Below are 72,089 nucleotides of genomic sequence, written 5' to 3' on the forward strand. Positions count from 1 at the left end.
TTCCTTCCTCGTGTCGGGGCGATTTTATTCATTGTTTCCTTGCAGCAGTGATTGATGTTCTGAGCTGCTAATCTCTCTGAGTGATAACTATTTTCATGTAAGTCCATGAGTCTATGACACAGGCTGCTCGGCCAGGGCTACTGCTGACTACTTATTTTGTGCCTCATTTACATTTCAATCTTGGCCTCATGAATGTAAAACCTAGGCTGCAAATTAATAACAGGAAGAATATTAGACCGCTCCAGAGTGGGGGAACAATGCAAATCCACCAGAGCACAAGGCTTTACCATTGTGTTCCGGGAGGGACTCATTTATTGGCCGGCCGTGAATGACATTACAGAGAATGGCATATCCAGAGTGACACAAATTTATTTCTGTCCCCAGCGCTCCAGTATATTTTCATAGAATCAGGGGGCTATTTGTCTAGGGACAATTTAGTTTCCATGAAAAATTTAAATGGTTTCTGTGGAGATAGTGGAGTGAAATTTAATTTGTTTCTCATTTACTACAGCAGGTATGAAAAGGAGAAAAATTGGATGTCTGATGGGCTGAAATTGGTGCTGTCCCTCCCCACTATCCCCAAAAGGCCTGTGGGCCTATATCACAGAGATTGAGCAAGACTACCTCATCCCTCCCCTTAGAGAATGGCAACCTTAAACCAACTTACAGAAAACCTTTGGGGAGGCTGCCAATCACCCTGAAAACAACATTTCCATCGATCCCCTGTCTGTGTGATTTATGGCTTCATTTTACGGTAATTGAGAATTAGTGAGAAGATTAGCAAGGCTCAACACTTCACCTTGATATGCACACTAAGCACCGTAATTTGTCACTAAGGGATGTCGGACACTTTTTTAGTTACACGGGGTTCCCATCTAATTGAATTTGGAGATAACATGGAAATTAATTTGACACAGGAAAATTTTGAATACAGCCATTTCCTCTATTGTAATGCACAATACTGGGCTGCATTCAGGGGCAGCTATATTGATCCTGATCACTTTCAATTGTGGCCAGCTGAAGGATGGAATACACTAAATCTTATTTAAGCTCATATGAAAGCAGTTCATCTGCAGCAATCTGTGGCAGATAAAGAATATTACCTTTCATTTTGTCTGACTGCATCAAGATGAAGTTTTGAAAATTTACTTCTTGCAGCAAATATACCAAATGTCTAAAGTCAACAGTTACAATTCAATTATAGACCAGCTCTTGTGGGCTGTTTACAGGGTAATTTGCTACTTAGGCAGCAAATGAAAATACTAACTATACTCTCCATGCATAGAGAAGTTACAGCACATGGAGAAGCCCCAAGGAAAGACAAAGAAAAAAAATTCCAAACTTCTCAGCAATTTAAAGCACTGCACATTAGATTAGTCTTGTTATAGCTTGAGTGGTTCCATACACAATCATTTTTTGTTTGTTACTGAGCCATTTTTTAGGAAGTTTATTTTATCTTGGAGGCTTAGCGTCAGAGTCACAATAAGGAGACACGGTATGGACTCTTCATATCTGAGAGATGCTCTACCACAGGACTTACCTGCATTTATATTTCTATATGATTCCAACTTCATTTCCTACTAACCCTTTTTATGCTGTACTTCATCCTTCAAATAAGGACTTTGGTTTCAACAAACTGCTTAGAGATATTATTTTTGGAGAAAGGTGCTCCTTTGCTGAGAATAGTGGAAGCAGATCTTGCACTTTATGCCAGAGGATGCATGGCTAGGATATTTATGGAAATTCTTTACCAGACCATCTGGCTTGTTTTGTTCATATCTGTTTTAGTGATAATTGCCCTGAGAAGAGCTGTAATAGAGATATATTATTCATTACCTATTATTATTACATGATGGATTTTTATCTGACCATTATTACATTGCTGTTTGGAAAGACTTTTGAAAGGTTTAATCACAATAGTTTAAAGATGTTATTTCTGCAGCCCTGTTCTGTAGATGTGGGAACATATCTGATTCTCCCAACATTGAGGACATTCCTCAGAGCACAGGTATCAGGAGACAGTACCTACTGCCTGTAAGTGGTACAGAGATACTGGTCAGAGATATGTAGATATGGTCAATAGGTCTAACCTGGAGTTCTCAAGATGTGGTCACACAACTTGGAAGAAATGTTATGCTGAAAGCATAGCAATGAAAAATGATGAATTCCCTGGAATTACTGATGGCACATGACATTTGTTGTCAGCACTTTTACATGCCTTCAGTACTTCAGTCTCCTGTAGCTATGTTATTTGGTCTCAGGAGTTTATCTGCAGGTAGTCTTGTGCAGGAGATGATGAGCACCAGAACTGCAAGAGGTCAAACTATTAGAAGATATCTTGTGATTTTTACTCATTTGATAGCCGAAAAATTGTTTCTCAAACTAGTAATTTGATTAATCTTATTAACAATGTGCATACTGCATATGAAATTTTCTTATCACATTTTCGTGGGATTTTGCTAATGCAATATATAAATAGAGGATGTTAACATAAATAGAAATATGTCAGAAATATCACTACTATAAAAAGCTTAAAGGAATTTGGATCATTTTAGCCAGGATTGGCTTTCATATTTGGGTGCCTTCTGGACTATATTAGAGACATAGATTTGTCCAATACAATGAAAAATGTATCAACATAATAAAGTCTTTGTAGTACAATAAAATATCCATACATGATTTTTATGCCAAGTTACAGCATCTAGAAAACAAATAGCCTTTTCTCCCTCTCTGAATAGCAAGCAGTAAGGTATGATATAATAGTTGTCTGTGTTTTTTCACTCCAGAGTTTTTTTCTCTGCCTGCAAGTGCACTCACGTAAAGGTCTGTCCATTCCAAGACAAATTAGAGATTTTGTATTACTAGGGCACAGTTCCACAGATGTTTGAACCTTTACTGCTTACGGCTGAAAATCTGTAGTCCCTTTTTTTTTCTGAAGAGAGAAGAGAAGAGAAGAGAAGAGAAGAGAAGAGAAGAGAAGAGAAGAGAAGAGAAGAGAAGAGAAGAGAAGAGAAGAGAAGAGAAGAGAAGAGAAGAGAAGAGAAGAGAAGAGAAGAGAAGAGAAGAGAAGAGAAGAGAAGAGAAGAGAAGAGAAGAGAAGAGAAGAGAAGAGAAGAGAAGAGAAGAGAAGAGAGAGAAAAATAATAAGGAAGAGAAAGAAAGAGCTAAAGTATGGAAATCTGAAAGAGTGAATCACTGAAAGAAAAGAAGTATGAAAGAAAGAAAGAAAGAAAGGAAAGAAGATGCCAAACCCATGGGGATGACTGCAGTTTTGCCTGGAGTTAAAAATGTACTTGGTGTCTGAAGTCATATCACCTTAGGTTTTGATCTTATTCATTTTCAGAAAAGGAGGGTTGCATACAAAGGGATTCAAACTAATTGCACATATTTACTTTCAAAATGGCTATCCTCAACACCTTCTCCCTGCTTTTGCTCTAAAAGTGCAAGTGCCTCTGTATCAGACACACTGTGGTCTTTGACCATGAACTTCCCTGGGCATTGATGGTTGTAAATCTGTCTGTGGATCTCAACACCAGTGAGCATTTTGGTTCTAAGCATCACCAAAGCAAAGGAAAGGAACATTCTCTGTCATGTAACTCCCTTGAGAAATTTGACATAAGGTTTACTCTTAAAATATGATGATAGTTCATACTTTTGAAATACAGCATTTCAAAGCACTTGCTTAGTGGCTAGAACCTTCCCAAGAAGAAAGATTTCTGATCCAATTTTTGCCTTTACCTCAAGAAATTAAATTCCAAATCACTCACCCTATCATGAGAATGCATAGTGGATGTTCTGTGCATGTGTACCTAAAAATATTGAATGCATTTTCCAGCCAAGAGAGAGCAAACCTGAGTGTTTCTATCACCTAGACTGGAAATTGATCCACAGGTAAGGAGCAAAAACTCCACTTTTACCTGAAGTATTTTTGCTTTCTATACCAGGGTCATTAGTTCTCCAAATGGGGTTTCCAATTTTTACAGCAATTAAGTAGTTTACATATATTTATCCAGCTTCACTATAGAATTTTAATGTTTGAAGCATAGCATGTGTCAACATGGTGGTCATCTATTCTGTGTTGAAATCTCCTTCCCTAAAGGAGAGCTGCCTTTGGGAGATACATTCAAAGGTTTTAAAAAAGTGTATGCATAAAAGTGTTCTGCTTATTTTAGCAGGGATGATGCCTTAAAACATGCCTTGGCCTTGGAATGGAAGGTGATGAGCTTTGCCATGGTGATTAGATCTCCCATTATTCTTCAGAGTTGGGATGGCTGCTAAGAGCATGCTAAAAAGGGGTAAGGAGTGGTGCAGACAGCCTCGTTATCTGGCAACTAAAGTTATATTTTAATCTTGGCCAGTGCCACCAAGAAACTTAGAGATAAGGAAAAATAATTTAAGAGATAATTTAATTAAACCTCTTGGAAGAAGCACAGCACAGAGACCTAACAGCTAATGCTGACAGTCTTGCTGATAAGGGGTAGACAAAGGGGAAAACTTTTAAACTAAAGGAGGAGAAATTTAGATCAGATGTTAAAAAAAATTCTTAGAGGTAAGCGAGGCACAGGAACAGGTTGCCCAGAGAAGTTGTGGATGCCCCATCCCTGGAAGTTTTCAAGGCCAGGCTGGATGGGACCCTGAGCAACCTGATCTAGTGAATGGCATCCCTGCTCATGACAGGGGGGTTTGACTTAGAGGATCTTTAAGGTCCCTTCCAATCCAAGCCTTTCTATGATTGTATGATTCTTTCTCAGCCAGTGTTTCTTAACTACTCCATGCTGTTAAAGCATTTTGGTGTAGTCTAGTTGAGGAGTGCCATGGCTCTCATGTTTTGCATTTTCCAGCTTAGGTGCAGTTCAGATAAATTATTATGGCTATTATTATTATGCAGTTCAGATAAATTATTATGGGTACTCTGATTTGAAAGCCAGATTCTTAACTGTGCTTGTACCTTTCTTGTCTCTGCTTTCTCATCATCACCCAATGGCTTCTGGAGTTGTGGATAGGAGGAGCTTTCTTGTTCAGGCTCTGGACTATCCAGGTGACTGTTTTGTGACTATTTGTGATGAAGGAAAGGTAATGATTTATAATCATGTAAGATGTTTTAAAGCTCACTCCAAGCATCTAGGGTAACATTTAAGTACAGATTCTATACTATTTCGGGGTTGAATTCAATCCACACTTAGCTAGGCAAAATTCTTTTTACTTCTATCAACAATTTTGAATTGCTGAAGGCCCCACAATTTTTTCAAGAGTCTTGACTAATTGTCAGTTTTTTATCTCTGCCATGAATGAAGAGCCACAAAGGATTAAAATGAGCAAAGGAACCACAACCTTGGCTGACATTATTCCAATTCTAGAATTCAGTGACCCATGTTTCGTTGCTCTTCCTCTGTTCTTTATGGTTTTGATTACTCAGATTAAAATGGAAGAGATCAGATATGTGTCACAATGAAAGATGCTGAAGATGCTGGTGGGACTGGAAATCTAACAGCCATATTGGTCTTCCAAGTTCAACTGAATAAATAAGGCATTTGTCTCCACTCCCTCCATTCAGTAATGGTCCTTCAGAAGTTGTGCATCTGAGAACACCTTCAGGTTTGCAAATGCTCTCTTGTGCACTAATTATCCTGATTTTCTCCAGTTTGGGCACTGCATTTCAACATCACTTAATTTCCCTGTTTGCTGGGTGACTTAATATTATCTGAGAGAAAATAGGAGAGCAGAACCATCTGGGCCATCTCTTGCCAATGGAAATTGTTCAGAATTCAGGGACTGAAACTAACTTGTGCTCTTCCTTTACATGTGAAGAAATTTCCTGTTATTAAAAATTACTCTGCAACACTAAAGAATGACCATCTGTGGGTCAGAATGAAAGAACAAAAGGCATAGAAGCAATAATAATTAGAAAAAAAAAAACAACTTAGCACACCTCAGAGCTACACTGGAGCTAATGCAAAAATAGTGCTTTAAACAGAAGAAATTTGCATAAGATGCTCCTTTAACATAATTATGAAATGGGATATTGTTTATCATCATGACTAGGGCTTTACCTACCTGGGCTAAAATGTATAGAAGGGCTGTACCTCTGTAATTACTGCACCTACCAGGAGCAAGCACTTCCAGGACAGACATTGGTTTGAAAGTAGAAAATATTATAAGTATTATACTTAATTATTATACTTAAGACAATTTGGTTTCCATCAGTTTCACTCCCTTTCACAAGATCAGACTTCTGTGCCTGTCTCAGGCTCCAGCATTGCAAAGAGAAAAGTGAGACCAGGCTTCCCACACACATCTTGCTTCCCACAGGGCACAAACTGGAGACAGACACCCTGGGCAGCAGGAAAGCTGGGATTCTTCATGGAGCCTGCTCTAAAGTGGCTCCTGCCCTTCCCTCCCATGGCCATAGTGCCCCTTGCCAGAGAAGTTGGATATTGCTTCTCTGTGAGGGGAGAAGTAGGAAGGGAACATTCTGAGTAATCTCTGTCTGCCTGTCCCTGCTCTTCCACTTTCCACTCTAGACAATCTGGGTCAGTTAACTCTGCTCTACTTGAGAGCAAAAGCTAAAAGGAGGACTTGTTCCCCTTCAGAGAATTTCTCACATGAGTGAGATACTTCAAGCAACAGCTCAAATTGTTGTGTTTTCAACACTTACGATGAAAACAGGAATTAACTTGAAAACCTATTATTAACAAATGCTTTTCAAATAGATCTTAAGATGATGCAAACTTGCACAACGACTCAAGTCTATAAACCACCAAACTTTTATCCCTCATGAGTTGACTTTCAGTGCTCCTCAGGTTCAAGCAGATGCTGATGCTCTGTTTCCCTGTGCTCTGCACCCTGAGTTTCCTAGGGACTATGAAGCAACCCTGTGCTTGATGGGAGCAGTCAGAGGGGGATGGGGCTGAGCAGCAGGAGAAAGCGTAACTGAGAGACTGATAGAGACATCCTGACAGCTGGAATGGGTCATCAATAGATCCATCATGCCAGTAATTTGCAACAAATTTAACATACATCACTGTAGTCAGGCCACGCTGTATCTGTCTTGTCACGGCATCAGAGTGAATAACACTTAAATCGGGTGTCACCGTTGACCTCTCTGACCCTGGAATTGACACTGCTGTTTGAGCTTGGCCTGGCTGGCAGCAGATGTAGGGAAGATTAGTACAAAAGGTGGGGGTGTACTAAAGGAGGACAGAGCATAACAATACAGCTTAACCAGGCACACAAATGGTGTCTCTGGATTTTCTCCCAGTCCTGCTTTGCTTGATGAACTGTGGGCATTTGTTTAGACCTTCTTCCAGCACTCTTCAGTCACACTAACTGTGTGTATATTTTTCGTTCTGGCTGATTCTATATGCATGCATGAATATACAGATGCAATAAAATTCATAGATACAAGGTGACCAGCTTGGAGACTGAAGTCTGTCATGGAGATTAATGAAGCAGAACACAAACAATAGTAAAACTAAATTCTCATGTTCTAGGTTTGAAATGTGAGACCCAGCCTGAGACGTGAATGGACGCTTTGATTCTGTTGCCACTTTCAGCATCTCAGTGCAGACCTAGTCCTTTAGGAAATGACAAAGCTTCACAAAAAAGTGCATCTCATGTAGAGAGCAGGAGAGCCCAAGACCCTTATCACATCCCAGAATCCTTTGATGGCTTGAGACATGTTAAAAATCCTCCTAGATTATGCCATGGAGAAAGAAGAGCCTCCCAGCAAGCACAGCCAGTCCTGGAACTTGGGGAAATATTCTCCTGATGTCAAATCTGAAGACTGATTTAACTCAGAACTTGTGAGCAAGGCTTACCAGCCAGCTAAACGACATATTTTCATTCATCCAAGAGAAGCTGTTTCCCCCATTTTCAATCTTAATGAATACCTTCCATAGACTTCTATAGTTGTTTCTACAGACTAGCATGGAAATGACTACAAACCTGTTAATTCTCCCTGGTGCTAGAAACGAGACACCCTCCACAGCCAGACGGAGTCCACTGAGTCTGCTCAGCATTTACTTTTGAATCAGCACACGATAGAATTACACGATTTGTTTGCTCACCCCAAAGTGGCTTTGGAGCCACTCAACACATGCCTGTGACTGGATGCTGGGTGGGCTTTTCCCCTGCAGTCATTCAGCCTTCTAAACAAATATGTGGCTATGGGCTAAATTCAGATTTTTTTTCTTGAGGCATTGTTCTTAAGTGGGTGACTTTTAATTAATGGATTTTGAATGGTAATATAAGAAGTTGCCTTTCAGCAGGTAATTGGAAGTTACAAAATTAATATGCATATGACTTGTATAATAGTTTGTCGTTTCTTTTTTTTCCTCACAGTCTGCTTGATGTTTGATATCTTGATTAAACTGATTTAGCACATCAGTGAATATCCCTCAACTGGAAGAACAAGAAGCTTTTAAGTTATCCTGTATGTCCTATAATGTTCATATTTAATGACTGTTTGAAGGTGGAAACCTATCAAAAGTGACAGAAACAATAAGAAAATGATAAAAGGTTAGAAAAATTAATGCTTTATGTAAGGAAAACAATTTTTGTTTGTTTTTGCATTATTGCTTCTTTTAGAAAAGACTGATAGTAAAGCAGAAGGTATTTTACAGTTAGTCATCTTGAATGTTAATCAGATTCTATTTGTCTTTTTTACTCTCTGAATGCGAAGCTGACACCCCAGACACCCACTGACATCACTGTGAGCACGTCCCCTGTCCTTCTCAGGAGTAGGACTGGGCTTCCAAGGATCTGAGTTAGGCTGTCTTGTTTACAGCAAGGGCTACTGAGGGTAGATTATAACATTTATCTTTAGAAGGAATCAAGCGTCAAAATTACTCATGTTTGCAGTCTTTTTGTAATTACCAACCGAACTGATGTACCATGTGTTTGAATTTCTGTGTTGCCTGGACAGCGAGAGGCAAATCACATTTTGCTCAGGATTCCTGGGATTTGAGAGCTGAATGAAAGTGAATTTACGCCAGAAAGGTGAAGACTTCCCCATTGCCCAACTGTCCTATGATGCACTGTGAAAGTATATCTCAGAAGAGCTGGGGTCATGCTAAAGTGGGCATGAGGCACAAGTTCACATACATTTCATAACCATGCATAGGAAGTGGGCTAGCCACAATGGAGAGTCAACTTGACTTTTAAAAAAATTTTTTATAGTGATCTGTTTGCATTCTGCCTTAAACAGCTTCTTTGCTCATTATTTTTGATGGGAAAGGAGGAAGGAAAAGAGTGTGCTTGACAAAGAACCTTTGATATGTATGTGTGGTGGTTTTGGGGTTTGCTAGTGGATCCAGCAGAGTCATGCTGAAGGACATTTTGAAACTTTCTCTGGACTCTAGGCAGCCCTTGGGAGTGTATAACAGCTATTCAGGATAGGAGGTAAGAGGCAGACAGCACAGGTGTTAACTCTATGGTCCCCTTGGCGCCATCAGCTAACTTACCTGTGTGAGCTCTGTGGCTCTTCACTGAACTTTTTCTGACCATCACTATATTGCTATTACTGGGAGAAGATGTTTGTTAAATTAGCTGTGAATACTCATGTTTGGAATATATGAGCACATAAATTTATTTTTTCTCCAAGGGAAACCAATCTTAGGCCTAAACATTTAAAATTCAAGTATAGGAACACAACCAGAGTAGCTCATGAAAATTTGGATTTATTTTCTTTATGGCACCATTTTCCTTTGGTCTAGTGTCCTTTACGGGATAAAATTTCACATAACAGGTTATGAGTTCTTCTCACTGAAGAAACACTGATGAACCACTCCACCACTCAGCATTGTGCACAGAGGCATTATGAAAGTGACAGCATGAAACTGTCATTTCAATTCATTCCAATTCATTCCAATCCCTGTAACATACTCATAGCACATTACATCAAGGAAACTATTCACTTTTGGGGGGAATATGTGTGTGGCTCTGCTTATTTTCAAATGTGCTATTTAATATAAAGTTGTTAAAATAGATGACGCAATTCTTATGGTAGCTTCTACTCCTCCGGCCTAATGTGGGTAGAAGAGAGTGCTAAGGTATTTACAGCATCAGAGAATCATGCCTTCCACTAGAGCAGGTTGCTCAAAGCCCCATCAAACCTGGCCTTTATCACTTTCAGGGATGGGATACCCACAGCCTCTCTGGGAAACCTTTTCCAATGCCTCAATGCCTTCATGGTAAAGAAATTTTCCCTTATATCTAATCTAAACTGGTAGGTTTAGAACTCAATATCCCTTGCATCAATGAGTCCTTTCAAATTCCATCTCCAGCTTTTATGTGAACCCCCTTTAGGTACTAGAAGAATGTTGTCTCCCAGAGCCTTCCTTTCTCCAGTCTGAGGAATTTCAACTCTCTCAGCCTCTCTACACAGCAGAGGTGTTCCAGCCATCTGATCATCTTTTCTTTACTCCTGGGCTTACTGCAACAGGTCTGCCACCTTGTTTGGTCTGGTAGGTGTTAATACCCACATTTTTTACTGTTTTCACAGGAAATTAAACTGAAAAATTACAAAGGGGAATGATACTGAAACTTTGCGGAGAACCATGAAGAACCATGCAACTTTGGCTACACCTCATTCCACTCTCAAAATAGTTTACAGATAATTTTTTGGCTCTGAATTCACTCCCACGAGGTAATTGCATCCTTTATTTTCACACTTTAAAAATAAGAGACTGGGACTCTACCCCAGTCTCTTCCTCTCCTTTCTCCCTTACCAAAACAAAGCCACAGCCCTCTTCCGCTTAGAAACCTGAGATTTTTAGCAGCAGTACTTGACAGAAAAGGAAGCCAGCTTCACTTTCTCAAATGCATTTTGTGGTAATGCTCTTGGTAATGCCGTATGCATACCTGTAAGGGAGACAGCTCGTGTGGAGAAGCACTTTTCCTGTGAAGCCTGGCAGTCCAGAATCTCTCCTCTCCTCTCCTCTCCTCTCCTCTCCTCTCCTCTCCTCTCCTCTCCTCTCCTCTCCTCTCCTCTCCTCTCCTCCCTCTCCCTCCCTCCCTCCCTCCTCTCCTCTCCTCTCCTCTCCTCTCCTCTCCTCTCCTCTCCTCTCCTCTCCTCCCTCTCCTCTCCTCTCCTCTCCTCTCCTCTCCTCTCCCTCTCCTCTCCTCTCCTCTCCTCTCCTCTCCTCCCCTCCTCTCTCCTCCCTTCCTCTCCTCTCCTCTCCTCTCCTCTCCTCTCCTCTCCTCTCCTCTCCTCTCCGTCACAAGGGAATGATGATCCAGCCAAGGAAAGGGAGAGGAGCAGAGTGTGCTCCCATATTTCCCCTGCTCCTGGGGGAGTGTTAATGCTGCTCCTTGTGAGGGCTGCCTGTGGGCACGATGGTGGCACTGAGGTGCTGACTCCAGTGATATTTCCACTCACAGCCTCCAAAGGCGTCAGCCCATCGTGCTCAACCCTTGGGAGGGAAGGACCACTGCGCAATCTCACGTGTTTGTTAAAGCCTCATGCTAAAGGCCTCAAGGTAGGCTGTTCCCACGGGCTTGACCTTCTTAAATAGATGTGTCCCTTCTCTTGTTTTCTTATTAGTTTAATGAGTCATCAGCTGCTTTTCAATTTATTTTTTCTAAATTTTTGCTATGTATTTTTTAAAATCAGAAGAATGGAAATAACTTAGTGTCTTGCAGTAGTTTGTTCTCTGCAGCCCTTTGATATTTTCTGCCATGGGGACAAAAAAAAAATTACGGTAAAACCTGCATGCATTTGGTCCATGCATGCATTTGGTCCAGATTTATAGGCCTGTTTAAGCCTAAAATTAAAAGATTCAGAAAGAATTTTCTCTTGTCAAAGTCACAGACTTTATGCTTCAGTTTTCAAGAGTTTTAGATTTGAAGTTGTTAACCTTGATGTTTAATCTCTGATTTATACTGACATGGTTAAATCCCTGGCTTATAGTGAATACTTCCATATTAAAAAAATAATAAAGGTATACTAAAACTCTTTCACAATAATAAGTTTTATTAGGTACATCAGGTGTTACTGTAGCATAGATATACAGTAGTGTAGGTACATTGCAAACAGCATCTTATAGTATCAGACAAAGAGAACCTTTTACAAACCCCATGTCTCTAATTTCATTTTAGAAAATTAGATACTAAGAATTTTGCATAAGATAACTGTATTACTGGGATGCAATTTGGCCCAGGTTTCTAGCTTTAGTGCATGTGGCTCCTTAATAAAAAGTGTCAGTTAAAATGAAAATACAGCTTGGGTAATTAAATTTAATTGGATCTTGTCACTTTAAATCCTCTTCGTTTTTGAGTGTTTTTACAGAATTGCAGCTTCTGGTTTGCTAATTTCTTTATTGCAAGCTGTGCTCTGAACCTGACTGTCCTATAATAAAGTGGGACCTTGTTTTTGTAGAGGGCTTTGAACCATGACTGTAATAACAAACAAAAGGAGGATGGGAGTTGATTTATTGCCAAAAGAAAATCTCTCCTTTATTTCTTACATCTTCAGATAGTGAAAAATCATCGTTCTGATTTTATTAACTCTTTAATTTCCTTTCCAGTTGATCAGCATTTTGCACAAATTCTCATGAGTATTATGGCATGATGCTATGCCTGTGACAGGTAGCAGCAGCAATTATCATACTTTTTTATATTGGAGCTGTTTGGGCAAGCAAGAGGGATTAGGTGAATTGCAGTATTCATATCTAGGTCAAGCAGGGTGCAGGCAGCAACAATGCAAATCATGTGTACTGCCTGCCAATAGCCACTGCGCAGATTCTCAGGGATCACCTTCTCCAGGGGTGAGAGGTAATTCACTTTCTTTATTACACATTGCACATGCACAGCATCCAAAGGCAAGGAAGATTTAAGTGTAGGCGATGAAGCAAAAAAATATTGGCCATACCAACAGACACATCATAAAAATGATAAGTCTGTAACAATTTGTACAACTGCTAATGCCCATATTTCAAATTAAAGCCAGTTGAATGAATTTGTACACTTGGGTTTTATGTGTGAAATGCATAGCACCCTTGATTAGAAGACAGGTCATTAATGCCGACATCTCAGAACGATTAAAGATGTAAGACTGTCCTTCAGAGCACAGTAGTGGTCCCCTGATTCTCTGCTAAAGCATATGGATATGGTGTAATTACATTTTGCAAAGTGCTGGCAACACAAGTTTCTCAAACAGAACTGCCATGCCTGTGTAGCCTCTACTGTTTATAACCTTTTCCAGAGGTGTGTCTCACCAATACTCCTGGGATGAAAATCTCTGCAATCAGACACAGAAAGCTCTGTTCACTTGCCTGCCCATGGGTGTATGAGATTTTTGCACGGGGCCCTCAGAATGAGATTCAGAGCTCAGATGAGGATCTGTCCTCACATATTGGTGTCTACAATTGAAACATGTTCCTAAGTGTGCATTTTAACTCATGAAGCTTTAGCATTTCATTCACATGTCCGCAAACAATCATCTGGTGGCAGCTGGGATGCCCCAGTTTATCCCAGCTGACCTCTACCTGTTGGTCCAGAAAGGTGTAAGGATCACATGTCCCTGTCTTATATCTATTACATCTGTTTTGGTAATCCAGGAGAGTTCAGCCAGCACTATTTACCTACCTATGTCTAAGCAACTAAACCTAGGCCTAAAGTTCCTATAGCCCCCTTGTGCTATAAAGGGAGCTCACACACAGTGACCTGTGAGCAAACACCTAAATTTAGGTATCTGTAGTTTGAAGCTATACAACAACTATTTTCAGATCAGCTCCTCATTTGGGTTAATCTACCCTAGGAGCACCCTGGAAACACCTGGCGCATGGACACACCTGGGACATCCTCACGTGTCCAGTCTCCCTCTCTGCTGTGCGGTGACCAGCTTGCTCCCCTGAGCAGCACCTGGCTGGGGCTCATGCTCCCTCGTTCCTTTGTCACTCATCTACTGCTTGTGCCCTAGGTGAGTCACCTCATACCAGCCCATCATGACTTCCCAGGGAGGCAGCACCCTCCTTACCTGCATGCATGGCTGTGTCAGGACATGAGGCTGAAGGAGGCAACTGGAGGCAGGAACAACTCACCCTCTCTGAAATAGGTGGCAATCACCACCTTTACAAGATCTGCTGTTTCCATTCATTAGAGTGGAACCTGGATGACTAGTTAGTAGAATTAATCAAAATTTTAGATTTCTAGACTGATGGAAAGAAGATGAGGTGCATTCCATATCATCTGTGTCTCTGTATATTATTAATGGAGCCACAGAATTTTTATATCCTTAAAGTCATTCAGTTAGATCAAGGCAATAATAAAACACCCCAGTAATTAATTACAGGGATTAGACTCACAATATGAAAATGTCCTGGCTTGCTGTCCTTGAAAATAGTGTCCAAACATCAGTCTCAAAGAAGTCAGAATAAATTATTTCACACTGCTTTCTGGATTTTTATAGTGTTTTATAACATTGTTAAGGCAGCACATAAGTAAAGGAGTCTTGTTTTCATATGTACCGTTTTTTCTTCAATTTTTTAGGGCTTCTGTAAAGCAATCCACTACAAAGACCTATTTAAAGAGATTACATGCTTTATTTATACACAGAACAGATGAATAGATGGATAAAAGTAATATATGATTTCTTATAACCATCATGATTCACCAGGCCTGCTAGTAAGTCTGGCTACTTGGTTTTTTGTCACATTTGGGCCTTGGGATCCAGACTGAAATTGCAATTCATTTTGCAGATGAAATATCACATCTTAATTTATTAGAATGATAGACTCAAGAAAAGGTTCTCGTGTTTGGTGTATGAGATCAGAGACAGAGAATGGACTGTACGAACATGTCTTGTAATATTGACTTTATTTTTCTTTTCTTCTCTATTTTGAAAATAATGAATCTTTCGCAATGGTACGACATTTTAAAAATATTCAAGTTTCTGAGGTAAATGCTGGTAAGGGAATTATTTGTGCAATTTTACTTTCCTTTCTGCCAAAAAGAGACAGACATGTGAATTCCAATTAACTTTCATCAGGTTCTAAGCTCCAAGTTTATCTGGCATAGCTTGGAAAGTGCTATCTTGTATTTTTAAACTTTGGAAAACATTTCAGCTAGCTCCACTTCCTTTTCTAATGTAATAATTTTTACCAGATTTCACTGACACTCGCTGGATATTTGTTTCACCTTGTTTATGGTTGAACATGTAGTGTCTATTGATACCAGCAAATTAGCCTCTAAAAAAGGGAAAAATACTGTACCCCATAACCAGAAGTGTGGTTATACAGATTAATCTGCATTAACAGCTACAGTACTAGAATTAATGCTGTCTGATTAATTTGTCTGTTTTAGTGAGCAATGTTTATTTTTCTGTAGTGATAAACAGCTCCTTAAGAATATATGATTACAAATGAACATATTGTTTTTGTGGCTGTATCTCTACCTCTTTTATTTTTAAGGGTTTACAACAATCTGCTGCTAGATTTTTCCAACGTAGTGAGAGCAATTACTTTAAATTTATGGATGATTTCCTATTTGATCACTTTTGTCCTAAATTAGAAACCATCTAAATGACAGTTTAAAAATCATGATAACAAATCTTACTTGACCTCTTCATCATCATGCTTTAATACAGACTCTTAAGCAAACATTTTTAGTATCTGATTGTTCAGCACTTGCACGCATTATTGTGAAACATTCAATTTCAGGAAAAGTCTCTGTTGGGAGTAGGGCGAACTCAATACATATATGCAAGTGATTATGCAATGCACTGTCTGAGGTCTCAGGGGACACTTGGTGACCCAGGTGTTTGCTTCTGGCCTTATGTTTTCATTTTGGCAAGCATTCTCTTTTGGTCCAACATCCAATGCTGGATGTTACTTTTTGTACAGCTCTTGCCACTGCTTTTCTGTAGAACAGCTCCTGGCTTCTGCCAAGCAGGAATTCACGCGACAATCCACATTTTGCTGCAGGTTGTGTTTGCTTGAACAGACTGTTGTAGCATTTACAAGCCAGTCCCAATGACCTTCCCTATAGTAAGTGAGGGAGAGCAAGCAGCTTGCTGTAAGTGCTAACCATTTTCAGGATGGCTGAAAAGAGTGACCACCAACACTCTTTACTCCTGAACACTACTTTCTAAACTTTTGAATTAAAAGAATGAACTCCCATTCATGTAATTGGGGCCAATTGGTGCCCAATGACTTTTGTGGGACTACTACCACCTGTGAGAGTATCACTTAAAAAATCCTATCCTTTTCCTTCAAAAAGCTTCACAAGCTAGAGAGAAACTAAATCAGGTACTAGTTACCTCCTGATCTCCCTGACAGCTCTGATACTGGTAGAAAGAGTCTCCCTGCAAGTTCCCAGTGCTCTATTCCAGTACAAAGTAAATTTGCTGCACTGCTCCCACAGATGCACCTGTTTTCACAGCTTGCTGAAAGTGTCCCTAGCAGTGTCCCTCAATGCCAGCACAACCTGCTGCTGGCTGTGTGATATTACCCAGAACTGAGAACTGTACTTGAATGATCTGCGTTGCACAGGTGCTGCAAGTTGTTCCCCAATTTGTGAGATGACACAAAAGCAAACTGTGTACCTGCTTCACTCAGATCACCTAAAGGAAACATCACCGTGTCCCACCATCAATTCCCTGAGTCAGGTTGTCTGTTATTCTTTATCAAGGTTGAATCCAGTGGCAGCTGCCAAATGTAATTGGCAGGATGCACTTGCTGCATGCCAAAAGGACTAAGTGCCCTCTATGCTATATTGATACGGCTGGTGAAGGCATGGAACCCAGCTGGTTCTGCACCTCATGTGAGTGTGTCTTGAGAGGGTAATTTTGCATGACAAACATATTCCTTCAACCTCTATTCACTGGGAAGAAAACCTTCTATCCATTCTGGGCCATAGTTATGATGTTTGGTCTCTATGATACAACAGTTTATGCAATTATACTGTGTGCACTTCTTTCTATATATGTGTGTCTCCTTAATAAGTTTGGAAGCTCTAGCCAATTTCAGTCATAGCTGGCAGGAGGGAAAAGATCTGAGAGATTCTAATTTGTTCAAAGTTTGAATAAAATAGCTACATACAGAAGAAAAATCTTTCCAGAGACACCACTTAGAGAAAAACTCAGTTCTTAGACACCAGACTTTAAGCAAAAGAGTAATATTGTGAATATTCCAGCTGTAGGAAAAGCTCCAGTCAGCCTTTATAGCCAACTAATAGATCTGTTTCACAAATCTGCAGGAATCTAGACTCTGTTAGCTGTGTTGTTCACCAAAATATATCTTTCTGCCCTACCCATCCACCACAAGAAACTTGTGTGTAAGTCACAAGGGATGACCATATGTACTTTTGCAACCTATTTCCTCCAAAAACCCCCTAGTTTTACTGGGTGTATTTTTTGCACATTGGAGGTCTCTTTTTGTGGTCCTTTTCTCCTTCTAACCACCTAAAAGACATTGGTTGGGTTAATGACCTCGTGGTCAGCCATCTGGAATAATTTCACAGGTTTGTGTTTCTTCCCTGGCCCAACAGGGTCATGTCAAGTATTTTTACAGATGAAGTGCATAAAGAGAGATAGGTCCATGCAACTCTCAAGTGGCCAAGCAAACCCAGAAACCAAGACCAGTGTTCATCCTTTGACTCCTAAACTCAAAGAATGGCAACAAATAAAATGGATTCCAATGTGGGAATCTGGAAAGTAAGGAAAAAATGCTGAAAAATAAAGGAGGTTTTAACACTACACAGAATTGCCAATATTTTCAAAGGAGTTGCAGAACATGGCACACAGGGTGAGTGTCTTTAGGCTTATCTACCTGGGTGGAGCTGCACAGACCAGCCCAGCAGCCTTTCCTGTGCTGACACAGACCCCAAGTGCCAGCTTGCACCTCCTTGGCTGTGGGTCTGAGTAAAGGACCATGCAATGGCTTGGTCCCTCCTGGGGGAGCTCCGGAAAAAGAGAAACAATTCACCAAGCTGTCCCACTGAGCACACACTGTCTATCTCCTGCACTGACTGAGCCCACCTGCATCTTCTCTGATCTTCCTGCCAAGGTCTACTATTGTTGGGGCTGTTCATATGCAGCTGTACAATTTAGAGGGCTTCTCTCAGGAAGGGATTAATCAGATCCTTTTAAAATAAAGCAGCACTAAAGGTTTTGTCTTCTAAGTGACTTGTACCCCTTGATAAGATAATGTACTGAAAATGTATGTCACTGTGATATTTTGGAATGGATAAATAATGTATGACTCTGGCAAATGAAAGTTTTGAACTCAAGAGGAATCACTGGCATTTTTTAAATAATTTAGGAAGTGCTCATAAAAGAGAAAAAATGAGGAAAAGGCCTTTTATAAATGTCACTTATTTGGCATCATAACCTCTTTAGAATGACTGGTAATTTTATGAACTTCATGTGGATATAAATGTACTTAAATGTGGAAGTATCTGCTTTCTTTGAAGAACTTGAAATAATTTCTTACAAGAGAAGAAATTCTTATTGAAGTTTAAAGTGAAGATACTCAGTGGCTACTGGAAAATTAATGGCCAGTATTGGCAATGGTTATTTGCTCATGCAGAAATACAAGTACTTGCTAATTTACTGAGCAGTTAATAGAATCCATGGCAGAACTAAGCGATTTCTCAGTTGTATGCTTTCTTCTTTGTTCTTTCATTCATGCCATACTTGTTCCCATGCCAAAAAGTGACAATGCCGACTAATGTTTTATAGAAAAATTCAATATCCTTGGATACCTCTGTTAAGAATAAGAAAGATAAAAAAACTGTTAACATGGGTCAACTCAGATGGTTGAAGAGAATAGAATACTTATGTAAAACCCCCACAGAGTTTTTTGCTCCTGAGATAAACTGCTTGAATACGGTTTTATAGAAGTTGTACATCTCTTGCTTGAAAATGTTCTCTTGGGTGCCAATGCTTAGTGACTTCCTCCCTCAACATACTTGTTTGCAAGTGACTTTGCAACTGAGTGTACAGTTTAAGGGTCAGTGGTGGAAGCCACACAAGGGGAGTTTACCCAGTCTTCCACTAGATTCTGCGTTAGTTTAATCTGGTTTAATTTAATTTTGTTTTGTTTGGTTGGTTTATAGTTATTTTTATTATCAAATCATAGCACTATTTTGGGCCTTTATGATATCATCCATAAAATCCAAGAGCAGTTTTCCAGACTGTCTGGTTCAGATTAGCCTAAATTATTTTTCTTCCCCTTTTCTGGGAATTTCTGTTTGCATTGCAGTTAGAAATCCACATGTTTGGTTTGCATGGATTCTGTAAATGCAGGATAAGGAAGATATAGTACATGCACTTTTTTTCCTACAATAATTTTAGTCCTTTAATGTTAGGTGAAATATTATACTATTATTTCCAAAACATCTTTTTTGGAGTAATATCACTCCAGTAGGTGACATATGTAGGGCATCTCATTTTGTTATTGATGGCACTAGCAGATGTCTCTCTTTTTTTTCCAGAAATGTCATTTGTTTATTTTTTGGGGTGCTATGTAACTGTTCCACACCCCTCTTTTTGTTAATAATATTGAAAGATTGTGATGTGGCTCTTTTTGTCTCTTTGACCACGTTCAGGAAAGATTAGAATACTGGATAAACTTGTGAATTAAGGAAATTTTCTCAGAGTGATGGCTGAAGAACTGCTGTGTCTGCCTGGGGTGTCAGTGATCATGGCAGATTAGTGATTTATCTGAGATCTGATAGGATTGCATTTGAATCATCTCACATGAAGGTATCAGGCACAGCTCCCCAGAAATGTTTTTGCAGACTCATATTCAGTCTTGTCTCCCTGTTCAATGCATGTGCACATTGTTGTAGGAGGTAGATGCCTTGATTGTGGGGTTTACAGTATGCTAAAGACATCTTACTACAAATCAGCATTTGAATTGGAGATGCCAGTTCTGTCAGATGTCTTAAACAGTGCCTGGATGAAACTGGATCATGGGACAAGAGTTACCTGGCATAATTTTGTCATAATGTATCGCTTGCCTCAAGAAAAAACCCAAACATTATGAATGCGATTAATGGCTTGACATTTTTATTGATGCTTTTTGTAATGTAAATTTAGATATATTGATTAAAGAACTCAGCTTTGATCCAACATCTTTTGAATTCAATAGAAAGATTCCCAATGGTTTAAAAGACTTCCTACTAGTTTAAATAACTACCAAATCCTGTTTAAAAACCAATCCTATTGATTTCAGTTGCTGTTGTACAGTATCTCCTATATAATTCAAAACCATGTTTGAATGAAAGGTTCCTGCATTGGAAGTTGTTTCAGAATGGCAATGTAATAATTTTCTGATTTCTTTAAGAAAGAAGTCAAGGATTATTGCAAATTTTATGAACATAAAAATAATGATCAAATAAGGGGAAATATTTTAATTTCATGCATTATTGATTTAATTTACACAAGGCAGATCACTAGATTTTCCATGACTGAGGTCTGTAAGACATTGCATACACTTTTACATATATAAATATTTAGGCACGTACATCTGTGCATATATATGTGTGCATGCAAATGAAACTTCTAACAATGTCAACAATTTAAGTGTATTTCTCCATAAAGCAAACTTACATATAATCAGTGTTTTGATCCATGACATTTCATTTGTTCCCTTTTTCATTTTATTCAATATAATTCATGGTGCAAATGCTGTTGAAATCAGCAGCATTTTGCCAATGTCTGCTAGTACAAGTATTGTCAGGATATGGCCTGCTTACTTGAATTTGGTCTTCTTTCCTTTAACATAGCCTATCCAGAGCTAAGCATTCCCTATTTTTCACTTTTCTAAGCAGAAAACTTCCTTTCTAAAGAAAATAATGAGCAGTTCATGAACACCTTGACTTTAAAATCTCATTAAAACCATCATAACCAAATAATAGAAAAATGATGTTGCTATCCTAATCTAAATATACAAATCATCTCCAAAAATTATTTTTCATGAAAAGTATTTGTCTGCAATTTTTTTTCCTTTTTTTTTTCTTTTAAGCCTACATACATATATACACATCTATTACTGATGCAGGTAAGCTACAACTCTTTTTGAATGTGAAATTGAACTAGCAGCCTTTGATCTGAACTACAGGCTGATCTGAATTCAAGAAAAGGCTGCTGCTAAGCCACATTCCCATTCAATCCATTAAACCATTCACTTCCATGCTCCTCATCACACTGACTCCTAATTTGACAATGACAAAGAGCTCCACGGTGATTTTAAATTTCATAATTTTAATCTGTCAAGTCTGACATTTAATTAGTGCCCTTCTAACCTGTGCCCGCTCACTTGAAGGTTACTGTTGGTTTTCCTTTAGAAATTTTTCCTCTGGAAGAGTGGATTAATAAATATGTACATAACTGGCAGGGATAAAGACAATACACACACAATGGTCTATTAGTTCCAAATCTAGACAGATGAGGTTAATAATATTTTAAAGTGCTGCTTTATTGTATTAAGAGTGATTAAGCCCTTGGCTCAACCCTGTATGAGTTGTTCATTCAAAACATAAAATATAAGGTCTATTAAGCAAAGTCTAGCGAGAATGGTTACTCAAAGTACAGCAGTACTGTGCTCAAAAGGCATACTGCAGGAGTGCAAAATATCTGAGGTATAATTTAATGATTTAACAAACAAAATGAAACATGCTAGGCTCACTAAACAGGCTAATTATACTTTGATCACCAGTCAGTCATTGAGAGCCCACCTTACAGACTAAAATCTGGTGCAATTTAGTGTTGTGGTATTCACTTTCCTGGAGGACTGAATTCAAATGTAACTTAGGTCACCTGTTAAAAATTAGTTTACTGTTCTTAGATCAGCCCCACAAGGACTTAAATCCCAGTCACAAAAATACGCCACCATTTGTTAGCGCCAGCAGAGTGGTCAGTCAAAGTCCTTGGGGAACAAACCTCAGCCGAGCTCTCCAGCACCATACGTGGCTGCTGGTCTGTAATGCATGATGTTCATTATATTGTCACTAAATATTGAACATCTACATGTGAAGATAGGAATAAAAGAACATCTTTTCTTAGGGCAGGCATTAGAGAAAGAACAGCTGAGCAAGTACAGACATATTGTGAGCCTCCACTTCTCAGCTGGATTTCCCCTTTTCCCCTTTTTTTCCTTGGTGCCACAGTGCAAGCATTTCAGAAAATAATGAATCTACATGCATACTATTATTTTATTTACTAAAGAAACAGCCACCTTGATGCAGTATCTTAGCTGACAATTTAGACTCCTTCTAGTGCAATTTAACATTATCGAGGCTTCTTCTTTTCTTTTTCCAGAAGACCGAGACAAAGAAACAAAGAAAAACTAGTTTTCTATAAACACTATAGTCTTAAACCCAAATTGGATAAAAGGTTTATATCCCAGTACTTTTGCCCAGGCTCCTCTCTCAGAGTAGCCTTGCTATGGTTAAATGCTGCTGAAGTCAAATAAGAGTTGCTAAATCACCATGAGCAATCTTTAAAACATCAAAATGATAGGAAAAAATATTCACTTTTGGCTTTATACAATATATTGATTGACATGTACAGGTGATATACACCAGTACCCTGGATTAGCCTCTCCCTCTGGATACTGTTCTTCCATTGTAGCAAGTACAGGAAACTTAGAATTCTGAGAAATTTATGTACATTTCCTGAATTAACATAAATTTATAATAAACCTTAGTACATTATGCTTAAATATTTTCAGAGAAAATTTAGGGGAGATCAATGTTGGATTGAAAATGAAAGGATAACTGGTGATCACTGTGGCACAAATGTATGCCATGGGTCTGGAATTTGCTGGCATCCATTTCTCACTCTTCATTTGCCTCACCAATTCTTTGAGAACATTGCTAGCCTCTATATGCTGTCACTATCCCATACAAATCTGCATTTTTCTGGGTCTTTCAATGCTGCTATAAAATGGAAGCAGTAACTGGTTTTCACTAATGCCCTACTGTCCTGCAAGCAAAACACTGGAAAAAGATTAAGAAATATTAGTGAAAATAACACCAAATTTCCTTATTAATAATTGCAGATGCCCTTTTCCTAGTAGTCCTAGTAATTTTTTGACATCTTTCTGGGACTTTTCTGAAGAATAAGGTGGAAATGGTGTATAATATAGTATGTTCTTCTTTGTTAATGCTATCATCTTCATCAGGAAAAGTCACTGAGATTTCACATGCTTTTTTGCATCTCAGCAGTAAATGGTGCTTTTCTACTGTATTCAGAGATCCAGGCTCAGCTGAACAAGGTCTTTATTTATTTGGGAACTGCTGAGCGACATGGTCAATTTTTTGAATGAATGTGTAACTATTTCAGGTGAACTTTTGTCAGGAAATGTTCCTCACCTTCAGAAGCTCAAGAAAGTAAGGCACTTCCTCACAGCAACCTTTAAGGGATTTTACCTCCCACATGCAAGAAGCAGGTTCAAATCTCTCTGAATGAGAATCTTGATAACTTTTATTGACAATTCTCCATTTCATTTCTTTGTTTGTTCAGGTACAGATTTCCACTTGTGGAAAATGAGTATTTTTAAAATCTTTAGAAGTTTCCCTGGATAAGTAGTTTACAAAACTCTTGTTGTATTTCTTCCTAAAAATTTCATTTTTCCAACTTCAAGTTTTCTAAATTAGGGCAGTATTTTAAGGAAACAGTTAATCTTTGCTTACTGTTCTCAGATGTGAGAGCTTATAAGAATGAATATATGATTCTGGTGTCCAAGTTAGGAGTTAACCATTTTGTCTGCAACCAAAATAGGTTCTTAAGTCAGGAAAGGCTCCTTTCTATAACTATTTCTACTGTAACAACTGTAGTAACTTATTATGAGAGTCGGTGTGACTAATTATATAACATTATTAATGGAACACTGTTTAATATAATATGGCATAGGCATGGATTTGTTCCCAAAAATTGTGGCACATAGGCTATTACCAAGATCTTAATGTGTCCTTTACAGTTAGGGCTGAGAGAACACATACTCATCTGCTAAATTATTTGTGACAAATGGCTGTCACGAAATAGTGATAGCAATGACTAAAAATGGAGACCAATGCATTTAAATAAATTCCCTTCGTATATGTACATTTTTTGTATATGAGACAGCACACTGAAGACTACAGCTATTTTCACACTATTGGCCAGACACCAGTTTAACTCAATGCTTGTGAATAATAGAACAGCAGCAGCTATTTGTCTGAATGACTTTCATGTGAACAGAGATATTCCTGCTCAGCTCACAAGTCCTGACTACTCCTCACTTCCATGCAGTATTTTAATAAATATATTATATATATATATATACTCACCAGATGTTCTGGAAGAGACAGTCCTCACCAGACTGATGTTTTGGAATAGAATTGATTTGTTAAGATTGGAAAAGAACCCTAAGATCATTGAGTTCAATCTCTGTCCAAATACCACCAGACCAACTAAACAACAGCACTAAATGCCAAGTTCAGTAATTTGTTGAACACTTCCAGAGATGGTGACTCCACCACTTCCCTGGGCATTCCATTCCAAAGTTTATCAAACGTTTCAGTGAATAAACACTTCCTGATGTTTAACCTAAACCTCTCATTTGGCAGCAAAATAAACAGAGACTTTGAGGTGTGAATTAGATGCAGTTTAGACTCTAAGAGAATACAAACCTGTCAATGACCAAGCCAGGTTTTGAGACGATGGGTCTTCAGTTAAACAGTTGGAAGTGGGGTCCGCATTTCAGGCATTTCCACCAGCCCTCTGTTGACCCACCTGCTAGTCATCCATTCCAAAGAGCAGATAGGTGAGGAGGAATATCCCGGAATCTTTTGTCTAGGTAGGGTGTTATTTTAGAAGCAAAAACATGAATGAATGAAGTCACGAATGCCTGAAACTGCTTAGCTGAGAAGGCAGTTAAAGCTGTCTCCCACAAAAGCAGTTTCTAGCTTACTTCAGAAAAGAAAGAAAAGTGGTTTTGTCTCTGTGCTATCAGAGATTAATGGCAGGTGCTTATTCTTGCAAAGGATCCTGGGGTTGGGGTTTTAGTGGAGAAAACTTTTCTTTAAGGTCTATTTTAGAAGAGTAGCCCTGAAGAAGGGTGCAAAACCAGCTACTTCCCCCTTATTGTTTTCTGTTGATTGGCTCTAACTCTCTGCTTCCTTTATTGTCTGGAGTTATCCAGTCACCAAGCACTATGCTCTGCTCAGAGCTGAACTTTGGATATCTTTCCTGATGTTACACTAGCGGATTGATGAGCAGTGATTAAAAGCAACACCCTGGATCATTTCAGTCATCCAGGATACATTGATTTATTGGCAGGTTAAATGAAATGGAGTAGTAAAAGAGTACAGGGCTACATTTGTGAAAACTTATGTCTTGCTCATGACCTCTCAGGCTCAGCTTCCATTTTTTCATTCCCAATTAGAGTAGCCCTAATTTTGAGTTGACTATATTTATATGTCCTTGGCATGAGAGAATCCAAGAGATATTATTTTCCATTTACTCTCTAAATTATATTTCTTGAGAAGTTAGGGATCAGTCCTGTGTCTCCCTTTTGCCATAGCATCATTTCGGCATTTGCTTTATTTAATCTCACTTCTGTTTATTTTATTGTGTTCCATCCATTATAACCTGGGATCCGACTGAATTTACATGCTGTGATACTGATGTTAGAGAGGTAAGAAAGGAAAATAAGGACACAGTCTGTGACCTCCTAAAATAAAATAGACACATGCAAAATTTATGGTAACTGTGTTCATACACCAGTCTCTGAGTATCTCTGTGGAGAACTCTTATTTTATTAGAGACAGCTAAAGCAATTATAACTGGGCAAAAAATAATGTTATTGATTATAATTTGTGTAGTGCAACACTGCTCACTAATTTTTACATAGTTTTTGAGGTTTTTTTCTTTTCTTTACAAACTATATTTTATGTAATGATAAACTTTATATAAAGTTCACTTGAAAATTTGGACATTGTTTAGTTTCCAAATCTGTGGTGCATGACTGTGTCTGTGGGATGTCAGCACACAGTTCACAAAATACTTCAGAAAACTCATTTTAGAAGCATAGATAGGAATTACCACATTTAATCAAGGCTACAAACAAAAGGAAACTAGATTAAAGTGATAAAGAAACTAAAAATTTAGCATAATTTTTATTTGTCTGTAGAAGAGGGGCAGGGTGGAAATATTGCAAAAGGCAACTGTGGACTTCTTCCAAACTGATCACATTGGCCTCTGCTCTTTTAAGACTTTTAGAGTGGAAAGATACCCACACACATTTCCTCTGGAACAGAAAGAAAAGAGGCTGCTTAAATCAGACGCTAAGATTAGATCTGTTCAGAGCTACCTTGAGATTGACATTCACATATATGTAACAAACTAAAATCAAATGAAAACTCACAGTGTTCCTATTACTATCCTTTATTCTTCACTCTGTCCTGTTGGACACACTGGATAAACAAACACTGTAAGAATTTTAAATTTCAATATCACTGTGGTCCATTAAAGCTGTCAAACAAAAATAAATACAATACATCTCTATTAAAATTCACAGCTTAATTTTCCTGAAAGCTTTTCAGTGCCGTCATCACACTGCAGAACACCACTAACAGTCAATTCTCCTACTGCTCACCTTTTGCTGTCTAAGTCGCCCAGCGGTTGCTTGTCAGAAAAATAAACAGTCCTGTTGTGGAGAAATCATTGCTTGTGCAATTAAGAGCATTTCCTTCAGTTGGTCTTTATGATTTCATAGAAAGAGGAACATGTACTGGATCTGATGGGGATGTGTTCCTCCTTATGCTTCCTCTGGCTCACCGCTTTCCTGGGTTTGTCTCAAATATTCTGGATGCACTGAATGTCAAGAGCATACACAGTCTACTCCAACTGCCTTTTCCAAGGAGGCAGAAAAGTTCAGAAATATTTTCAAAGTTAGTTTTACCTCTTTCTATTAGCTGCTTTAACCAGACAGTTTCCTGTTACATCACTTTAGTGTCAGAGTTTAATAAGAACTGGAATTCTGGTTTATATGCCAAACCAAATTCGTTCTATATGAGCCAGCTAGTTTCAAAAAATTATTTTCAGCTTAATTAAGCTCAAAGAGTCACTATAGAAACTGAAAAGTCACTGAAGATTTTTTTCTTAACAGAATTTCTAAAAGTAATTTTACGTTTCAGGATGTAATAAGACTAAAAATAGCTGCAAAAGTATTTCTACAACAATATGAATATTACTGCATTTATTATGAAGCTCTTTTTCTTAAAAGACTTGCTAAGAATCAGCTGCAGGACTCTATAGGACCCTTATGTACTGCACCTAAGACACACCATGACCCTTACGTACTGTACCTAAGACACACCATTACTGAAATTATAAGGGTGTTAGACAAACATTGCCAGAATTGTACAAAGATTTGCAGCTAGAATTTTCAAAGAAAAACTGCTAATATCCAGTTTTTAAGATACAGCCACAATTTGCATTCTTTCCTGGAAACATCAGCTAGACCAAAGTAACCAATATCTTCAGTAGAATATTTTCCAGTGTTTGTTTTTTCTTTGAAATCTTTATTACATGAATGCAAAAAAGTATTTTCCAGAAATAACTTCATAAATGCTGAAACTGGAAGTTTTCTGAGGAATGAATGGAAGAAATTCAGCTTTTTTGACATGGCTTATGGCTCTGATAACACATCCACTCTTACTCTCCACTTCTAAAAAGAACATCCTTTTCTTCTTTCAAAATCAGGCCTCAGTAAACCAGGAATACCTTACAAAGTCCCTTCCCTGAAATAAAGACCATAATTACACCACGTAGGTTTCTTGTATGGGGGTCCTTATTATTTGAGAACAAAGTATTTTTGTTTGTCCATGTCTCAAGTGTGTGCCTCCCTGTTCTACAATAGACTCTATGAAGGGTATTTACATCTTGCAACTCCTAACCAATGCTGTTAGAAATCAGCATAAACAAGGATTGAGTTATAGATGCATTTTCTAAAGTAAAATAGAAATCCAAAAAAGAATACACATGTTAAAAGAGGCTTTTTAGACTCTTTAAAAAATGTGTCTGTTTCATGGTTAGGAATGCTATCTTCCTTGGGGGATGAAAGATCTTTTGGGTAACAGAAAGAAGAAATATCCAAATTTTCTTTAGTAAACAAAAAGATTTAATTTATTAGAATAAGAAATCAACTTCTTCACTCCCTTAGACCAAAAACTGAACAGCACTAAAACCATGTTATTACTCTGTCCTCTTCATCGTATGTATCCTATGCAAAGGCACAATTATTTGTCTTTTAGGATTCTGCAGATTTGTAAAAATCTGACAATGCAAGCTACAGTACAACTAGGAGCTCTAGTACAACTATTCTGATATCAATAATCAAGATTTATCTTCATGAATTTTTGTTACCTGCAAGGGTATTAATGTTTTAAAATGAAAAAATGAAGAATATATATCACACATTTTCATTCCTCATAGAGATTTCAGGCAATCAGAAGAAATGTTAGAGTTGCCTGGATATTTTGGAAAGCTGTACTTATACAGCCAAACCCTGGATGACATCTTCCATGATTATAATTGGAATGTAATAAAAAAATCCCATACTACATAGTTGAAAATAATCTTAACAGCTCTCACATATTTCTTGAAATTTAAAAACTTTCAAATTTTGTTTTAATTTATTTGAGAATGCAGACAAAGATGGAAATCCAACAAACATACAATTCTACTTTCCTCAGAGTACCTTCATCTCTCTCCGTTTCTCCACATGTTCCCTGAGAGAATAATGAGCCCCAGTGATTTGCTGAGGCACCACTTCTGTCTATTCATGTTAGGTCATCCAGTTTGGGAAAAGAAACAATATCTTCCTAATTATCATTGTGGCATCTGAGTGCCTAAGTAGGTGAGTGATTACAAACATCAAAACATGATTTGTGAATAATGAATTCCCTAAATGAGCATTTGCAGCAAACTACTTGAAAAAAAAAAAAAAGAGCTGCTATTTGTTTGCACAACTGTGTAAAACAACTCTGAGCTGCAAACATATTCATAAGAATATTTTGGATTTAGGAAAATTTTTAGGGGAAAAAAGTAGACTAGATTAGAACATATCTGTTGGGGGGGACCTGCAATGAACACCCCATCCAACTGCCTGACTATTGCAGGGCTGACACAAAGTTATTAAGGGCATTGTCCAAATGCCTGTTAAACACTGATGGGCTTGGGGCACCAATAACTTCTCTAGGAGGCCCGTTCTAGTGTTTGACCACTGTCTCAGTAATGAAATACTTCCTAATATCTAAGGGAGTCTAAGCTCCCCTGGTACAGTTTTGAACCATTCCCACATGTCCTGCTATTGCATCCCTAGGAGTAGAGATCAGCACCTCACTTTCTACTTCCGATTCTCAGGAAGCTGTAGACAAACTGAGATCTCCCCTCAGCCTACATTTCTCTAAATTGGACAAAGCCAGAGTCAGCTGGTGCCTGGTCACCAGTCAGCTTTAGCCCCACACTCTGCAGCCCTCTGGGCCCTGCCCTTCAGCCAGGGGTTCACCCAGTGCACTGTGAACCTGCTCACCCACAGCTGGACAGCTTGTCCATGCTGTGAGGAACAGTATCAAAAGCCTTCCTAGCATCCAGAAAAACTCATCCACTACCTTCCCTTCATCCATGAGGAGGGTGACTTTATCATAGAAGGACATTAAATTAATTAAACTGGACTTTCCCACTGTGAGCCCCTATTGGCTGTGCCTGATGACTGTATTGCTCTTTAAATGCCTTCCAACAGTGGCCAGTAAATCTTTTCTATGTTTTTTCCATGATCTGAGATTAGACTAACAGATCTGTGTTTCTCTGGGTCTGTCCTCATGCTATTTCTCTAAACTGGAATAACATTGACAAGATGCCAGCCAGCAGGGAACATCCCAGGTTCCCAAGACCTTGACGTTGATCAAGAAGGGCTCTGCCATAACCTCTACTGGCTTCTTCAGTACTCTGGGACGATTCTCATTAAGCCACATGGACTCCTGAGCATTCAGCTGATATAATTTGCAATTTCAGTGTCCACAAATGGAAAATCATTGTTAGACTCACGGATCTCTGACTCAGGGAATTGAGCAGCCCAGTGTCTATTAGTACTATTGAAGACTGAGGCAAAAAATGCGTGCCTGTTGAAAGCCTCTGCTTTTTCTTCATGGTTATTAGCCAGATGACCATCTTCAACAAGTACTTGTGTACTGTTTTATTTAGACCTCAGATTTCACAGCTCTTGCCAACCCCCAGCCCTCTTCTGGGAGAAGCAGTGTATGAGGAAAACTCCTGTACTAAGCAAGCACAGATCCTTAATAGTAAAATATCAACACTGCTCTAGTCACAAATCTAAAACACAGCACCTACAGGCTGCTATGAATAAGAATAAATCCATCACAGCTAGATCCAGCACATTTATTTAGAAGCATCATACTAAGTAGTCTTTTTTGTTTTTCCTTTTTCAGACTATTATGTGACAGTGACTGTTACACTGGGTCTGTCTCTTCTTCTTTTACCAAGAAAATCCAACAGAGGATTTGGGTTTAAGAGTTTTTTTTTATTATTTTTAATGGGGGTGCTTGGACTTCCAGACTTAATGAAATTAAGGATTGAGAATTGCCACACCCACTTAGGATGTGGGTGTGGCAATTCTCTTCTCTTGGCAGTGATAACTAATAGAATTAGATCGGCAGCATCCATGAAACTCCATGAAAATGTTTAATATTGTGGTATGAGATGGGTCTTGACACTAAGGGAGGAAGTACCAGAGACACTGGGCAGGTGTCCCAAGTCTGCATCTCTACATCCTTCCTTTAGATACTTCCCAAAGAAAGTCTGAAAATGAGGTGATTGCGTGGCACAATGTCAGCATAAAGGAAAAGAAAAGCTAAGCAAGGAGGTAATGTCCTTCCCTCCTCCTGCTCCCTGCACAGAGTCTGGCATCTTTGCCCTCCCTTAGGGAGCCATTGGCAATCAGTTCCAATAATGAAGAAAGCATTGGCAATCAGTTCCAATAATGGCTCCATTATTAATGAGAATGTTTTCTTCCTACGATATGTTTCTTCCTTGATTCTGTCTGTAGGAGTCTTATTCTCCTTACCCCTTCGGCTAGCATTAATTTGTTCAGCTTTTTTTCTTTTTCCCCTGCCCTTTCTTTTCCCTTCAAACCTTAATTAATTCTGTATATTCTAGTTTAATAATACTTACCTACCTCAGAGGGACATTTTGAAGCTTAATTAATTATTGTGCAGGTATTTTTTTTAGTGGCATCTTTGAGCAATCCCTCTTTGCAGCTATTCTGGCAACTTCTTACTTTTTCACTTCTTCTTTCGTAGGCCTTGTAAACTCTTGTGTACAGTGAAGATTATTAAAATTTCTTTTATATTATTCCACATTGAGTAACCCTTGCTTGCAGTAAGGTCTGCTTGCTCTGGGGTTCATTTGAAAGGGAACCTACATTAATCCTGCTTGCTTGCTTTTCCACATACTGAGTTTCAGAGCCATGGTTCCTGTCCTAAGCTGATGAAGAAGTGCCACCCTCAACTGGGATAAGGCTCCTCATGGCTCAGCTGCCCTGGTGGATAGTACCTGAGTTGTGAAGAAACACACAAACCAGAGGAGGCACCATTTTAGATTTCTTCATCCCTTGTGACATGGTGATTTTAACCAGATGAAACAGACCTAACAGACCTGTCCATTCTCATGGGCAGCAAAGAGCTGTGCATCATCCTCAGTCTTCACCTCCACACCTTTCTTTACCCCTCAGCAGCCACTGAAACCACTTCACTCACGATCCTGTAAGCTTTTCAGATATATATCCATGTGGCATTTTTGCCTTCAAAGATATTATTTTGTCATATCTGCATATGCCACCACCTCACCAGCCTCAGGATGAACCTTTAGGCAGTTTGATAGCAGAGCAAATTTTTTTCTGTCACTATAGAGAAAAAGGATGGCTGAAACATTTCACAATATCCCCAAAAACGTCCTCCAATCATCCAATTGCCTTAGCAGGAGCTTAAGAGAGAGAGTGTTTGAGCCTTGAAATTAATAGACATGGGGGGGGGACTGTGACACAGAAAGAAAAAGATCACTAGTCTCAGACTTTATAATAAATTCTAAGTGAAACAACTTCTTACAATAATTAAAAAGTTCTACTGATATTTATTTTTAAAATATTAGCTAATTCTACACCTCCGGTTTCCTTTGATCTAAGACATCAAACTTCCACAGAACCACCCCAGCAGAAGAGGACATAATTCCACTAGCTGATTATATTCAAGAAAAAGAGAAAGAAGGAGGGAATCTTGTCTAAATGCTTTGAGTGACTTCACTAAAATCAGAGGAGATTTTTTGTACAGAGCTTTGCTTTCCCATTTTTTTTCCAACGCTGTCTTGAGTTTGTCACTTCATTCATGTCAGGTGGTTTGAGGACAGTGACTCAGACAAGAATTAGAAACAAACTACATTATGACTTGAAAAAAAATCCTGGTGCTTGCATTGGCCTAGTGATTATGCCAAGTCTGGAACATGTAGCACAAGCCACATTTCTGAAATCATGACAGATTGTAAAAGCAATAAATTTGAACCAACATTTTAAATTATTTTTTGGCCTAGAGTGTATTCTGTATATTCTGTACAATTTCCATAGCCTGTGCTACCTCTGAAATCAAAAAGAGAACTACTATGTGAATCCGAAGACTGAATGTTGCGTCTAGAGTTTTGATACCAAAATAACTAGCTTTTTTCTTAGAAAGTGTGGGTTTTAGATTAGCAAAAGAGTCTTTATAACACGGAGATGAGACCCCTTGAATCTCATTTTGGTTTTCTGTGGGTATCCACTCCCCTTTCCCAAGCCCAGAACTAGAGGCAGTAGGGGGAGGTACAAAAGCACCTTTGTGGTTTCATTGAAACCTGTGGCCAAACACTGTCTGATTTGAGTTCCCACATCAGTTGGTATGTAAATTCCCTGTCACAAGAGAGTCAATTTTATTTGCAACAGCACTTCAGTGAAGTTACTAAATGTTTATAGCTACAGATCATTTTAATAAGAAAGAATGAACACTTATTTGTATGTGTTAAATTTACTAATATCCCCTTTCCCATTCCTCCTAGTGTTGTGAGAAGCATGTTTTGTCAGGGCTACTGCTACTTGAAAGATGTCTACCAAAACAACAATTAAATAATAACACTAGTTGACATGCTTAAAATTTCCTAAGAGTTGTTGCAGAGTGCTCCAAACTCTGAAGGGGCCATAAAGAAAAATTTTTATTGTGCTCCACACAGCATGAGCACCTGTATAGGGTTTGCATGGCCTGGTTTTTGGTAGTGGGGCACCCTGAGGGGGGAAGACTACAGGGGTGGCTTCTGTGAGAAGCTGCCAGTAGCTTCCTCCATGTCCTACAGACCCAATCCCTCATGGCTCTAAAGATGGACATGCCGCTGGCCAAGGCTGGCCAATAAGAAATGATGGTAACATATTTAAGAAGAAAGAAAAACAAAAAGATGTTGCCCAGTATTAATTGCGGCCAGGGAAGACCAGGATGAGAATGCATGAGGAGAACAACTCTGCAGACACTGAGGTCAGTGAAGGAGGAGGTGGAGGTGCTTCAGGCACTGGAGCCAAGATTCCTCTGCAGGCTGTGGTGAAGACCACGGTGCAGACCATGGTGCAGCAGCTGTGCCCCTGCAGCCCATGGAGGTCCATGGGGATGCAGAGATCATTTACAGCCCATGGAGGAGCCCCACAGTGGAGCAGGTGGATGCCTGAGAGGAGGCTGTAAACCCATGGGAGACACAAGGTGAGGGGCCCTGCTGCCATGCTGGAGCAGCCTGTCCTTGGAGGACTGCACCCTGTGGAAGAGGGACCCACGTGCAGCAGTTTTGGGGGCACTGTTTGCCTGTGGGATGGACTCACACTGCAGCAGTTCACAGGGAGCTGCTGCTCGTGAGGTTGGAGCCACGTTGGAGAGGTCACAGAGAGCTGTGTCCTGTGGGAGGGACCCCACGGTGCAGCAGGGGAACAACTCCTCTCCCTGAGCAGAGAGAGAAGCCGCAGGTGATGAACTGACCATAACCCCCTTCCCTCCCTCCTTGCACTGCTGGTGTAGCAGGTAGAGCTGGAAGGAGGGAGGGGTAGGAGAAAAGTCTTTTTAAGGGTTTATTTTACTTCTCATTATCCTGCTCTGATTTTGTTAGTAATAAATTCACTTTGTATCTCGACGTTGAGCCTGTTTTGCCTTTGATGGTATTTGATGAGTGATCTCTCCTGGTCCTATCTTAGCTCATGAACCCTTTGTTTTATTTTCTCTCGCCTCTCTGAATAAGGGGGTTAGTGAGAGAGTACCTTTGGTGGGTGCATGGCATCTGGCCAGAGTCAACCTATTACAGCTTCAAGACAGCATTTTTTTTTCTTCATTTCTATCCTGCAGCATTCCAGATATGTCCTTCAACTCTTGCCCAGAGCTTGGCTAAGTCATCAATCCAGCAATCACCACCATGGCTCAATAAATGTACTGCTTGGGATAAAGTGATTAAAAAAAAAAATAAAGATACTGACAGAAAATAATTTGTCTCATAGGCAGCATATTTTAATCACAGATTACTGTTAATCAGCCTGCTTATTTCTCCTCTGTTGGATATTTTTACAATTTTTCATAATAGTATTTTTCAGTTCTCCATTCACGCTTCTTTGTTGAGGGGAAAAAAAATCAATGATTGTAATGCAATGTTACCTACAATATTTCCATAGTGTTACTATTCACCTGCTTTCACATGTAAAGCAATTTTTAAAATGAATAAAAGTAGTGACTTTTGCTTGCCTAATTTAGAATGTAACAAAATTACATAAAAAGATGAAAACATGTGGGGTACTTATTAAACTCCCCCACATTTGTGTAATTTAGACATTACATAATGTATAAAGGAGCACATCTCATATATACATATTTCAACAATAAACATTAATAACATGTTAATATATTTATGTCTATGCTTTTCCTTTAATCTACCAAAGGAAGCTGGAAGCAAAGTTCATATCACAGTTATTTTCATTAAAGCTACCCTATTTTAAGAAAGGCCTAAGCTTTCTTCAGTGGGTTATGAATATTTTACCTTTCAGCATACACATAAATATACAAATATATGTATTTCATATACCTGCTTCTTAACAAATGTTACCCATCTGGACAAGAAGATATTTCCAGAACATTTGGACTCATTATGATGAATGGAGCCATTGCAGAAGATCAGGTACAGGGTCATGGAAAACAATGGACAAAGTTGGTAGGAAACTGATTTGAATTCTGTGGAGATGGATATAATAGCTGCTTCCTCAGTTACGCTTATATTTATTGCTTATACATTCTATATTTCCACAGTTATTATTGCAGCTATAGTCTATATTTTATAATGCAAAACCATGCTGAGACTGCTGATAATAGAATTTGATGTTTATATTGCAATGAAGCCTAGAGACTATTCCACTTTGCCCGTGCAATAAGCACCAGGCAAGTGCAAGAATGTCTGTAGACTAGAATTTGAAGATACCTGTGATGCAGCCAGCCTTTTTATCTGAACCCCACTCAAATCACACCTGATTTTCCTGAATGCAAAATGTAATTTAAAAAGGAAAAGAGAAAAAAAGAGTCCAAAACCTGTGAGCCAGGGTAAGGAGAGTAGAGAGTGTATATCCCTGGTACCATGGAGTAGGACAGGGTTGCCCCAGATTGTCCTCTACATGAGAGTCCCACAGCTGCTGACTGAACTAGTACTGCTGCCAAAGGTTTACTCCCAACTGAGATAAAACTATAACTAGGGAGGGTCAGAGCAACGTTTCTTCTGCCATACCTGGAACAACATGGAGTCCTTTAATACAGAGTGCACAAACAGTGTGAAAGCACAAGCTCTGCCCCAAGACCTCTGGAGCAACCAGGGAGCAGATGGGGAAAGAGGCTGGTGAAAGTTACTGGTTCAGTAGGACACCGGCCAAGGCAACTTCTGCCACTGGATACTTTTGAGAAATAGCAAAGTATCTATTAAGTGTATTTTGTATTTATCAGCGTATCATTGATCTTATTTTGGAGTAGAGGAATGGATTATGTTCTTCCAACTCTATTAAGAGAGTATTACTTTGACAGTGTATTTAAAGTGTATTTGACAGTGTATTTAAAGGGTGACTCATAGTCCTTGGGCCAACTCGTGTATGGCAAGATCACAATAATCAACATTCAATATTTTAAATAACAGAAAGTACACTAGCAGCACAAACAGGATGTGAGGCATGAGATTCAGCTGTTGTCTGGGACTGACTGATGGACAAGGTGGCTGTTTGGGTTCATGGCAGGGTAATGCAACACAATTAATCACTTGGTTTAAGTAATCAGCTCTGGGACAGGATTTGCCTATGGAAGGTGGGAGCTCTCCACTGACTTTGGGGAAGATCCCTTCCAACCTCAGCTATTCTGTGAGATTATGCCTCCTTCACTCTAGGAGAGCAGTGCACTGAGGGGCAGTGACCGTGAGGGCAGTGACCATGAGGGTACCTGTTGGGTGTCAGGTACCAGCACCAGGATGAACGACCCCTGAAAAGAGTTCTTTCACTGCTGTCATCCTCAGCAGAACAACTGGACACAGAAGCTGTTTGTGACCTCAGTCAGCTGTTTGGAACCCCAGCTCACCTCTCCATGGGGAGAGAGCTGTCAGCCCTGCCACAGAAGGATGCCTGTCCCCCTGGGGCTGTCATATTTCAGGCTTGGTCATTCCTGAGGCACTGTGCTCTGTGCCCAAGAGTCCCTACAGTGGGCACTGCATTGATGCCACCTCCCTGTGTCCACACTGACACTGTATGATTAAGGGCAACAGAGAAGGAGCTAAGCTGAGAGGCAGTTTTGGAGCTCACAGTTTATTGAGCAACACCAGCTGGGATTAGTGGAGAGAAGGGTACTGAAAAAAGCCCCGAGTTGCCTGCAGTATTTGGGCACGCATGTCAGTCTGATCAGTTCTCCTACTTTCTTGGGTGTGTGGCTGGAATACACCCATCATTAGAAAGAGTAGGAGCAAGCAAATGATGACACGACACGCAATTAAAATCAGTGTCGATGTTATCAGAAAACCAGCTTGCTTAGGGAACAGATCATACCAGCTGGAAGACAGCAACAGTTGTTCCCTCATGAAAGAGTTAGAAGAAAATGCTGTATAAATAGGTAATAAATATTTGAAAGAAATCATCAAGATATGCTTCCATGACTGAAAGTATCCCAGATCCACAGAGAGAGGAAAGAACACATTAAAGTTTATTTATCTTAAAAATGGATTAATGAAGACAAGAATCTCTATGAAGATCAATCAATAAATCCAGAAATAAACATTTTTTAATCAGTCAATCATCATAGATAGTAGCAGCAGAATCTGACTCATACCACATCTAACTCCTGTGGTGTGATATTCCTCAGCAATTGTAACATAACAAAATCATCAAGGTGAAGTATGAAACCGCAACAATTAAATGAATTCAGTTAGATAAAATCAATGATTCTACACATCACTACATGTCAAAGACTAGGAATAAGGGAGAATGTTGCTTACAAATTAAAGTCAAATTCACATTTTCTACAGAAGTTGTTTTCCCACACAGACCTGTATTAATATGGCAACCAGATCAGGGCTTGTTTTAAAGACAAATATAACCAAGCTTACAATTTGGTTAACTAATTTGCAAAAAAGGGATTTAATTTTATTTTGCTAGAGAGTCTCACTGAAATATCCAACTATAGGTTTTTGCAATCAGAAGCTTAACCTTAGCTGTTCTAGTCAGTTTCTCTGAATTATGCACTTGTTGAACTGTTTGTATAGAAATTATACTTACACTGAAATAGCAATGTATATTGCTAAATATAACAAAATGTTTGCAAATAATTTTAAAACCACCAAACGTCACAGTAGAGATTTTGAGGTAAAATATCAGCCTGATTCATGAAAGCATGCAAAAGAATTAAGGTTTGGGGTAAAGCACTCATAAAGCACCCAACAGAGAAAATAAGCAAAAATTGAAAATTGATGGTATAAACATATTTTCTAGAATTCATATAAGTTTATTCACAGCTCTGTCTTAAGCACACAGTTTTTTAGGATAGTCATGTATAGCAGGCACTCAGAAACTTTCTGAGAGTCTTTTTGTTCTTTGAGGAACCTCCATCTTCTCCAATAACCATAACACATATAAAAGCAGAAAAAAACATGTTCCAAGATGTTAATAGTGCATTTCCTTGTAAATTTTAAATTGATGAGAATCATTCTTTGCAAAGTTGGACCATTATTGTATTTTTTAAAATTTTGAACTGCCAAAGATTTTGCAATCAAAACTCCTTAATAATATTGAACTTAATTGAATTTAACCTCAAATTCTGCAAGAAGCAAGCCCCGCTGTTGCCCTAGTGTCATGCTTTTGAGGATGGCACAAGGGGATGGAGGGTAACCATCAGTCCAAATGAGGCCAAGCTGTACTGAGGCAGCACAGAACTGCTTGAGGTGCTGTCTCCAACTCCCAATTACTTGGCAGTATCACCCAAAATCTCAAAGTCTTCCTGAGCGTTTGTGTTTGAACAACAAAGAAGTACCAGCTCCCAAGAACACATCTCCCCATCTCCTTCCACAGGGAGCTCTGACCTTTCCTTTCAGACAATGAGTTGGCTGCAGTGTGGGAGCAGGTCATGTCTTGTCTGTATGCCCATGGCTGTACCACTTATTTGAATGTAAAACGGAAGAAAAAGACTATGACTGATAAAGTGTGTGCCATTTCTCCATGCCTGATGCCTCCGTTCAAATTTTTTTACTCACCAGTCACCTTTAGATGACACTTCTTCATTCTAATCACAGTCTTAATTTTCACAAGAATTTATGGTTTACTAACTGCAACTGAAATCAAGTCTTAATTCCTGGAATAGTGCACAAAACTGAGGGTAGAACATTTGATGAACAGGGACAGCATGTTCTCTATTCTAAGCTGTTATAAGAGAGGAACCCAGATAGATCCAAAGCCCTTTTGTCTTAAGACATGCTGTGAAACTTCTATATTTAAGTGAGACTTTTCCACAGAAAGCAGTTGTGGAGCTCCAATATTGATCCCCATCAGCCTTGCCTGATCTATCAATAAATACTCTTTAAGCTGACTTGAATCAAGGTCAGAAGTCCATGAGGAAAGAAGCTCAAGGCTGCTGTTCTTGATTTTATGTGAAAAACACAGATATTCCAGGAATAAATGACAAGGCAAATCATAAGATGGCAAGATTAGACAAAAAACCCCAAAAAAACCCAAAAACAAAAAGCAAAAAACCAAAAAACCAAACCAAAATCAAACCAAACCAAACCAAGCCATTTGAAATAATGCTTGATTCGTATTTGTTTGGAATGCACTATAGACAGTGAGTTTTTGACAAAAGTAGCCAAAATTCAGAACCTGATCATAAATGAAAACTCTCTTTACATTTCCATGAAGAAGCCTGGTAGTATTTGAAGTTTTGGAAAAAGCTAAAAATTTTCTGCCAGAATGGAAAGCAGTTTAATCTTACCCAGGCCCAAAGCCTGAATGTTATGTAAGCTAATATTGATAGCTTAAACATTACTAGGGCATTAGAATCAAAGCTGCAAGAAATTCAGACCTGTATAGCTGATGTTGAAATTCAATCTATGGATTCCATATTTACCCAGCGTCAACAACAGCTACTCACATGTTTTCAATGCTTTCAGTCCATGCATGGGGGGGAGTGCATAAAAGATAGGAACCATGTGGCAAACCATCTACTTAAAATCTGTGTTGTATAATGGACAGAAAAAATGCATTATACACCCTTGATTATCCTGTGAATGCACATAAAGATCTTATATATAAGACAACCATCAAATCTACAGCAAAAGAAAGATACATATTTAGCCATGACCACCAGGTCATTTGGAGTATATTGCTTTTAGTACAAATAACAGTTGCAGTTTTCTGTTGCAGAAAAGCAGTTCAATATTATTGTCTGAGTTCAAAAAAACATTTACTGCTGCAATTAGGTAGAACAACAGGTAGTTATTAAGGTAGATCCATGCTATATACAGAGAGATGGCTACACACTTACATATATACACATTGCTATGTTTGCATTTATAGATATATAAATTATATATAACTTTGTAGAGGAAGAAAAAGAGAGTGAGTGAAAATGAAGAAGAAGAATACAAAAATAGGAGAGAATTATCAGTGCTTTACAATACAGTCAGTATATTACCTTCTTGAAAGGAGAAGGAAGGATCTATTCATGGGCACATTCACAGAGAGCACTGAAGACGGTGAAATTTTTGTCTAATTAAAATTTTCAGGATTTAAAAGGAAAGTCAGCGGGAAAGTTTGAACAGAAATTTGCATGAACAGCCAACTTTATTTCTCTCAAATTTCTATTTCCTTTTTCTGGTTGCACTTATGGATCAAGGGCATTGGGTTTTTTTGCTCAGAAACTGTATTCCATCCTCTTGCTAGAGCCTTTAATGGAGAAATTCTCAAATTTTCTAGCTCCTACTTGCACTTCTGTTTCCCCTGAATTTTACGTAACAGATATTTTGCCCCTTTTCATATAATGGATTAATTGTGTAGTGATACCAAAGCTAGATGTCAAAATGTTAGACTGTATTAGTTTTGAAACTTTAGAGAAACTGGACTTCTAGAGTTGTCCTATATGACATATGTGTCAGACAGTGGTAGGACTGAAATTAATGACTAAGTAGTTAATATCCTGAATGGCAGAGATATAACAAGATTTGAAATAATACCTTACAGACACACTTCCATTACTACAATGTGAAATGTACCTAGAGGTCAAAAGTTTTAAAAATGAAAACTTCAAAGAACCTGATCTCTGTTTTGGTACCTAAGGACATGGAATAATTTTCAAAGGGCTCATGAAATGACAGCGTGCTAAAACATTCTGAAAATCTGAGTGAAAAGTAATTTCTAACATCATTAGGAAATGAGGACTTGGGCCTATTCTTTTTAAACCTTGGACAAAATAACAAGATCATTATGGGCTGAACAGTGAACAGAAGAAAATAGTATTTTCCCATGGTACTTTTGCCACTTGGCCACAGGAGATTTTTCTGTGTCTCAGAGCCACATTGTATAGACAGAAGTAGTTGAACTGTGGAAATAATGATTCACAGATGTGTGAGAATTTGTTTCAGACACTGAGGAAGATACACACATAAAATGTGCATTGTGAGAGTTCTACTATCCTTTTCCCTAATGACATGAGTTAAACTTCTGAGTAGGTAGGATTTTACCTAGAATGCTCTTAATATAGCTTATACACTATTATTTTTCATCTAGCACATGTGGTGAGAACACAAAGACTCCTTTATTGCTAAGGTTAAACTTCCTCTCTACTACCATAGCACCTACAACCTGGGAGAAACTGCAGATAATTTCAAAAAGTCACATATTTATGGGCTGATTTTTCAGACCAGAGCACATGAGTGGAAAAGTCACCTCAAGATAATGGTCTTTGCTAGTATTCTACAAGGTCCACTATACTAGTTGCCAAGCTGGCTATCCATTTTGTAAAGGTGCTGACTTTTTCTTTCCCCTGAGCTGCATTTTATTCTGTTGGTCCCCAAGGCTTGACCAACCTGCTTCAGGTTCTTTTGGTTGCTGCTAGTTTTCAATTTAGTATTGCTACTGGAAAGTCTACAGTACAATAATCCTAACAGTCTAAAGTTACATTTAAACAGGTTTTTAAATTAGTAATGTGAGTGTGGACATAGTCATTGTTTGTGGCATTCCTCTTCTCCTCTTGCTTTCAGGCCAGAAAACAAAAGCAGTCTCTTCTTCTGCCCAAGTCCTCAGACCACTACTTCTCCAGCACCTCAATTTTCTGCAGTCACAAAACTCATCAAACACCTTTGAGAGCTGATCATTACCTAGGACATTCTCCTGCTCTCTTCTTGACCTTTCACTGCCCTGCCTCTACGAGTTTATAAAAACTTTCAGTTTCTCTTTTTTTTCTCACTGTGGTCAGTGCTTTATCCATGTCCTGTCTTTCCTTCTGCTGCTTCCATATTGCATAATTTCTTTTTTTCTGTTAAAACTAACCATCCCAGTAAATAAGGCTACCTAGCAGGCTCTCCCTCTCTGTGTAGCTGTGTAGCTGCTGTTTTATTTTCCTGTTAATCACATTCCTCCCCTAGCTATGGATCTCACTGGATTGACCATTGCCCCCACAGTTTATATAGTGCCTTCTAGGAAAAAAAAAAAAAAAAGATCTCTGTACTCCGAAACTAGGTTGTCACTTTGCTATTGAGAGGCACTGTGGTGCAGTGTTTCCTCTAGGTGTTTCCTGCTGCCTCCACCAAGCTTCTTCCTCCTGTAAAGATACAGAATAGTGTGTGTGTGTGTGTGTGGGGGGGATGTGTTCAGGTTGCACTTTATTAAATCCAAATGCAACTTTAAAAATCAGACCAGATGATTGGCAATCTACAAGCAGCTCTTTCTCTCTGCTGAAATGGGGGGGTTAGGCAATTAGGGAAGATGAAGATGTCTACCCTGTCTAAATTGAGGCGAGATAAATCCCATCAGTGTGACTTGTGATGGATAGTTTTTACTTCAGAGCCATTAAATAACATCTAAAGATATTTAAAAGAACCTTAATAAAAGGTGTTGTGAAGCAAAAAACAACTGCTCTTAACATGTTGTAATTGCACACTTCAGTGTGTCTGGCAGATAAGGCATCTATTGTTCCTTTAATGCACGTGAGACACATAGCACATTTAATTACCCTGTATGTCAAAATTAATACAGATCCCAAAGCAGGCAGTGTCAATACATTTAGTTATATAGCAATTATAGTGCAGCCAGAGCCACTTAATGTACAGGATTGAAAATAGAAACTAAGCAAACATGAAAAAAGAGGGAAAAAAATCATGGATTAGGGCTTCAAAGAATAACCTTATAACCTTAGGAAAGCTGGAGTTGTTCATTAGTACTAGACTGCAAGTCCAAATAAATATGTAACCTCTCAAAAGTGTTCAGACCAACCCCAGAGCCTGTTAGGCCTTGTTGTTTTAGAGACCTCAGAAAGGTGAAGGTGAGCTCTTGACACAATGCTTTTCATTTGAATTCGCTTCCTGCTCTCTCGTTTACTGGAGGTAACTTCCCCTGGTACCTCAGCTGGCTTTCCTCACACAGAATGATTCTCTATTTGCATTTTGTTTCTAATACTGAATTCGCCTAACATGATTCAATCTTATTTTCCCAGTGGTACCATTAATATTTTAATTTAATCAGAATTTCAGGAACTTGTTTGCCATCCAGAGCAACTTGGTTACCTGTCAGCCTCCATCAGCTTGTCATATTAGAGGTGATTGTTCCTTGAATCTAATCTACTTTAAATGATTTCATTGGGTAGAGGTCTATAAATCATTTCAGAATGGGTCTGACAGATGAAGGCTTAGGTAAGTAAACAAATCAGGCTTGCTTTACTTTAGGCAGCAATGAACTTGGCTTTATCAACTTCTCATTGATTTCTGCACTGCAAAAGGTCAAAAAAATCTCTTTAACATAAGAACATTATTAATATAAGTACAGTATTACAACCAACCATAATTAAGTCCCAACATTCAGTGGTAAGGCTGACTTAAGAATATTGCAGACTGCATTTCAATAAAGCCTGTTATGCAGTTTGAATTGATGAATTAATTTCCAAAAGGTTTACTTTTGTCTTTCCAATCAAAACAGAAATTAACTAATTAAGCAATCCAGAGTCCCTCCGGATTTTGAGCCAAGATTGGAAAGGATAATATGACAAGGCTGCAGCTAGGAGTCTAGTAGTACAGAATATTATTTGAATCTTACAGTATCTTCACATTTATTTACCTAAATCATAGCTAAAAGAAAAAAAAATGGTCCCTCTGAAATATTCCTAAGGAGTCAGACATCACATTGGGCCTCACTTCAGACATGCTCTAGGGCTGAGTGATTAATCAGTGATTGTCGGCATGAAGTTGGCAATGACAAGGTGATACAGAGAACAAGCTATGTTATGTAAGAGCACATTTTGCTGTAGTCTGGATTTCCAACAATGCTGGCACGTGTGGCCTGGAAGAGCTATGTCTCCTTCAGGATGAGTAAGGAGGAAGGATCTTCCCTGCAGATGATATCCACATGTGATACTTCGGGGAAAGAAGTAAAAAATGGGGGTAAAAATTAAAAAAAAACCACCCTCATTTATTTAATTAATTGTGTACACAGTTCACTAAAACACTAATAGGAAAGGTATAAGAAGACATCCTGGAACAATTTTAAATGCCTTTGTAAAAGAGGGTAAGTCAACATCTAGCAACTATGGCCTGCATAACTCCCGGCTCCCCCATATGTGTTCTACAAAAAAGCAAAGAATGTCTATTTCTGTTTCTGTTTAGCTTACAAAACTGCATTCAGACAAAATATACATTTAGTAATAAGGAGTGTTTTCCTTGGAAAAGCAGATTTGGCTGCATTGATCAATGGAAGTCAGAGAGTTATGCAGGCAAACAGGCCTATGGCAGTGTGGCACATAGTTACAAAGTTTGAACTTGCTAAAAAGGGGCCAACACTCCTCAATTTTGTACGTCCCAAGAAGATGTGAAGGAGGTAAAGGTAATAGTTAATATGACCCTAGACATGTTGAAGTAAAATTACTTAATGTTGATCTCTAAAACACTTCAGAGAATTTATTTTCATACTGGGCTGACCTTTCTGTTTTGTAGACTTAAATCCACATGCAAAGCTGTTTCAAAATTGTTATTAGGATTACAAAGTTCATGGATCATAATAGGCTATGTAAAATGTCAGATTAATGAAAGTTAGTGTCTATTTTTGTTTGCTATTGCCATTCTGAAACATTTGCTGGGAAAGAAGCCTATGTGAACTGAAACTCTAACATCTGGTTGTCTTAAGCAAAAGTTAAACTGAAGGTGTAAATTTGTATTTTGATGATTTGCATTTTTTTTAGTATGAGATCAGTGAGAGTGTCTAGTGAGGGACATTTATCACTGTTTTCTGTTAAAATCTGTTTGGAAACTTCAGGAAAATATTATCAGTGAATGCACATGAATATACTAAAATAAATGGGTACATGCTTTATATTATAACTTCTGCTTTCATATATTTCCAATACCTTAATCAAAGTTATGCCTTGGAATTATATTAAACATATCTAATACATGTACAATGAATATTTTGAATTCTGTCTCTACCAGGCTTAAAATACAAATCAGGAGGCATACTGTCAATTGCTCAGGGCTGGATCCTCCTCAGCCTCTTCATTCCAGTGGGAATTTTTCTATTAAATTCACAAGGATTTGGATGCAGGTCCTTGCTGCCTTTTTAGCTTTAGCCAGCAAGGAGTGAGTTTCTCATTCAATGGTAAGCAAAAATTATATGGGCTGAGGGAGGTGCTCTTCAGGTGTGAAACATGCCTCTTGATGGTCCAGAAGCCACATGATTTTGATGAAATGCTGAAGTAATTCTTGGATTTCATATGGGGTTTTTATCACAGTGCAAGACCCTGTCAGTTCCAGAGTTTACTAGTGGGAAAACTTGCAATTCATGAGTTTGTTTTGTTCAGCTGAAATGTCTGAGTGTGTGTTGCACAGAATATACAAGGATAATTTTTGTGATATTATTAGCAGAAGATTGAAGTTTTTGTACAATACAGACATTTTTAAACTAAACTAATATTAAAAATTTAAAGAATTTATCTGCCCAAGAACTGTATTTCACCCCCATTGGTGTTAATATGAGTCTCCTTTACAAATAAAAGGTCTGCATATTTCTTGGCATGTGAGACCAAACATTTTGAGGAGTCTACACCACAGTTATGGTTAGCTGGAGCTACAATGAAGTGGGGCTATGATCGCTTAAAAACTTGAGACAGTCATTAAAATCAGTATTCCGTATGGCAAATATAAATACTCAAGTTTTAAAAATGTAAATTTGCTGTGGTTTGGCTCTCTTTTGTTTTTTTTGCTTCATAAAATTTGATATTGCATGATTGAAATGTATGTGGAAATAAATTGTTTTCAGCAGTCCCAGTCTCCATTTGAATAACAAAGAAGAAATACTAGTGTTCTTGATTTGAAGCAATTTTCTTTTCTCAATTTGCCAAGGAAAGGGAAGGAGTGGGACAAAACCAATTCCACAACTCTGTGATCTTGTTACTATTTTTCTGATGGCACAGATATGAATTAAACTGAACCTAGGGAAACATTAGAATATTTTGATTCTTATGCTCTCTAAACCTAATGTTGCTATTTTATGATATGAAAGTTTAATGCTTCTTTCCTTTTGGTACCAAAAATAGGACTGTTCTTCCCTGACTGACATCATTGCAAATTCAGTAAGATCAGCTTTTGTGTTAGAAATGAATAGTGAAAGGGTGGAAAACTCATACACAGCTCCTGCAGATCTTTTTTAGGTCAGCTGGTTGTAGTTCTCTTTTTGTTTAGTTTCAGCTCAGAGGGAGTTTTGTTTGTTTATTTTGGTGACTTGTAGTAAGAAAACAAAAACTTTGGGCTATATTCTGCCAATATTATCTATAGAGAACACCCAGAGGCTGTCTACAGTACTTTCCCAAGATGAGATGATAGATACAGAGATTGGCAGGACGAACTAGATGATCTAATGAGTTTTTCTTTTTTTCTGTCTAAGGTCTATTAAATAAATTTAAAGAAGAAAGATACTGACACATTTTTCCCCTTGGCCAAAGGATTGAAAATGCTGGAGTGATTGCACATAGCCTCTGTTTAACAGAGATAATTTCAATGCGGATTTCAGCTTGAATTTTACAGAAATTTATCTGCAATGAAAAGGAAAATCATTGGTACCAAAAAATGTAGATTTCACTGCTTGATATAAAAATTTAAATCTTCCCTACTCACAAGCTCTGGGAAATTGTATATAAGACATCAGAAAAAATGTGTTTTGCAGTATAGTGGTATTTTGTAGGATAATGGTAAGGCCAGGTTATGAATATATTTCAGTTCTTGCTGACTAATAACATTCTGTTATTTATGATTGAAAAGGATGTGAAAGATTAATATTTAAAGTATTAAAATATCAAAAATAGCAATAACAAGAATAATGTTTGTAAAATGTGCACTTTCATGTGTACGTTGAATGTGGAGTACTGGTGTTATAAAATTCTTAAAAGATTTTGTATACATATTTAACTCCTAAGAGAAATTAAATAAGTGACAATCAGAACAGGGATTCTTTGCTGGCTTGTGCAGTCAGTTGTTACCTTGGAAAAAATTACTTGATTACTCATGATATAATACTTTGGAAAAAATACCTTTTTTTCAGTGTATGAGCTTGTAGATTTTGCTTGGTAGATTAGTCCCAGACATTTCAAATGCTCTAAAATAACACATTCTTCTTTTCTGGTTACTGTGTCAAGAACAAGATTGCTACAACATACATCCATGAGTAGGTGGTCAGCACAGCAGGCAAATGCTAGGACTATAAGACAAATGATAGGTATAAATTATTTGCAAGCTCAAGTAACAGCAATTTGACTTTTTTGAGCCTGTAACAATGCCCCCAGAGACGAAAGTGTGAATTTCTGTAGATCATTGCATTTTCATGGCCTTGGCATTAAGTAAAGGTTGCAGCTCTAGGTTTTGAATTTCCCTACTCATAAATAAGAGCCATTTTGGGTTTTATGTCTGATTTTTGCATGAAATATGTCTATTCTAATCCTTGCTGAGAAGTCTTCAAGGAATAATAGTGGAGGCTTTTTGGTATAAAATTTCATCTCACATGCTTGCAGAAACATACATCTTTGGTGTTGAAGTTGCAGCACCTATATCAAGGGCCTGAGTATCAAAGCCATCCTCTTCTGTATTATAATGTTTAACAATTTGCTGATCATGACTGACAGGTTTATACAGCTAACATGTTCTGGACTGTGGGTGATTTATTCCAGAATAACTTGTGTGATTTAGAGAATTTAACTGCTACAGTCTTCCTTCTCATGACAGAAATGAAACATCTATTAGGATTGATTCCATTCCACTTAAGTATCTTCATTAGAGAAGGGACTTCACCCTAGAGTGTCTTCAAGTAATAGCAATGGAGGCACCCAAATTCTCATTGAAGAAACACAGAGAAGGGTCCATTTGTTAATCTTCATAATTAGCTTTTGCAGTTGGGGGTATGTGGCCAAGCTTTTTTTCTTTTTTTTTTTTTTTCTTGAAAGGATCATTCTTTTCTTACGTTCTCATAAAGAGAACAAAGTTTGTATACAGAATTCAAGAGACAAACAAATCCCTGGCATGATGAAAGTGGAAACAATTCTTACAAGAAGATGAGGTATTTGACTTGTATGCCACAACCATAGTAAAGGTGAGATCACAGACCTGATGTGAATGTAAGTTGTATATTTTTTTCAGTAATTTTCCTTATATGGGCACTGAACCTGTCCTTCCTTAACTCCACTACAGAACACAATGACGTAATTTTATATGAGCAAAATCAAGTAGGAGAGCTAACTACAGACACTCAGTTGAAATTGCATCTGATGATATTTTTGTTGGGATTCTTCAGTAGAAATTAACATCTTTCTCACTGTGGTTTATGACTAGGGTAAAGTTAATTTTCTTCATGGTGGCTGGTGGGGCAGTGTTTTGCATTTGTGCTTGAAATAGTGTAGATAGAATCACAGAGTCAATCATAGCATCATGGAATCATAGAATGGGATGGTTTGGAAGAGACCTTAAAGATTATCTAATTCCAACCCCCCTGCCATGGGCAGGGATGCTTTTCACTAGATCAAATTGCTCAGAATTCCATCTAACTGGTCTTTATACATTTCCAGGGATGGTGATGGCACAGGGAGCTGAGCAGCTCTTGCACAGAGTCAAGTCCATTTCTGCTTCTCACCCCAGCAGTGAACAGGCTGGGGGTGAACAAGGAGTTGGAAGGGGACACAGCCAGGACAGCAGACTCCAACTGGCCATGGGAATATGCCAGACAATGTGGCCTCATGCTTGGCATGTAAAACTGGGCAAGAGATGAAGGGGGGGATGTTTGGAGTGATGGTTTTTGTCTCCCCAAGTCACTATTGTGTGAGATGGGCCCTACCCTCCTGGAGATGGCTGAACACCTACCTGCCCGTGGGAAGCAGTGAGTGAATTCCTTCTTTTGCTTTGATTGTGTGCACAGCTTTTGCTTTACTTACTAAGCTGTCTTTATCTCAACTCATGAGTTTTCTAGGTTTTCCAGTTCTCTCCCCATCTCACTGTGGGTAGAGTGAGCGAGCAGCTGGGTGGGTTAAACCACAACATACATTATTTACATCAATGCTTGACTAGAGGTTGTAGGAAATGCAAAATTTTGAAGGGCTAGATCCTCTATGGAATATAATAGTAGGCCAAGAGCTGAAGACATGATGAAACTGGTGGGTAAAATAACTGATGAGCAGATGTAGCACAGAGATGGGTGTCAATCCAACAAATAGAAATGCACATGCATTTCCTACTCAATTTGATAGAATAAAGGCTTCTGGTCTCACTCAGAAGCCTTCAGCTGACAGATTTGGATGTGGATATCCTTTCTTCACAATCTTGTTTAGCCCACTCAGAAACACATCAATTTCTATAAAATTGTCCCACTAGTTATATGCCTGATTTTGAGCTCATGAGGACCCACAGAGGGATGAGAGAATGGCTGTGGGTATTGTCTACCTGTGTCTACAGCTTTAAAATATGAAATGACTTCTCCATCTCTCACTAGAACTCTCACTAGTTCTCCATCTCTCACTAGTCTCACTAGTCAGTTGTCAGAAGCTGGGTACAAGGAAGCACAGAATTTCAGTCCTTTCCCCTGGAAATCATACCTGAATGCAAGGTACTACTGACATGTGCATTAAATGTGGATTCTCTTACATGACCATCCTTTTTTTTTTATGCTGCCAAGGAAGTAGCAACATGGGTCTGTGACCTAGGAACTTCTAACAAGCATCTATTTAGAGGCTCCTAAGAAAAGCTTCTCACTTCTTCTAAGCCAGAAGAGCAAACTAGTGTCTTAGTGAATACCTAGCTTCAGTTCTAGGCTAACTCAAGAAAAGTGTTATTTTCTTTTCTCATGTTAAAAGGTAGGTTTGCTTTGAGGGAATAAACCCCAAACTTGAACAACTGTGAGGAACAGTTGAAAAGAGAATTGGGTGAATAGCTATCCCCAACAGGGACTGGGAGTAAGTGGAGAGCTTAAGATTCCCATGGCATTATTTCTGAAGGAAGCTCTGACTAGTAGGCAGGATGTTATTGGGTTGGATGTTTCTAGCCAAATACAAAGGCCTACAATGTGTGTTTATTCTGGCCTTAGTCAAACTATACTCTTTTTACAGTAAGAGAGAAACAAACATTTTTTTTCAGTTATACATCTCATTTACTCACATAAAAGTGTGGGAGAAGTCAGAAGAACCACATCATTAAAAACTAGTTTAGGACACCTAGTTCAGATGTATTAAATGACACTTTAGACATCTCAATTAAATGTAGATCAATTGTGGTAAAAGAGATTAAATAAAAATGATCAGAATGATTAGAACTAGAAAAAGGAAGTCTAAAGAGAAAAGAAAAAGACTTTTACTTATCATAGAATGATTGAATGGCTTGACTTGGAAGATGATCTAGTTTCAATTCCCCTGCCACAGGAAGGGAGACCTTCCACTGAACCAGATTGCTCAAAACAGCATCCAGTGTGGCTTTGAAAACTTACAGCAATGGGGCAAACACCACTTCTACAGGGAACCTGCTCCAGGACCTCACCATCCTCACAGTAAAGAATTTCTTCCTAATATCTAACCTAATCCTACTCTCTTTCAGTTTGAAGCCATTCCCCTTTGTCCTCTCCCTACATTCCCTTCTGAAAAGTATCTCTCCATCTTTCTTGTAGGTTCCCTTCAGGAACTAAAGGGCCACAATTAGGTCACCCAGTAGCCTCCACTCTTCTAAACTGAACAATTCCAATTCCCTCAGCCTTTCCTCATAGGAGGGATACTGCATCCTGCTAATCATCTCCTCTGGGCTTGCTCCAACAGGTCCATGCCTTTTCTTTGCTGAGGTTGCCAGAGCTGGAGGCAGCATTCCAGGTGTGTTCTCAAGAGAGAAGAGGGGCATAATCCCTCTCCTTGCCCTGCTGGTCATGCTGCTTTTGACGCAGTCCAAGCCACATTTGGCTTTTTGGGCTGCAAGTGCACATTTCTGGGTCATGCCCAGCCTCTCACCACTTATGTATGTGTAGACAGTTATTTGTACATTTATGAAATTATATTCGGACATATATAGGAGGACAGAGATGATGTAGGTTAGGTAATTTGAATATTTTTTTCCAGCCAAAGGAGAAACAGACTAACTAAATTTGGCAAAAGAGAAACTGTGAGAAAATAGGACAGCTATCCTAAAGTATATCCAAACAGTAACGACAAGAGAGTTATTTATGCTGAAGGACAAAGTAGGAAACAGAAGATTTGTTTAGAAAGTGTCCACGGAGAAATTAAAGAAAGGTTTCTAATTATTACAAGAATTTAACTAAGAAAGACTCTTTGCAATTACAAACCTATCTAGTTTAAAGTTTAAAATACCTGACAGATTTCTTACAAACTTTGAATGATGTGGGTTTGCCTATTATTTTAATGCTTTCTAGCTGATCCAGTCTTAAGCCTTGGTTTGTTTTAAGTTTTATTTTAGAAGCTTTCTGGCTGAAGTTTTTTGTAAAAAAATTATGGCCACTGTCAAATTCTCCACAAACTCCATTATTTTTATAGCACTTCTACTGTTTTGTTTTTGTTTTGTTAAGTCTTTGAGAGCAAGTTACTCAAGAGAAAGAAGCCATTTCTCCCTTGCCTATTCCACTTATCCCTGTGCACTAATACAAAGGCCAGCTGTAGTAAAGACCTTAGGAGATTTATAACCACTTTGACCACAATGGTTGAAGAGCTTTTTGAAAATTCGTGGTTTCATCTCTTATTACATCTTGTGCAAAATACCCTCTCTCTTTTGAGGGAAACCCTAGATTCTGTTGGTAAAAAAAATGTTTTGGTTAGATCTGTTTATGTTAGAAGATCCCCTCTAAATAGAATTTGGATTTGCAAAAGTATTGAGGATTTCTAATAGAGCTTTTAAGAATATGTGCAGTAACTGAACATAATCCAGACTTAGAGGAAAAATATGAAAACATGTGAATACAATCAAAGTGTACCTATTCTACCTTCCATACTTGTGGGTTGGTATCTTTTCTAACATTTGAAATTGCAGATAAACCTTAGATTTTCCCATTGGTTTCTCCTTAGGAATATGAAGCACTTCCCTAATTTTAAAACAGATCTCTGGCCAGTTCAGACAGGCCTCCAGGTAGGAGAAGATAGAATGTTTGAGCATGGTATCAATCATCCTATTCCCAGTTTATCTCCAACTCCATGTGCCAACCAGGGCACATTCCAAATCTTTCTCAGGACTTACAGAAGGATCACTTTGAAGAGAGTTCAGACCTCCTTTTTTCGATGTCCAAGCACTCATATTTCTTGATCTAAAAGTTGTTTGGATAGCCATTTAATTATAAAGACAATAATTTAAGTTTTTCTTTATAGCTTATTAATGAACATCTTGAATTTTTTGTGAAATTCAATGAGTTTTGAATTACAGTGTCTCCCCTAACCATTCCAAGCAACAGTCAGCAGCTGAGGTCATTCATGCAGAGGATGTGCCAAGAATTATGATGTTCCTCAGCTCCTTGTCACATTCCACCTCTGCCCCCTGTGGCACCCAAGGATGGCTGAACTGGAAAGATGGATTTTTCCCTTGCTTTTGTATCTTTGCCCACTGTAGAAAAAGACTGAGGGCTCAGCCCTCCATTTTTGCCACCCCTGAGACTTTTCCAATATCCTTGTTCTATTTCTGATGGGGCTTCCTCATGGGGAAAAGAGAAGAGTGTTTCAATGATACTTTTCTGGGGACACCAGTAGTTGAAAAACCCCGTTCTTGTGAAATATCTTCTGCCTGGATGCAGGTGAAACATCACCTCAGATCTAGAATTCACTGTGAGTTTTGTAGAGGATCAACTGATCATCCTGGATTTTCTATCAGCACCACGAATTTTTAAAGCTGTTAAGGGTGTTAGCACTAACAAATCTGCTGGCTTCTTCCTCAGGCACCTCCATCTGAGCCCTTGGTCCTAATCCAGCAAACTGTTTAAGCACATGACTACATGTGAGTGGAAGAGTAGCATTTTGGGAGCTTTGCACTGGTTCAACATTGAGTATAAGTTTAAATTCTTTCCTGAACTGTATGTTTCTGATGAGGCCACTCCTTAGCTCGTTCATATTATCACCACAGCCTGAATTAGGGTGATAAAGCAGCTGTACTGTGTATGTCCATGTGCACAGACTCGAGCCTCAGAGCACAGAGATCATATAGCACAGCTGGAGGGAAGTGATGATTCTTCCTCATTTTTCCCCAGATTGCTGGAATAAGAACATGCTAAAAAGTGTGGAGATTCTGTTCTTTTTGACACAGTGTATTTGAAGTAGCCAGATTTAAGGTGTTAGTGAATAATAATGATAAACATCTGCAAGTTCACTGTAGCAAGTACATTGTAACTTTAATTCATTAAAGAGAAAATCATTCTTTTCCTTTAATTTGCTGCTATAGTGCTATAGCCTTTGCAGGCACATCATTCCTCTGCTATCTGTCTTTTAGTGCTGTTTAACATTCTGCAACTTTTCCTTTTTGCTGCTCTTAGCTGAGGCATAAAAGGTTAATACCTCTAATTGTACCTCATGTATATATATACATATATTTATATCTATATATGCCATGTTTCACTTTGCTACTGGTGCCAAGGAAAATGTTGGATTCTATTCAGTTTTCTTCATATTCATTTTCCTGCCCACTTAACAAAATTACATTCAATGAGCTGTGGGAGAAATTCACATCAACGGGCATGTAATGCAATTTCTGGTATATATGCAGGAAGAAAAAATCCTACATTTTCTTTCATTTCTGTCAAAATCAATCAAATTGTACTGAACTGAACATAATCTCTTAAAAAAAAAATCACCCAGGCATTTCCAGTGAAATAAGCCTCTCTTACATGGTAACATGCACATATTTAAGTGGTCTCTGTTTTATTTTTTTTTAATCATGCCTAATTAGTTTTTTTTAATCACCCACACAACTAAGGCTCTTGCCTGCATAATTTATGACATAGAGGGGCCGGTGTCAGAAATCAAATGTTGTAAATTAAAAATAACAAGTTTGAGACTAGTGATTCAATTAAAACCCTAGAAAACATTGGATTATGCATAATTGAGAGCTTGTATGCAGAGATGCATGTCATGCTTGTCAGCTTGGATGGGAGGATTGGATTGGAGCTGTCAAGAGCATTTAAATCAACTCAGTAAAAAAATTAGAAAACAAAGATGATATTTATTATTAACTTCCAGTGTTCAAAAATAAACTGAGAGGTATTTAAATTGAATGCTTAGATGACAAGGCTTTATTTATAGCAGAAGTTATAAAACTCAGTAATAACCCTAGCTGGCACAGATGTAAAGATACTACTGTGCAGCTGAGCTGCAGCCTGCAGTGTGAGGATTCAGCAGTTGGCCCTGAATCAGATCCAACTAATTGAAAGTTATGTTGTAAAAGAAGAAATCCATATTCTTGAAGGGAGCTGTGAAAGACCAAATCCTTATTTTCCTTTCCTTCACTTTCTTTTCTTCCTCCCAGAGACTGATGATACCCCATGAAACACTTTATGACCCCTGAGAATATTCAAGAACATCCTAGGGAAAGACTGACTTGTCCTGGTGAACCAGTTCTGCAGGACTATATTTTACCAGCTAGTAATGTAACTTGTTAGGAATAGCTGAGGACTGAAGATCATCTTTCCACTTCAGCCACATCTCAGAGTAAGTTTCAAACTTTATTTAAAATTGTTGAATCAGCAATAAAGTTTACTGTTGAGAGTAAACTTTAAAGCTAGCCAGGATACTTTCCACATTTGATAATAAAGAGCATTTTCATTTCTAGCTTGAGAAGAAAGACTCCAACAAAACAAAATTGTGATTCTCAGGACTGCAACATATTTCTCTCTAAACTGGGCTCACAAGGCCTCATCCTAGCCCTCAAAAATACACCAAAGTACAGAATGCCCAGGAAGCTCATTTAGTCCTTAGCCCATATCTGAGACATAAAATTAGGTTGTATTTATTTAAAAACAATTTGGTCCCTAATGACATGGCTTTTGGATGACTTGAAATCTCATCACAAGATACCTCAAATTGCTGAATTTTTTGTTTTGTTTTGTTTTTTTCTTTTATACTGATCCTTTTCCCTGTTTTTTTAAGCAGCTCCTAAGACAAGATATTTTTCCCATGAAGCTTTTGCAAATCTAAGTTTGCTAGCATACCCTGTTTCCTAGCAGGGTATCTTACCAATAAAAACAGCAAAGCAAAGGGGTCACCATCAGTTTTAGAAAGTATTTATCAGCTCAGTGGGGTGGTACAAGACAGTGGCAATGTCAGCCTTTTTAATGTTTTATGACCTTTAAATGTAAATCTAAGGGAAAATTATTGCCTCAGGAAAGGCAAAAAGGATCTCCAGAATATGGAGAAAATTATATGAAGAGTTAAATTCTTCTCCTTTGGTAAACCGCTAACCACTGACGTCAACGGGATTTGCGAATGCACATCTGAGAATGGAATTTGGCCATAAGTGAGGTGGAAAAATGATTGATGACTGCCTAACAGTGGAGGACTTGGATCAGCAGTCACAGAGCAGAGCTGGAAATTGCCCAGCTTACCCTCAGCAGATTTCTGCTGATCTTCCCCAAGAGCTCAGGGGCAGGTTGAGAACCTCCAGAAACATGGTAACTCCTGGTACCCAGCTACCCTGGCTGAACACGAGCTCCAGACAGTGCCACTGGAGACATCAGCTTTTTTGGGACATGACAGTGGAAGGAACACACCACAGGGGCGAGTTGGGCCACCTTTGGTGTACAGGGAGTATGTACACCTTTGTACGCAGGGAGTGCAGAACAGCCCTAAAGTTGGAGAGCAAAGCAGAGGTGTACTTAGGCAATCTCCAAGGGTTCTGGAGGGAAATAGATAGTTAAAGCTCCTTAGTGAATCTAGAGGTAAGATTTTAGTGGTTCATTTTTTTAAATCTCAATTGGCAATTCCAAATCTTTGCTATACTAAATTCCTCTTATAAGCTACGATCACTTGGTAGCATTTACATATACTATCTTTGTATCTCTTTCATCATCTTTCTTTGATGTTTTATTAGTTACAAGGTTTAGCCTAGAAAAGCCTGTGCATTCCTCTTTACTTAAAAAAATTAAAATGTGAAAGATTTTAATTTAAGCCATTCTGAGAATTCTCCAAATTATAACAAGACTATAAATATGAGAAGGAGTCTTATGTAAGCATAAGAGATGAAGCAGTGGTGCATGATTTTTACTGTATTGGAAACTGGAGCTTTATTTCTGAAAGTTTAAAATAATAAAATAATTTTCCATTTTTATAAGCAAAATCAACTAAATGAGAAAATTGTGTAAGTAATAGGAGAACTGCAAGAGCCTTCCACACAGGCCTAGCCTTGCTCTTATTAACCTCTAACAGTTTTCTTACAAACTTCAATGGGACTAGGGTTCAGCCAAAGTCCCTCCATTTATTAACTCTGGCACTTGGGAAAAGGATCAAACTTTTGCTATTTTTTGGAGGAAATGCTGGTGTCAGTAAGTTAATGGGTAATATGGAAAAAAAGTTAAATTCCATTTCTGTTAGAGCACAACCCACTATCAGAATTCCCCACTAAAAGATAAGCAAGCCATTTACTCCTACACCAAAAATAAAATGAAAGTATTTCATTCAAATTGACTTTCTAGACTTAAAGGAGTAGAAATTAGAGACAATTTTTTGCAGGCAAAAACATTAATCATTAATACTGCTCATTGTCATGGGACTCTTCTCTTTACTGTGTTTTACACTTCCACTTCCCACAGAAACTAAAAGTTCTTGTGTTTTCCTCATGGACTAAATCAAATGGAGGGATACTTTAAAGACTTTTCTGGTAATTTAAGTTTAAGTAGATGCACCCCACAAACGTTCTTGGAAAAAAAAAAAAAAAGCTGAGCACAGATTTCTAGTATGAAAAAGCAGGAAGCAGGCTGGCAGGATGAAGGCTGGATGTGGATGAGGAAGGCTTATGGCAATGGGGAATGAGATTGCGGGTCTTTCTGGGCAGTTCCTACATTTTATTCTCTGAAATTAAGACTTAACCCATTGCATGTGGGTCCTCTACCTTTCACTGCTTTCATTGCTTCTGCAAATGGAGCATGGTGTTAATAATGCCAAGGTCATGGCATTTATCCCCATATGGACAACTCACTTAAGAATTGGACTCTATGATCCTTGTGGGGCTATCCTAACACAGAATATTCTGTGATTCTGTGATCTGCAGGTCTGTGCAAAGGAAGTGAAAGTCAAACCTACCTGCAGTTTGCCTTGTGTTAGAGACTGTCTAGAGTTTTTCAGATTACCCCTGACTTGAATTTTACTCCTGGTAGAAACTGCACAGAGTTTCAAGGGATGAGATGTGTGAGAGAGTACAAAATTTTCATTTGGTCAAATGGCAAATCTAATGTAGTTGGATGGACCTCCGTCTAACACTCTGTGCCTCTTCTCTTTCATGGGATCCCCAGGACTGAGTTAGCTCCCCCAAATCTGTGTGTAGTGTGAGATGAGAAAGGACTTGGAAATGTTTCCCATGAAATTCAGTGTGTTGCATGGGCAGCCCCATAAGATGCCACTGTAAGCATTTTGTCTCAGCTTTCCCCTCTCTCCCTGGCCTGATGAAGTGCTGCCTGCAGTGCTGTTTGAGCATGCACTGCACTGCTGGGTGATCCCAGAGCCATGTGCAGGTGTGGGCTAATGGAAAGGCACTAGGAGTGGTCCAAACAGACCCAGGGATTCTGCTATCAGTAAAGCAGTGTGGGCTGTGCACAAAGTTGTTATTTCTACCTCTTAGCTAGCAGTGCAAACATATCCTCAGAAAATTTGACTGGAGAAAAACAAGTTTCTGGATGCTGGCTATGCATAACCAAGTGGCAAGACAAAGATCAAAACTGAGTCACATCAGGACACTTGTAGAGACAGAAATTGTGTTTCCTGCAGAAACTTTCAGGGCAAGACTGTGACCAGCGCCTGGCAGGTCAGGCTGCAGCTTAATGGAACTTTTTGGGGTTACAGTCAGGTGTAGAGACATAAACATTTTTTCCTAATTCCTGTTAGAGACGCCTACCTGTCTTTCTAGATGTGGTATAACATATCTAGAGAACATTATTAGCAGAAACTTAGGTGCCATGGGAAGACAACCATCTTCCCTCGGGGTGAGGCAGCAGCTCAGCTGGGGCTTTGAAGATCTACATTTTGGACTTAGATGTTTACAATGGCTGTTAGGCTCCTAATTCTTTTAGTGGATCTAGGCCATAGCATACAGGCAAAGCTTGGTGGAGTCAGCTGAATTTTTTCTTAGAAGTTTTGGGTTTCTTTGAAGCTGAAACTCACAATGGAACTAATTATAACTTAACTATAGTTGTCTGCCTAATGCTTTATAATATTCTTGTTTGAGACATTATGTACAATTATTTTTTGTACTTTTAAAAGTGTAGCATTACATTTTCTCTATCTGCAAAAATTAAGAATGTTTGTGGTGCATATGAATTCTAGTATTGGATGTTAGGTGTAGAATTTTATCATAAAAATAGATGTAAGACTATTTTTCTGTTAAGAAGCTTAAATTTCTGCTGATCATTAAAGAAAAAAAGGAAAGAAACAAAACAAACAACATTTCATTTAGATCACGTTGGTCACAGTTAAGTAATAAAACACATTACTTAATGGGTGTAAATAGTCATGCAAAGATATGTGTAATAACTATATATTTTAGTAACTTCTTAGTAATATGCTAAAAGAAAAGATTTCTATTCTATGCACCATTCAAAACCTGTGATTTTTGATTGAATCATTCACAGACTTTAAGATCTGTAGAAACTGCTTCAACCACACAGTCTGACCTTATGTACTCAAATGCTCATCTGGCACACTGCGAGAGAGAAATTCCCATGATGTGACTTTACTCACTCTGAAACAGTGTGTCCAAGAGATTGTGGGAGAAATACTTCATCAGAGGAATGAACTTAAATGTTAGCAGACTGCTAGCTTGCCCTTTTTGATTAGCCTGAAATCACTGCATTGCATTAACTGCATTCCTCTTAACAAGCTACAATATAAGGCTAATGTCATATAGGTAACTAAATATTAACCTTTGTACTAGTAAATTTTTTTCAGAAGAAAATGAAAAATGAATCTACTTGTGTAGTGTTGAAGAATTAATTGGGGCTGCCCCATTTCATAAGACTCGATTAAAAAGAGAAAGGAATTGCATGATGAGAAGCAAAGAAGTTAGAATAGAGAAGACCTCAGTAATAAGAAAATGAAACAAGGGCTTGAAAATGCAGGTTCCAAAATCCCAAATCATCCAAAAAAAAGTAGTAAGTTAAATCCCCAAAATACAGGATCAAAAAAACATCAAAGCAAGCACGTATACACTGCTAACAATTAGAACAGTATTAATTAGCAACAATGTTCTTTAATCTATAAATAATAAAGTGATCAAACGGTCCCACAGAGAGGTGTATAACAATACATAGAATTTTACAGTCTTAGGTCAAAAAGTCTATTTAAAATCCCTGTGGCTAATTCAAACATTCAGATTTAAAGCCCTGTTTATAGTTTAGTTGAGAGATCACTCCAAAGTGGAAGAGATGTCAAAATCAGACCCAGCGCCTCAGACAATATACACTGCACACAATAAAGAAACTGCAGTTTCTAACTCTTTGAAATGAAGGAAAAAGGTGCAGCAAGTAAAAAACTGCAATAAGACAGAGTCTATGTTTTAGAAGAAACCTAAAACATCCACTAAGACAAGAAGTGTACTCAGCATATCAGGAGTGAGCTGTGCTGTCTCACTGAGGGTTATGACAGGTGATCACAGAGCTGCAGCAACACTAACACAGACATTTAGACATCTGTGTATCACATTATACTGCAGGTCAGAATACTTAGAAACATTCTTGATCAAGTTGTGTTAAAAGATTTATATAATTAAGGCATTTCATAGTCTGATGAGCTAAATTAATATTGCTATCTCCATTTAAATATTGAGTCAACTGAAACAGGTTAAATGAGTAACACAAGTTTATTTTTTATCTCATATTCCATCTATAAGACTGCTTTAGAATCTTAATACTCAAGTAATAAGGAGCTTTCTTAATACTCACACAAATACTCACACACACAAATTTTTAAGAGTTTGTTTCTAAAATTTGACTTTTTGCCATTTTGTAATATACTAAAATCACAGATCATTCTCCATCTACTACTTGATTATTTCCATACAGGGTAGAAATCCACAGTTTTCTTTACTGAATCATGCATTGATTTTTTTCTCCTGAACACTTCTTCACTTTATCAATCTTAAAATTTAACTGTGACCTCCAACGTGTTGTGTTCCTTTCCAGATGGCTTAATCTGAAGACTCAATGAATGCATTTGCAATTCTTTTATTGAAGTCGTTAATAAAAATATGGATCAGTTGGCAGTTTATAATTACTCTTGCAATAAACTTCCAAAACCAATAACTGTTTCACCACTGATATTTCCCTAGTTTGTTCACAAAATCATCTGTTAGTAACAGAGCCAAAGCACCACTGAATTCAAGATAGTTTTGCATTACAGAATAGTTTGAAGGCAAAGGGGAAACAAACTGACAGAATTATATCTCATTGAAGCCTTCTTGGCATAAATATGTGTCTCTGCTTCCCTCTTATTTGAAACTGATTAGTCCTCAGAAGGAATTCTTGCTATTGCTCCCCATGTATGTGAACTTATGCCACAAATATAATATACTTTGACAGAAAACATATATTTCATACCTAACGTGGACTATATAAACACACATATATGTACTATATATTTTATCTGCATTTATGTATAAATGTTGAGTAAAGTTGCTGCCATTTGTAATTTTCAAAATTTTCATTAATTTAATAAGATTTGTAGTCTTTGCCAGATTTTAGAAGTTAACCTTTATCCTATACCTGGACGACCATCACCTTTCATCTTAGTGTTTATTTCACCTTAAGCCACCACAATGAAACTTAACATGCAGTGACTTTATGTTGTTGCAATGTTTGTGACAAAGCATTCTCATCAATATATTTTGCTAATTTTAACACTGCTTTACTACTGAGTACATGTATTCTTCAGCATCTCCCTCCAAAACTCAAAAGCCCTTTAATAACCTAGTTTTTCTTTTCACATAATGCAAAGTAATTAGTTCTTTTTAGATGGGTCATCAGGAGGCCTGGCCCATACAGGCTTCTTAGAGCTCTGAGCTCAGGGCTTGTAAGGCCCTCCGTGCTCTAGTTTGCAGTGCATTTCTCCTCAGCAAAGAGAACATCAGGCTCCTCTGCTTGTGAACAAGTGCTGCCCTATACTAGCTTTCTGCTCTCAGTATTTTTTAACATCTTTCTTTTTGATGGTGTGTGGCTCCTTTTTAATTGTAGTTGAGCAATATTTTAGCTGATTTTAGCTTAGAATTCTCTTAGCTGTCTTTAGTCAGAAAAAACATTTCTCTTGTTATCCACTTCACAAAAATCTTCAACACTGCAGTTAAGAGCACAACAAATGAATCTCCTTTTAGACACAGATTTCATTTGCTCAGCTGTTTGGCAGTCTTGGGGCTTCTAATTCTATGTTCTTCATTTTCTCCACGGTAGATTGTATCTAAGCTCTAAATCTTGCTACTTAACACAAATTACATGTGCTCAGCTGTTCAACGCTTTTGGGGCTTGTGGTTCTATGCTCTTCATTTTCTCCACAGTAAATTGTATCCAAGCTCTAAATCTTGCTACTTAACACTAGTCATTAATGCTACTCAGTCGTGTGCTCAAAACCAGGAATGTTGCATCTCAGCAGTGGTTTTGGAAAAAGGCAGGTGCATGAGAATATTTTAGGTACGAGTGGTTTAAGTTTGCCAACAGCATACACTGAAAAGAATGCCAAGGAATGTTTAGCCATGGCCTTTTCTACTGACCTTACCTACAACTCATCCCTGAAGGTGAGGATGGCTCCCTTTCATTGTGTCCTAGGCTCTTGTGGGCTAGGAACATATAGCAGGTACATTTTTAAAATATTTTTCCTCTAGAAAAGTGGGACTTAAGAGACTTGTACAGCTGGGCTATATGATACATGTACTAGCTTAGCATTAGTAGTTTTCTGTAGAATTGCAGGTGGTTCACTGCTTGCAAACAATGCAATCCTAAGTGCTGATAGCTGTAATGTCCATGGAGTCTGCTAGCTTTCCACGAAATAGCAGGAGTTCTCTAGCATGATGTGGTCTGCAGTTTTTAGCTTATGCAAGTGATCCCTTTTTTCATTTCTGAGTTCTCCACCCAGGGACTAACTAATGATTATTTGGATCATTTCCTACTCGTCTTGCTGTCTGCCCCTTCCCTGAACTGTAACTCTGTATAGCAAATACAATATGATTCATGGTACATAAATGAGCCAAGAAGAAGAATTATCTGTTAAGTGAGCAAAAAGTAGGTTTGTGTATTTTACAGATAATATCAGAAAGCTGCTCAACACAAAAGCATGTATTTTTCTAATGACAGAATTTTGTTTACTGAAAAGAGGACATTATCATGTCATCTTCATTTCTGTAAGATTTCCCCAGGTAACATCTTACATTGTGAGTCTTGAAGTTAATTTCAATTTCAGAAAAGCTCATTGGTGCGTTTTTCAATATTGATATGTAAGTAAAAGAATATCCTTTAAAATTTTAATATTATGCATAGTTTGAAAACCCTTATCCTAAGAAAACCTTGGACATGCACATTTAGAGTCTTATTTAGAAACTTGGATTTTGGATGGTTATATGAACGTTGTAGAATGTCATGTTGGAAAAATATTTCCTTCATACTTTTGTAAGAGACTAGGGCCAATGTTTTAAAGCTGTATATCAAATCATATAAGGGTGAAGCGGGATTATAATTCATTTTGCTAGAGCTGGAAGTAAATCTTGACAAGACCACAAAATGTGCAGGTGAAAATAATAAAAAAAAGCTTTCTGTTTCTTTTTCCTCTCTGTAGTGAAATTAATAATCAGATGAAGACAGCATTTTCTGTTCACTCTCCTACTTATGTTAACTAGATGCTATCCTTTTTTTAAAAATCTTAATGTAATGATTCTTAGTCCAGTTCTGCAGTAAACAAAAAAAATTGCAGTCTTCTGTGTTGGGAAGGGTTCAAGTAAGTTCATGCCTTTTTGTACTTGTTTTTGGTGGTTCCATAGCAAATATATAGACAGATGGATGACAGAATATTTATAGAAGGAGAGAGAAACTGGCAATTGCAAACATTTGCTTAAATAAGCTGATTCTCATCTAGCCAGGACACAGGAATGTATATCACATAATTTCACACCTCAAAATATATTGAGACTTTGGTAGGGATGAACAGTGCATAATCTACGTGTTGTTTAAGAACTTGCAGAATAATTAATGCTTTTTTAAATAATGAATATATTTGACAAAATCAGTTTATGCAGAAAAAGTCCATGAATGGACAGTTATATTCAGCAAATATGATTTTTACATGAATTATTAAACTATGAGTAGTAAATAGTTCCCAAACATGGAAGTCTAACATGAGGCTTTTAACATGGGAGGAGACTCTTCCTCCCAAATATTGGAAATATCTGCTTGCAAAGTAGTCATTTCCTGGTGCAGAAGAGAGTTAACATAGGAAAATTCATCATTTAATTGTGCATGGGATTTTATGAAATATTTTGCACAAAGCACTTTTTGCTCAGACTACTTTCCTTTCACCCACTATGAAATCAAGAATAACAGAAGTTGGACAAGCTGATGATCAAAGTTTAAATGTCGCTTGTAGCATCCCAGAGACCTCAATTTGAATTCTGTCCAATGTGATCTGTGGCATTTCCATTGTCTTAAAGAAGACAAGAAGTCTTTGAAAGAAAAGAGAAGAAAACTCACTGTCAGGAAAAAAAGGAAAAAAAAATCCAGCAAAACCCTAACTTGAATTAAAATATAGATTAAGAATAAAGAGGGAACTAATCACTATCTTGTGCTTTGCCGCTCATGGCAACACAGCTAAGGAAAGATAAGTACTCACTTATCTGTATTCCTGATTTTAAGGTGCTTCTGTAGTCTCTAATACTACAGTCCCTAAACATGCTACCATCCTTCTTGTAGGTATACACATAACTCCCCTTCAAGGTGCCAAAGTTTTATTCACGATATTTTAAATTTTAGCAACAAACAGTAAGTGAGGGAGATCTGTTATGCTCACTAAGGTCTAAATTGATTTCACCTATTTTAGGTACTTCACTGGGATACTCAACCTAGTACAGCAACTGCCGTTTTGTAGAAATGTACAGTCTCAATTAGCCTCTCCCCAGGTACATTTAGGAAAGAGAAACAGATTGTTAGTCACAGATGGTTTTTATGCGCAGAGGACTAACTCCTAAAAGTATCAAACACTATATGGACATCAAATGCTTGTCCAGGCTGCAATGGATGCCACTCCTTTAAATAACATAGGTTTTTTACCTTGCTCTCTTGGGCACCACAACGGTTGGAGAACGTTGCTCCACTGCTCCCTGCTAAGGCAAAGTCACTCAGATAAATGGTAACGAAGCAGAGGGCTTCTCCAGCTCTCTAATTTCTGGAGCCTCTTTCCTCACTTGTCAAGTCTTTGCTTTTTATTAGCCTAAAAAGGAGATTGTGTGATGGTGATAGGAGACTGTGTGAGCTCATGCCAACTGATACTCACTGATACTGAAATCTGAAATTGCCATAACACTTCAGTTGTTGCTGGCAGCTGTGGCTGGGAGTCTGTCAACCAAGGGGACAGGAAATAAATTTCTTCCTCCACAGTTGCTGCACTGCAGCTGAGAATGATGTAGTGGAAGGACACTGGTGCCTCTATGTCACACTGCCTTTGTGAGGGGGAAGGCAGCATTCCCACTGCAAGGCTTCTCAATGCACATTTTCTGGAGAGCTTGGGTAGCTCAAACATACTTGCAGGCACACAGTTTTACAAAGGAGTTATTTTGCCTACTAGCAACCCTTGGAATTTTACTAACTGTAAGATTTTGTATCTGGGGAACAAATCTTTTTCCCAGGCTCAAATGAATAGTTCTTCCAACTTTAAGAAGGGTATTGGCTGCAATAAAGCAAGCAGGTTTTGGTCCTTTCTCCTACCAGTGATAAAATATTACAAAAAATCCCCTTAAATTTACAGTTGTACTGATAACACATAATCAGCCCTGAAAAATTTTGATGTTAGCTTTTGCTGCACAATAAGTGTTGTTTTCCTTAAAAAAAAAGAAAAAAAAGAAGCTCAAGTTTTCACGCTGTAAATATTGAATTATCATTAATATATTAGTACAGAGAACTTAAACCCTAAGACCTTCAGTGTCTTTGCTGAAGTCAGCATCTTCAACCAAAGCCTATCATTGGCGTCTCTTGTGTAAATCCTTTGAAGTTATTACTGCTCTGAAGTGAGGAGAGAAGGATTTTAAAGGGAAAAACCTCTATGTATTCAACTGGCAGATGAGTTCTGTTCTGGCAGGTGGCAGGAGCAGGTGACAACCCATGTGGTGGACAGCACAGAATGACAGAGTATTGTTGAGGATGCATTGCCAGCTTGTATTAATGTCTGCTGCCCTACTGAAGCTGGTGGAGCTCACAGGCTTCCACCACCTGTGCCACTGTACCCTTCTACTCTGATCTTACATGAGCTACTCTCACTTCACCTCCACTAAGGACTCCCCAGAGACAGAGGAAGATGTAAAGATCTCATTCCTCTCACTCAGGACAGAGGTTTGGAGCCTGATAGTTGTCACAACTTGGGAGAGTCCAGTGAATGAAAGAGGGATGAATGGAGGACACCTGTAAGGAATATATGTATATTGTCAGGGTGGTGAAAACTACTGTAGCTCCTAACACTGTCCACAGAAATCTCCTTTGCACTCTGAGTTCAGGATGAGAGGTTTTGCTGCAAGACTTGGCTGCATCTTTCATCTTCACTAAGTTCCTAATTTTCCAAAGTAACATTGATGCAGGTTGTTGTTTTTATGAGAAAAATAAACCAAGACAACAGGAGTATCTGAATAAGAGTCCAGTGAGAAACCATCTCCTTTTAAATAGAGCAACAGTTCTTCACTTTATTGGGAGGATCCAAAGAGGTCTTGCGCAGATGAGGTATGATAAGTGTTTCTAGTGCTTGCTTCTAGAGCAAATGAACTTCACATACAAGTAGAGGCAAACAGCTTTTTTTTGTGGACTGATTTTGCTTCTTAATCCATTCTTGCTGTAGTTACACAGCACAGAGCTAACCTGACATTTGAAGAGGATACCAGGGGAAATACATATATAATGTACATTATATAAACACACAAGATACACTAACTTATTGAAGATTCTGCACAACTTGCTGGGAAAATTTGTACACAACATCCTTTCTTGTTGTTTTAAAACAGAAAGTTTCAGCTTCTGTTTCTTAGAAATTGGAGCAATTGGAATAAATGTTTTATGTGCTGGCCATGAAGTTACTAATTTATCTGAAGAGCTGAAAAGCATTTTCCCTTTGTGTAAGAGCTAATTAGGCAAATAGAGCAGCTCATTTTCCTTGAAGAAATTTAGGTAGGCGTTTAAGACAAGGAAGGTATTTCGTTTCTTGACCACTAATCATCAAACATCCTGACCTATAAATCACTGAAACTTTCTGCATGTTTAGTTGCCAAGATCTTCCCAGAGAGGCATGAAAATTAAGATATCTATGCATTTGAAATCTTCCTGATTTTTAAATGTGATGGACTTTGGAACTGACATTATTGTAAGGCTAAACTATGTTCCTGCAGGTTTTGCTCAGGTAAAACTCTCAACTGAGTTACTCTAAGTTGGTTCACATACACAAAAATGGATGAATCTCTTGCAGTCAGAGGTTTCATTGAACAAGCTGGAAATAAAAGCAAAGGAATACAGCAGACCAGACAAAACTCTTAGGTACCACTGTAGAAGTGTTATGATCAACCAGGGATTCATTTTCATTGCTAGTTCAATTCCTTAAGCCTTGTCTAAACTCCGGAAACATACCATTCTGAGAAGTGGCTGGCCCTTCTAACTTGGTTGTAAAATACCTCATGTCCATGCTGCACTCCTGATTTGATTTGTGGAAGTGTGCAAACAAGAAAAAAAAATCCCACTGGTGGGAACCACAGGGTAGACAAGATGTCTATGAATGTAGCTATTTTTACCACCATTTTGCTTAGCTTTTTCAATAGGTTTAATGAAAACTGTGGTTGTGGCTCTCACCATTTTTAACACATTCATCAACATTGGAGGCAAACCGGTGGAATTTTGACCAGCTGTAGATTTCCTTACTATTAACTTAGATGGAAATTCTTTCTCTTTCTTTCTTTCTTTCTTTCTTTCTTTCTTTCTTTCTTTCTTTCTTTCTTTCTTTTTCTTTCTTTCTTTTTCTTTCTTTCTTTCTTTTTCTTTCTTTCTTTCTTTCTTTTTCTTTTTCTTTCTTTCTTTCTTTCTTTCTTTTTTTCTTTCTTTCTTTCTTTCTTTTTCTTTCTTTCTTTCTTCTTTCTTTCTTTCTTTCTTTCTTTCTTTCTTCTTTCTTTCTTTCTTTCTTTCTTTCTTCTTTCTTTCTTCTTCTTTCTTCTTCTTTTCTTTCTTTCTTTCTTTCTTTCTTTCTTTCTTTCTTTCTTTCTTTCTTTCTCTTCTCTTCTTCTCTTCTCTTCTCTTCTCTTCTCTTCTCTCTCTTCTCTTCTCTTCTCTTCTCTTCTCTTCTCTTCTCTTCTCTTCTCTTCTCTTCTCTTCCTCTTTCTTCCTTTCTTCCTTTCTTCCTTTCTTTCCTTTCTCCATTTCTTCCTTTTCTTCCTTTTTTTTCTTTCCTTTCTTCCTTTTCTCCTTTCTCTCTCCCTCTCCCTCTCCTCCCTGCCCTTTCTCCACTACCCCTTCCCACAACCCCACATGTTAAATTTACTACAAATTATTCAAATCATTACTGGAGTGTTTCACATTAAATGTGCATGGTCTTCATGCCTGTGCAAACAGAAGGCACCAGCTTGCATGAGGACTTGCCTAAGATCACTTTTGCCCTTCTTTAAAGGCTCCCTGAAATGACAGCTGCCAAGTCCACCTGCAGAGTTGCTGCCCCAGCTGTGCCTGGGCACTGTGTCAGATCCATGGGCCGGGGGTGGCAGCCCTACCTCCCACCAAGGGGGATAGGACCAGGCAGACCAGAGGGGTCAGATGAAGGACCCTGGGAGGTTGTAGGTGCAGGAGCTGGGAAGTCCTTGGCATGTGGCCAAACAACTTGTTGGCTGGGCAAAAACCATTGGGTAAAGCAGTTCTGAAGCAGGAATGATCCCCAGACAAGAACAGCCCACATAGCCACATGTGGGGCTCTGCCTGTGTCACTCAGGATGCCTTGTTCAGCCAGAAACAGCAGTGTTTTCTGCTGCTGGCACATATCCAGGGTGTTGAAAAGCTTTGTGTGGGTAAGTACCGGAGAACAGGTTATGGTCTGGCTCTACACTTTCCTCACATTACACAAATACTAGACATGGTACCGAGGGGGATACATTTTAACCTTAACACCTCAGTGATGGATAGTAGGATGGATAGCTATGTTTCTTTCTAAAAGTAGTTCATTTACATTTGGGGGTCTCGGGTGACAGACTACTATTCCACTTCTCTTTCCACTCTTTTTCAATGAATATGCACAATTGCAGCTTAGTTCCAAAACCAAGTTTTAAGCTGAATATAAATGTTTTATTTTCTCTAAGAGGGAGAGAGAAAGCCACATATCTAACAACCACAGACTGTGTCTGTCTCTTTAAGTTTTCAAATCTTTATAACCAATTTACAAATGGGTACATTTCTACAATCCCTGTGAATAGCCATGTTTTTTAATGCAAATATTGTTTTATTTGGACTATCTCTTTTTCTTTCTTTTCTCAAGAAAACATGCCATATAAAGAATGTGTGGGTGTTGTGAGAATGAATGATTTTCAACCTAAGAGGACATTATGGCCTCACGTACTCTACGAAAAGTACTGGCTGCTGACGACTGGTGTCAACAGTGACCATGTCTGAACAGTGCTGAAAACAATTTAAGTCCTTCTGTCCCCCAGCTCACACAGTATTCAGCAACATTTCAGGTAGTTTGATTAAAATCTGAAGAGGCACTGATTCCACTAGCCGGGTATTAACAGGAGAGTGAGCCCTAGTGTAGACAGCTGCCTGGCTCCGGAAGCCATCGACAGTGCTCTCTGTGCTTGACATGTCCTGGAATTGGCTTCTGAGCCAGAAAGCTGTCTGCGCTGAAGTATTCACTATTTATGCCACCCCTTTCCTTGTGTCAGCATCAGAATAGGGTGAAAATTAAATAAGTGCTGTTGAAAGATACAAATATCCTTTTTGTTTGAATTTTCTCACCAAAGAGGGATTTAAGATACTTTGTCAAAACCGGAATCACTTTTCTTCACATCCTTTTCACAGTAGTAAAAGGAAAAGGAAGATTAAAAAGGGAACAAACCAAATAATTTTCCAGATTAATATTTTAAATTAAAAGTATGATCATAGCAGGAGTCTTTTTAATTTTTCTCAAAATAAGAAAAAAACCAAACTTTTTCACATTGGCTTTTTATGCATTTAAGAAAAGATAAAGTGCAGTGCTGGTTTCTCCAGAATGCAGCATGAAAAACCTTGTCCTATACTTCCAGATGAACAATCCAATGGATCAATCCAACATATACTTGCAAATGAAATTGAAATCCAAAGCTAGTATCTGTAGTCTCCAATAAAAAGTGTAGCAATCAGTATCAGGACTATATTAGTACAAGTACTTTTTAATGGCACCCTACCCACCTACTGTGTCTTGGACTACAGAACGAGAATAAGACCAATAAAAAAAAAAGTCCTATGTGAGAAAACACAAGCTAAAGCAACTTCTTTTTGAATATAAGCATTGTAAAATTATTTTTTAAAATTCTTATGAAGAAAGAATCACACTAAAATATTTGGCCTAGTAAGTGGATTCAAGCACATTGTTGACAAGATCTAACTAATTCATATTTACAGAATTTAAGATTTTACTCTAGGTGTTGCAAAACAGAAAGGGGGCCTGAAACATCCTAAATCCCAAAGCAGGGTCTTACATTAGTTCATGCCACTAGGAACACCTGCAAGGGCAAGACCAACATATTTTACACACCGAGCAAGGGAGAAACAGGTACTCACAGGGAGCTCCTTGGCTCACAGGAGAGTGCACATACTCAAAGCTGTTATCCCAGCCCTGAACGTCATCCACTCCCAAACCATGTCCATTCAGAGCAGCAGGTCTGAGCTACCTTCTCAAAGAGCCAACTTTTGTTTCCTGACTATGCATGGAGATGAAGAAGGTCATTTGGTTAACTTCAGTCACTGACAGGAGAGCTACTTCTTTTCGGAATTCCTCCCCAAGTTACATAACTTTGCATCTCTGTTGGAAGCTAAAATAAATAAATAAAAGCATGGAGAATCACATCTACTTTGTTTAAAGCAAATGATGTAGCTGTTCATTTGTATGTTTTTGCATTCAGTTTCTGCCATGAGACAACACTGAAGATCTTAACATTGGGCCACAGCCCTGGAAAAATTCTCTCACTGTTAGAAACTCCCATGAGATATAGACGATCATGCCTCATTCTTTGTACAAAACATTGCTTGGAAACTACTGGAGGTCCTGCTGTACCGAGTGAAGTCTCCGAACAGCATATCAAACACTGCATCTCCCCATCTTTCTCTAACACCTCTGTGTGAACCAAGTGCATTTGAAAAGGGCGTGGATTGCATTTTCTAAAATGATTCTTACCTCCTCCTGTAGGTTAGCTGATCAGCCCCATTTGTACCATGAACATACTTGGGGCCCTATGCTTCTGCTTTCACGTTCAATAAAGGGGACAGGTCATTTGTGCTGCCAGTCACCAGCGCATCTTGTTCTCCAGAACTGTAAAGCACATGGGGCTCGCTGTCTGTTTCCCAGAATTCAGAAATGCAGGAAGGATAGGCTTTGGAACATAATGGAAAATTTCCTTGTATTAACTACCAGTAAAAAGAGACACCCTGAAGGCCTTGTCTTTCTTCATTAAATTCATAAAAAGCTGTATAATTACAAAGCTTGTGACATGCTAATTTTCCACATAACTTTCACACTTTATCAGCCCTTAAATATACTGAAGTGGCAGTACTGATACACAGATCAGGTGCCAGCCCACATATCCTGTTCTAGATAATGTGACCCACAGAAGCGTGGTGCAGTCTGCAAAGAACTAAGAAATGCCTCTACTAAGGAGAAATGCTCTGTCTGGGTTACTCAATGAGTGCTGACAGGAGAAGCATTAAACCAGGGCATTAAAAGACAGCAAGAATTGCAGATTTGACCCTGCTAGGCAGAAATGTGCCTTAATAATTTAATTAACAATAAATACAACTCCCTAAAAATCCCATGAACTTATTAGTAAACAATCTTGCAAAGTTACATTTCATTAATAACCATTAAAAAAAATCTATAAATGGTGCCCATTGGAAGGATAATGTTTTTCCCTCTCTCTGAGAACATATGTTTGTAAACTGTGTAACTGGGCCCCGAGTAATTTTGGAGTGAGTAATTTCCGAACGTGCAATTACAAATGGCTAAAGTGCAATAGCTCCCCGAAGCATCATCACAATTTCTGCAGTGAGTGTTTAATTGTAGCCAGACTTTGTAACCTTACCATGGCCTGTGTCCCTGCCATAACCCTAGGCCTAAGCTCCACTCTTCAACATATGGGAAAATTTTTCAAGCTGATTGCTCCAATCTGATTAGGGGAAGTTATGTAGCTGCCATTTATT

The sequence above is a fragment of the Zonotrichia leucophrys genome, chromosome 1 (assembly GCF_028769735.1).
Source record: "Zonotrichia leucophrys gambelii isolate GWCS_2022_RI chromosome 1, RI_Zleu_2.0, whole genome shotgun sequence".
Taxonomy (NCBI): Eukaryota; Metazoa; Chordata; class Aves; order Passeriformes; family Passerellidae; genus Zonotrichia; species Zonotrichia leucophrys.